The 61268-nt window shown below is 43.3% G+C and overlaps 1 protein-coding gene across 2 annotated transcripts; it reads left to right on the forward strand.

The window, feature by feature from the left end:
* The first annotated feature begins 4196 nt into the window (after positions 1-4196).
* Positions 4197-45501, forward strand: LOC112564395 (homeobox protein Nkx-6.2-like). Of its 2 annotated transcripts, XM_025239170.1 has the most exons (4): positions 4200-5774; positions 7526-7534; positions 15903-16078; positions 39672-45501. In XM_025239170.1, the coding sequence occupies exons 1-4, from the start codon at positions 5171-5173 to the stop codon at positions 39846-39848; spliced, it is 966 nt and encodes a 321-aa protein (XP_025094955.1). In that variant the 5' UTR covers positions 4200-5170; the 3' UTR covers positions 39849-45501. The 2 variants fall into 2 exon arrangements, with proteins under 2 accessions (XP_025094956.1, XP_025094955.1); XM_025239171.1 differs by lacking the exon at positions 7526-7534 and having other exon boundaries at positions 4197-5774.
* The last annotated feature ends 15767 nt before the right edge of the window (positions 45502-61268 follow it).

Here is a 61268-nt window from a genome sequence, read left to right on the forward strand (position 1 = left end):
TCTTGCATTCTTATTTTGAAAGCCTATGTGCCAGTTATAAGCCGTGTAAACGAAATGTAAATAAGTATAGTAATAACAACATTGCGTTTTTTTAAAATCTTGATTTCATCATCTGTGCACTTACGTTCCCAAAGGCGAGGCTTTTACCCTCCAGTGTCCTTGTGTTCAGTTGTCAGCCCATGTCCAATAAACTTACATAGGTAGCTTTGTAAATCAAACGTTCTGCTTGTGCTGCTGGACCAAGTCAATGACATTGAAACCACTTTGTAGAGACATATTACCCGGTTATTTTCATCCAACTCCAAGAGAAAGGTGACCAGACGTTTCAGGGGCGAAAGCGGGACACTTGCCGATGATGGTGTCGTCACCGTCAAAGAACGCCGAATCAGCGTACGGTATTCGGATTTTTAAAGACAAGCGGGACATTTGATGGACTTTCCAGAAAGCCAGAAAGCGGGACATTGGGCGTCCCGCCCGATGAGCAGGCGGGACACGAGGTCAAAAGCGGGACGTCTGGTCACCTTATGCAAGAGTAAACGTATTCTTGCCGCTCTGTCCAATGATTTCACGTAATTATCAATTCTGTATTGTTAATATCATATATGAGTTTTTTTTTAAAAAACAACTAGCCATATTTCTATTATCTTTCTTATATCAGATAGTTTTCTCCCCTCATTGTGTGACTGAAAGGACGCATTTTTGTAAATGGTTTGTGCCCCATTAGTGCCCCATAAAGTTTGCTGCATACAACATAGATGAGAGAAGTAATGAAACGAGATAGACGAGTAGAAATGTTTCCTTTACAGTAACTGTGCATTCAGTTTCATCGAAATGTTTCTCAAAACATGGAAAGGGTTGTTGGACTCTCGAGACTATTCTTGGCGTCATGTCCAATCTGCGTAGTCCTCCACCCCACCCTTGTCGGTATAAAAAACCACTTTGCGTTGCACTTGAAGCAGGAAAATGTAAGTGTAACCGAATTACATCCAATCGCAAAGAAAATAAATGACGGCAAACCTCGGGATAAAAGTGACCTGGGTGACAAATAAATTGATTTTCGTGCTGGAGATTGAATTGAGCCTCATTTTGTCGGCTTGTGAACCTCTTGATTCTGCGACCATGACGAGCGCTAGGCCCGACTTCAGACGGTCACAGGCAGTATTCCCTCCTGCGCTAGACCAGACCCAACACCACACACACTACAGACCTCATACACGATAGAGACATTGTGAAAGCATCTACATAAGCAAGTAGCTTTTACCGTGCACAGCTCTTCGCGTCTGCTGAAAGTGTGTCATTCCTAGCCTAAAACTTACAGAACCAGTGTGCATGTGTTAGCAGTTCTTTCCTAAACCCCTCCCTCCCCCCCCCCCCACAAAAAAAAAATTGGACCGCCTTCAAAAGAAATCTTACTAATAATCAAGAAACAAATCATTTTCCACTGTATTTATTTTCATTCTGTTATTTTCTACAGAATTACGTCATGTTTATTTATACTCATTATTATTAACGGAAATTCATTCGCCTTATCTCGCTGTTTACCTTTCTTTCTTGAGGCGCGCGTGCAACCGCATCTGAGAGAACAAGTAACGTAGAGGGTGCTTAGGTATGCATAAGACAGTCGGGTGAGGGTGTGATGGTTGTGCCCTGGTGACGAGTCGTATATCGCACATTCACCCACATGCTTGCAATAGTTTCACTTAGGACACTGCTGAACAGAGCACAGTTGGTAACGACAGGCGACTATCCCCCCATAGCACGGGTGTGTCAGACAGAAAGGATAGTTCTAGAGGTAGAGAAAATTGTGACCTTGGTCAGAAATACTGTATTTTACTGTATTTTATTTGTTTTGTTATATTTTAAAAGAACTTAATTTCTCTCCAACACTTTCTTCGCTCTGCTATACAAAACAAAGTTAATCAGGTTAATCACCTGCCGAGTGGGATAGGAAAGTGGCAGGGGATTGATTGGAAGAAGATTTGCAGGAATTGAAGGAGCATGACGACGACGACGACGACGACGACGACGACGACGACGATGGTAGGCGTGAGCTGAGCCACCATTGGGCAGTAAAAGTGGGGGTAGGGGTATCTTAGTCCCATCTTTTCAGCTTAAATTGATTACACAGCCGACTTTGGCCGGAAAGATTTGGCCATTGATTGCTGTGTCGCTCTTGTAAGGCTTGTATGTGCAGGCACAATGCTTATTGAGAGAGCACCAATGGTGGTGTGTGTGTGTGGGGTAGACTAGAAGAAAATAAGCGCGTGCTTTTTTGTGCGTGCGTGTGTACGTGGCCGTGTGTATGCTCGAAGGAAAAAAAAACAAAAGCAAAAAACAAAAACAAAAACAAACCAATAGTACATATATATTCCTACTTACTAATATTAGTATATGTTTTGTAATCGTGTGAATGTCCAAGCCGATTTGTAGAGAGGACAGAGCCTCTGGACACTGGAGAATCATTTATTTTCCTTAAAACATTATATTTACATTGGCAGTTACCTCACGTCAAATCAACTCCAATATTTTCTGATAGAATCAACACCTCTCGCGCGAGCCAGCAGACATCTAAACAACAAAATCAGACGGGCTAGTGTCCAGGAACTAAAAATAAACATCATCGTCTCGATTTTCATTTCCTCGTTTATCATATCTTCCACAGATTAAAGACTAATTATGTTGGGCCCGCCGTGCGTGCTTGCGGTGCGGTGAGCAATAGGAAATGAAATCTGCGGCCGGCCATCAGGTGCCGAGGGTGGTGTCGAATGGAGCTCAGGCCAAACTTGGCGATAAATCTGCTGGACCCGGGGTGACCCAAGCGCCCGGGTCCGCGTCTGGGCTCGTGAGACCTCGTTGCTTTTTGCCCCTCTGTGGGCTTGTCAGCCCCCTCGGCGCACCTCCCAAGAAAAACAGTGGTCTGGATGGGGAAAAGCGCAAACGTTCGTCTTTAATGTTGCATTTGATACCGTGATTTGTGGTTTGGAATGGAATAAATTGTACTTTTTTTCCAGGCTATAAGATCGATTTCTTTGCTGCATCTCCAAATCACCATTTCCACTTTTTCTTAAAACGTGGAAAACTTTGTCCTAATACCTTTAAGCGATAATGACAATATAATAATTGCTTCAAAAAATGTGCTCGGACGCCAAGACTTGTCTTGCTGATGTATTGTTTATGAAGCTGCTTAGTTAATCATCAATATAAGGTGAACACGTTGCTTATGTTGTTTGTTGGAGAGTTTAATTTTCTTTTTAACACACGCTTGCTAGTGTCAATGTTGGGCAAAAAATGAAAAGTAAGGTCTGCTGTTGCTCTAACCCCGAATTGAAAAGGTTTTTTTTTAAGATAAAAGGAAAGAGTATATAAATTTAAGCTATAAAACAAGAATGATAGTGTTTAACTAAAATTTAGATACCCATATATTTACAGAGCTAACAATTTTAGCTGACATTTGCAGCAAATCTATTCAAACAAATGCGGATTAGAACTATTCCTGAAGGAGAATGAGGAAATGGAGAAAGGAAAGGTAAAATAGATGTATAAAGCATATATGTGATGTGGGTGCGTGTGCGGGTGGCTCAATGCATGAGATGGCACAATTTTGCTGGACACACCAGAGTGTAAGTGTGAGTTCTGGGGTGAGTAAGCGCTGTAAGTTGCAGCTGACCAACAAAGACAAAGAACGGTAGTCTGCTATCATCTTCTTGAGAGCTCGAACCTGTAGAACGATGGACAGCGACGGAGAAGCAGAAAGATTACTCGGTTGAACGATTTCCACTTGCTTTAAGCGCCTTATCCGGTTGGTTGTGGGGGGCATAACGCAAGCTGTCCTCACAAGGGTACCTGCTCCCAAGGTAACAGCAGCCAGGACCTGTGTGCAATGATGTACCCGAGAGACTCGTTATGTTCATTTAGACAAAAAAGCTACAACGTGAAATCGAACAGTGAAGGTCCATTGCTCTACAAAGTCCATTGTTTACACCAACAAAAAAATCGAAATCAATCGTGTTGAGATTGAGAGGATTTTGAAGTTTGGCTTCATGACTATCAGCCAAAGCTTCTAAGGTTTGGCCGTTTCGTTTTGTGATTAGGGCAAAAAAGCAAACGAGCCCCATATCTTTTAAGTGTTGCAGAAATCCCGTTTTCCCAGGCGTGGCTAAGATTGGCAGGCAGCAAAGCAGATGATAGGCGAGCGTGCCCGCCGCTGTCACCGCACCGTCTGCTTCCCTCCTTGCCACGCGGCATTCCGTTTGTGCTGGCCTGAGGATACTGCTGAGGAGTTTACTCTTCTCTCATATACACACTACCCCAACACAGCTTTAACTAGAGGAACATCACCGCACGAGCTAGACAGAGGGCTATGAAGAGGCGTCTCTGCTCTCGTTAGTGTAGAATGTTTGGATTTGAGACTTATCGATAGCTTTTATCGTGTCTACCTTTTCAGCCAATTGTGGCTCATTTGACGCAAAAGTAGTTAGGGGGCGGGGCCAGATACAAACCAATGAGAACTTGCGTTTTTAAGGAAGGGGCTGGGCTTCGCGCGGAGAATAAAGCAGAGACTGCACGGGAAACGGTGAGTGATGAATGAGTGGGTGTTTCTTGGAGACCTGCGAGAAATCGTGAGGCGGTGCGTGTTGTAGGGCCGGTGAACACTGAAGACAGCGGGCAGTCCGCACACAAACATACGCACACTGGCAGTTATCTACGGCACCGCTGCCGGTGCGACCGCTGTTCAGTCCTGGCGGCTCATTCTCACCACGCGAACAGATTCGCGAACGCACGAACGCACGACTGGGCAGACTACGGTGCTGCGCTGGCACAGGAGTGTGACAGTCTCCACCATTCGAACGTTCACGACAGCAACGACGACCTTTGTGAAGCACTGAGGACCTCAAACGGGAGCAGAGACGGCCTAAGTCCTGGGTGTGGAGGTGGTGGCAGTCGTGGTAGTGGTGCTGACTTGAGTGGTTGTGGTTATAATGTGGTCGCTGCTGGTGTCGGCGGTGTGTTTGGCAGAAGCGTGACGGACACGGCCTGGGAGCTCCCAACACGTGGTGGTTGTGGAGGCGGCGGTGGTGGCAGTAAGTGCTCAGACGAAGGCGACTTTTCCAGTGGTGACAGCAACAGCTACAACAACGCCGTAGCAGCGGCGGCAGCAGCAACAGCAGCCATGCTAGACTACTGTTCTAACCTGGGGGCCGACCCCACTCAGCCCCCTTACGGCCATCACCACCTGAACCACCACCACCACCATCACCACCAAAATCCAGCAGCCAACTCGGCCGTGTCGTCGTTGCTGAACATGAACATGAATATGAACATGAACATGAACGTCAGCATGAATTCCGCCGTCTCGGCGGCAGCGGCTACAGTGGAAGCGGCCAGCAGACAAGGTGTATCCGGGGGACAGTCGGGCAGTCCGGGGGTCGGGGGTTCCAGTACAGGCTCGGGGGGCAGTGCCTTCGTATTGAACAGTCCGCCGCTGGCCGCCCTGCACAACCTGACGGAGATGAAGTTCCCGTCCTCCTCCTCCTTCATGTCGCAGTCGGACTACCAGCAGACGATGAAGCAGATGCAGCTGGCCATGTCCGCGGGCTCCACGCCGCACGGGATTAACGACATCCTGTCCCGACCACACGGGCTGTTACCGCGTCTGGGGTCGGGCATGTACCTGGGCGCCCCGCAGATCCGATTCCCAAAACTGGCCGAGCTGCCGGGTCGCCAGCCCATCTACTGGCCTGGGGTCATGACTCAGCCTTGGCGACCCCCACCTGGTAAGGATGTAGATTGTACAGAATGGAATCCTCTGGTCAATCATTAACTTACTAGCCGTGCGTTCTAACTTAGCGATTCGTATCATACACCAGACTAGTCAACATCCTGCTGTCAGTTACAAACATCTGTTGTTAAGCCTCTGGGCTCGCTGATAATCCCCACTCTCTCATTTTTCTCGCTTGCTTCTTATCCTGACATTCAGTGACATTAATCATCCCCCCCCCCACCTCCAAACTCTTTACAGAACAGAAGGGTTGCACTGACCCTCCCCCATGCAGTAGGCTATGATCTTTACTGAAATAAACTACAAACGTCACATTGTTTATCTCTGTGCCCCGTTCCCGAGTCAACGGTTCGATTCTTGACAACTTGCTCACAAGTCTATATCACATACCTAAAATCTGTCAATCTGTTACTGCAATATGCTGTGATTATAAATCCTAAACACTACTCCATCATTTCCAAACTTTCAATGGTTGATAATAACTATTATTTTAATAATTTATTATTGTTTTTTGAAAGACCGTTACAAGGTTCACATGTTAAATTTTGCACTTTACAGACACTGGCGTCTGCACATTCTACAAATGCAGTTGTGTAATACCTTCGTACTTTTCTCAACTCGCCATGTGCTGTGGGGCATGTCAGGGGTTAGGAGCAGAATGAGTAGTTGATGTTACGTTCAGCACACACACACACAAGAAAAGGGATGAAACAACCTGTACATCAGCCCTGTATCTAAGCTGTTTTGAAATATTATGCACTCGATTTATCATTTCCTGGGTGGTTTTGTGTCTAAGAAGGCGAAGATTGCGCCAGAACGTGCGAGTAAAAATAAATAAAAAATAAGGTTGGCTGGCAGGCAGGCAGGCAGGTAATAATACAAAGGAATAAAAAGAAAGTAGAAGAGAGAAAGAAAAGAACACAGTTACTATTTACCTATCTCTAGACCACACGTCGTCCTTGTTGTGGGTGGCACAAGTAGGTTATTATTAGCAGGGCATCAGTAGGTGTGTATCGTAAAGTGAGCGCTACAGGTAGACAACCTCGCGAGTTAGGGTGGATCTGTTTTTTTGAATGAATCGTGTGTAGAGAGCCCAGTGATTATAACCGAGGCCCATTTTCAGCAAATTGGCTGGTTGGTGGGTGTAATTTATTTACACTTCATTCTTGCAGAAATTCTCGTTTCATGTTTAAAAATGTCGGCTGCACAGCGCATGTGCGTAGCTGTCTTCTTCATTCCATGTTTACCAACTCTGTCGATACGCGTGTTCTCACTGCTTGCTCCCTTTCAAGCAGTATCTTACCTACTGAGCCACATTCCTAAGGTTGCAACAGTGACAAGTGTGTTCTGCGTCAGACATAATGTGGTGGGCAAAGTTGATTTAGCACCTGTCATACTATAGGCGAAAATATTTGTCGCACTGTCGGAGAGTTACCATGTGTTTTGCATTGGCATGGTTCTTTAATTTGCTGTATAATTCTATAGTGTTGCTATCTTGAAAGCATAGGTTAAAAATCTCTATTTTAGGCATGGAAAAAACATGTCGAAAAATAATGCATCTTTTTTTAAAGTGTTACAGTTAACAATGTGATTTATAAAGGTTCTCCTTTTAAAATTGCTGTGAAACTTAAACAACATTAAATTAACGTTTTGTGATTATACGATGGTATATTGAGTCCGGAGACTATGAGCTTCGGTATTCCGTGCATTGATGTGAAAACTGAACAACAGACTTTATGATTTCAGGTGGCGTCAGTGAGTACATTTATTTCTTATAATACTTTATGACAATTCAGTGAGTGAGGTGTGTGTGTGTGCATGCGCATGCTCGTGTATGCATGCATTTCTTTCTGTGTGTGTATGGTGGGGTAGCATGGGGAGGTAAATGTGCATGCGCGTGCATTTTGACATGTGTGCGTTTGTGTGTGTGCGCGCACGCGTAAACAGTAAACAATGGTTTGTATTTAAATGATATGTTAAGCTGGTACCCTCAATTAAAAAAAGGATGTTATTTCTTTGTGGTGGGTGCAACGTCTAGTAACTCTTGGAGCTAAAAATGTTCATACACAAAAACATTCTAGCTAAAGTGCTTCTCCCGAATAGCCGTGATTGGAATTTCCTTCCCTACACTGAGAATAAAACAGAATAGTACATCATACCAGTCCCATTTTTTATATTTGCAACATAAAAAACGCCTCACAGGTGTTTGTGGTGCATCAAGACCTTTTCTTCCTTTAGTTTAATCACTAGAGTTGTTGCACGCTGATAATATTTTGGGTCAGGCTTTTTTCTCAGCTTTCTAACTGCAGACTTTCTTCTCTAATTTATTTCTGATCTCTTGTTAGCGCAGTTCAGGTCTCCATTTCCTTCATAAGTAATTCAAAATGTGAGAGTTTCTTTTTTTTGCCTTAATAAATTGATATTATTCTAGACGCTACGGATTTTGCATTTCGGTAAAAGTTTACATATCGAACGAATTCAAATTCCGCTTAACTCTGTGGAGTCCTTGCTTAAATCTTTCATATCCGTAGGACTATGCCACCTAGCACCAAACAGTCTCCTCCTTTCGCTTCGACCACCCTTTGATTGGAGGTCAGTTACCTAGGTCTTCTTCTCAAATGCCTACTTTGCAGCTATTTCATTAACCCTTACACTTTGGACATGGAGATGACATGTAACTAACAGTCAGTGAAGTGCACACACGAACGTGCCATCTTCGCATAGACACGAGTTGAAGAGTTTTTTGTGGATGCAATAAGATCTTTAAAAACAATTCGAGGATAGAGTATTTGAGTTTGGTCTGAGATACCTGCCTATTTCTTCGTCATATTGTGATGTGGTTTGCTTAAACACCCCCAAGTGTTCGCTATTCTCACTTGCGCAAAAAGACACCTGGAAGAACTTAGAACCGTTTGAAAACAAACTTTGATTTTTAAAAAGTAATAATAATGAGGAAAAGTTACCGGTAAAGGGGATGTTTGGCCTTTCATTGCCATGGAAAGATATAAGCGAAGACTTAAACAGATTTAAGAGGAAGTAGAATTCGTTAGATATATGAGATTTTACTTTCTTGTGTTTGTATTCACCTCTGTGTGTGTGTTGCTCGTTGCTGGCGGGCTGAGAGTGGGAGTGTAGCGCTGTCGTTAGTTGGTTGCACATTCACACATTCTTACTTGCTTTTGATTGTAGAACGTACTTGGATTCAAATTCTAATTTCTAAAGTCATTAATAGCCATTTTTCAGGGGTTTTTTTTGGGGGGGCGGGGGGTAGGGAGGAGGGTTGTTGTTGTTTTTGTTGTTGCTTGACCATCATATTCAATGTTTTTCTTTAAACTGTCGTTTCGCTACATTTTCGCTTCTTGGCCTCGTCTAAATTCTCCCAGCACGCAAAGCATACTCAAGTGCACTTAATCCCAGCCATAGAAACACAGCCGTTACAAGCTTGAACTACCAGCTGGAAGGGGGAGGGAGGTTGGAAAGGGGAAAAAATCTGCTTGATGCATGGCCCGAGTGTAAGGAAACTTCACAGGGGCATCTTGTCAGTCTATTGCCACCCCATCACAGCTTCTTATTTCCTCTCCTGTGTTGCCGGTGGGGGAAAGACGCGTGTAATCGCTTGTTTTCATTGTCTGGCTCTTAGTTCGAACTGTTTTTCTTACCTGCAGATGACATCTAGCCGATGAAGTACAGTGTGGTAATGTTAGGTAATTCTGGCACTAGTTCGCTAAGAATGTTTTGCAAAGCTACACCGCTCGAAGCCGTTTTACTCTTTTTATTTTTTTTTAAACACATCCTTCGTTTTCATTTCTCCTTCCCCTATCTCTTCTTCGTTCTCTTCCTTTCCCGTGCTATAACTTGTTTTGCTTGTATGACTCACTTGCTGCTCAACAAGTGTTCAAGACACATGTAGTCATTTTCTGTGTTGTTTTTCACAGCCTCATCGATCCGCAAAAAAAAAAAAAAAATCCATACTTTTTTTTAAAGTAAAGCAAAGGAAAGGAAGTATTTGCCGATGTATATTCATGCAGCGTTCTCTGGCCCAGTATCAGTCTTCAAAAGATGCACATTTACATGGTTTGCATTGGCTAATATACAGGCATACGAGGTTTTTTTTCCTTCTCCTCTGGAAAAAAGAAAAGAGTTCTACTCCCCTAGTTTTCAAACTTTTCCAGACGAGTACCCTTTCGAAAATTCAAATTGATCGAGTACCACCTCCCAACCTTACCCCCTACGAATATCTATATACACGTACACTAGTCTAGGACTTAGTCTTAAATTCGCCGGTATTTCGCATACGATTTAGTGACAGTGATTTATTTTGGCGCATGGTGCTCGCGTACCCCCCGTCACACCTTCGCGGACCATAGTTTGAAAATCGGGGTTTTACTCTGTTCTACTCCCATCTCTGTTCATAGGGTGTTAGTCTTCTTTAACTTCCTGGCGGAATGACTTGTTTGAGCTTTTTTTTCTTTTATTGTATACATTATAACTCGTTATCTTCTCTGCTTACCTGCTGATATGCTAAGCTAACTACCACAACGAACTGTACTGAGATTTTAAAATACAGATAGGTTTGGCCTTAGAGATAAAGGGTTACGATCGGGTGTATTATTCCAGTGGATTTACAATAGGTAAAAATTCAGCTTACTGAATTACGACTTAACCTTGTCTATCATGACTGTTATCGACTGATGGTTTTTTTGTTCAGACTCAGACCAGTCAGCACAAATTTGACAACAACAGCGATATTATTTTTTTTCCCCCTTCGCTATATTGCCTCGACATTTGTAGACGGTAGTTTCATCTATCTTAACGGTATCAAAAGTGTGCAGGTTAAGCCTACTTGTGTAATGTAACGAACATGTTTCTCAGCCGTTGGCGCTGTGTGCGGGCACAGCTGCAGAAATTATGATGTGGTTATGACGTAGTTATGACTTGGCCAGCCGCGCTGCTCCCCTGCTGTTTCGTCTACGGGCCGTATGGGCGCGCATGAAGACATCAACAGTTTTGCCCGTCCCGCGCTTGCGCCGTAAATCTCCTGGCGATGAATTTCTCACATGCACTGATAGCTTCTCCGGCACGGGGACCGCTTCGAATCCGAAAGCTTCTGGAGTTTCAATCCCTGCACCTCGGTGGAAGCAGAGGGGAAATTAGAGCAAGCTATTGTTTTAACACCATAAGCACATCATTAGTGTAGGGGACTGTTCATGGGAGGTGATACAGCTTGTTTCATACGGCTCATGGGTAAAATATGCACAGCCCGGTGTCATATCCATCAGCTTAAATTGTTTTATTTACATCCGCATCACAAAAGGCTCCCCTACTGGTCTTCTGTATGGTTGAGTCTCTCTTCTTTCTGCTCGTTATTTACAGTTGTCGCTCATCGTCTCTCGTTGTATCCTTCAACACCCGTCAGGGTGTTTTCCTGTAAATGCATGTACTACAAAGTCTTGCTTATAACAGCTTGTGCCAGAAAAGAATTTAAAATAAATAAGCGCAGTTCTTTGCATTCTTCGTAAAATATTATCTTTGTGTGTGAGAGGGAGAGAAGGAGAGAGGAAGGCGGGATGTGTTTTACGCTGAGAAAGAAAGAAAGAAAGAAAAGAAATGAAAGAAAGAAAGAAAGAAAGAGGGTAATTGAATGGAGCAGAGAGGGAAAAAAAAGGAGACAGAATCAGGTCTCGGTTCTCTTCAATATTTAGGCCCGTAAAGGCGGGGGAGGGAGAGAAACAAGCAGACATTAGGCAGAGTAGTACAGATCAAGATAAAATTAACAGAAATGAAGACGCCTGATAATGTAGGTGATGATGGAGTGACCAAGAAAAGAGCATTGACGAGCCAGACGTGCTGAGTGTAGGCCCCACAGAGCGCTAAGACTTGCCGCTCCCCACACACCATGCGCACATGTAGGAGAGAAGAGCGCGTGGAGGAACACGACTTCCTTCATTACATTGCCCGTGGAACAAGGGTATATAGTTATTTCACGCCTTGCTACCAAGCCAACGGCAATACGAGAATGTTTTTATAAATGAAGAGGGTTCCTCAAGCAGACAGCTTGCGACCATGCATGGGTGGAAGGAGAAAATGGGTCCTCTCTTTCTCCCACCCACAGGAGGAAATGGGAAGGAGGAGGAGAGTGAGACTTTGTACAGCCTCCTAGGCTACCCTCTCCTCCTCTCTTTATATATTTATATAGTTTAAACAGTATACATATATTTTAAAGACATTAACACACACGATAGCATTTTAGAACAGAGGAAAGTAAATACCCCAAGTAAGGTAGCGTTAGGAAGATTGTTTGCATACATGCACGTGTGTGTTTGTACCTTTTTATGCCATCAGAACTCGCACCACTATAAAGCAGAATTTAAGTTGGTAATTAGTGGACATCATTTGGTCAGTGTTTAATTGTATGTTTTGGAGATACAGTAAAGAGAGAGGAATTACGATGTGAATTTCAGGGTGAGGTAAATAAATGAGCTGGTGTGAGAGAGATGGATCAGAGAGAAGTGGGAGAGAGTGGAAGGAGGCGTGTAAAGACACTTCGTATGTCTTTTTCCCTAAGGAAGCATATTGCAGTTGTTGCTGTTATCATCATTATTTTCTAAAAAGTCATAACAATCAGCGCAGGATGATTATTAAAAGTATTTTTAATTTGTATAACACTTGCTTTTACAACCATTTCAACATGTTATGAACTATTAACCGTTGTTTTATGTATATATTGGTAGAAATTTACCTATTAATAAGCGCTACGAATCCCAGAAACAAATCAACGGAAAAATAAAATTCCGAACCTCTCACATCTGTATGTTTCTGAGATTTCTGGAAGGATTGAGCTTGTCTGGCTTCAATGTGTTGAAGTAATTTTGATACTAAATATTACCGGAAGCAATTTGACAGGTGACTATCTATTTTTAACTGGCTATGGTATCCGCTGGAAATAGCATTACGGCAAGACTTTAGTCTTATCAATGTTCAAATTGTTACTATACAGGGAAGCAAAACAGTATGTAAAGTATGTAAGAGAGATTAACTGTATGTAGCTGCTGACGAAAGAGAGAGCCTTGTCACTGTAAGCTTTTTAACCGAACAGCGATCTTGTCACGACCTTCGATCGACTGGTTCCACCCTCTCCCACCCCCACCCCAATCCTGTACCGGCTGCTAGACTTGGCTGGGATCTAAAACTCAGATGGCCGCCGCATGGCACCTCAGCAAAATTCAATCTCCATTTGTGTGGGGTGTTTTAACACCCCTGGGGGAGCCAGCTGTGGATTGGAAGCTAATGAGGCATCGTCTTCAAGGGTCTTCAACTTCCATATCCAGCCCACATTTCCGGACCATCATCCACCAGTTGCTCCTGTAAGAGGAATCTCCGATAATGAGCTGGGATCATCAGGGGGTCTATGAATCGCTTTCTCCTCTCTGACTTCAGCAGCAGAAAGATCCACCTACCCCCCACCCCCATCCACACACACCCATCCCTGTTGTGGTGATGACCCGTCTCTCTGCTTTAGTCTTCTTATGGCATCTCAGCAGATGAGGTGGAATTGTTGTTGCAGGGAGGGAAATGTCTTCTCTGTGAACAGCAGAGGTTGTCCCCTCCTCATCTCCACCATCCCTACTCGTTCGTCGGCAAGGAAAACCACTCCAGAAGAACCGCTTGATGGCGGGTTTGTTTACGTGCTTCCTTTGCTCCCATAGTCTCTCCTGTCAGAATCACTGCCCACAGGGAGTTCCGGGAGGAACCTTGTTAGTTTAAGGTGGCAGCGAAAGCGACTGACTGCCTGAAGATGGCTCCGCTGTGCGACAATTTCTCCTACAATTTCGCAGTACACTATACATTAGACATCACATCCGGGTAGTGTCGGATGCCTTAGTCTCTGTTGCATGCTGGGTAGAGTTCATTCCACCTTCTTGTCTGTTTCGTGATCTGAAAGCTCGTGGTTTTAGCCCCTACTTGTAGACTATCGCCTCTGTCACTCTTTTCTTTGTGTTTAGCACCCTGCCTGTTCGTCTTTGCCTGATCGTTGTCATAATGTTTTTTTAAATTTTGGGTTCCTCGGTGTCTATGTGATTTCAAATTTTTTAATGATTTTAAATAATTCGAGAGGTGAACCGGACAGAGTGCTAAAGAAGGGGAGTGGAAAAGTAGTTATTCCCCCCGATTTCTGTTATGAGATTTACTTTTCTCTTATGAGCTTTTCTTTTCTGCCAGCGCGTGAGAACGAAGCAAAAAAGTGCACTCACCCTTCTGTTATCAGGTTAAAAAAAACCTTCAGATGACCCCAGACACCTGTCCTTATATATCGATTTGTGAACGGGAGCAGGGGGATCAGGCCCTGAAGAGGACTCATGTCAGATTAGAACGACACGGGTCCCCCTGGTGTCACCTAGCTTTATCCCCCTCCAAAAGTCCTTTCTTCCCCCAAAGTCGCGCTGGCTGTAGCCCTCCTTCCAAGTGGCATTGTTCTCTAGCCGTCTCTTTCCTTTCTTCTACACTAAAAATAGCACACCCCGTTTTAAAGATCCGTGAATTTTCTAACTTTTCAGTGTGAAACAAAACATGGTAGTGCCGTCTAAGGTTCCTAAGTAGAATTTTTTTTCTCTTTTATTTTGAGAAGATGTCAGGCTAAGATAATATTGACTGAAAGAAAAGGGTACTGTGAACCTCTAAATATATCTTTCGTGTGAACACAAGGGAGAGAGAGAGAGAGAGAAAGAAAGAAAGAAAACGAATGCGTGAGAGGAAAAGACGCTAGAGTGTATGGAAGCAGTTTCCTTTTCTTGTCTGCAATGAAACTTCCCCTTCACGCTACCGATCGCGAAATTTTGTCGCCCCTTTCAGTGCCTCTTTTATGCCCAGTACTAAGAAAGATTAGATACCTTGCAATAAACAAAACTTAATCTGACAGCCCTACTGATAAAGCACCTTGCCTTTTCAAGCTAACAGGGGCTAGGTCCAATGAGCCTGCAGATTTAATCATGGCGATACCTAGTCCCCTCTAAGATAAACCACCTCCGACGCCTACAGTTATACAAGACAGTCTTCTGCCTTCCCCACCACCTCCCTTACTCAGCCACCTCCCCCTTCCATTTCTCATTTCAATCAAATTCATTTTGCAGTCTCGTTTTATCAGCATTTACTTCACATAAAAGAGAGAGAGAGAGAACGTGTGTGTGTGTGAGAGAGAGAGGACTGTGTGCGAGCGCGTGATACTTTGATACTTTTCATTCTATATATTAACCAAATCATTTTAGTTCATTTATGACAAATAAACATATGCACATGCCGACGTGCGCCCAAACATGTAAACACAGATCAGGCATGATCAAGACCTGTCTTCATTCTTCCATTTCTCCTGTAAATTTCTCCCGTACCCTTCCCACCCCAACCCTCCCCCAGCCTACACTCTCCCTCTCTCAACACATACTCTCTCTTTCACGTTAGTAAGCGGCTGTCTTCTACTTTTATTGTGCACGGATAGGCAGGAAAAGAAAACAAAGGTAGCCGTTCAGTGACTGAGAAGACGCCCTGTATCGACCTAACTTGGCTATTTTGTTAACCCTAACATTTTCAATTCTGAAATATTAACCAAAAGTAAGTAAATAAAGCAAATAATATGTTTTCCCTTAGAATTGTATTCTCTTTTGTTGTGCACTTATTTGTATACAATTTGTAAGTAAATCCCCTGAAGTTTACATCCTAGTGAAGGACATGCTCACTATCGCCCAAAATAAACCAGAATTGTTGGGCCTGTCAGCTGCCGAATCTATCCACGTGCTCCCACAACGACAGGTGGCGGTCAGGGGACGACTGACTGAACGACTGATCCTACTGAATAGTTATTACACCTTCGAGAGTGGCCTTTAATTTGCGCTATTCATGTTGTACATTTGCATTTTTTGAGCTGGGCTTTAATAAAATACTCAATGGATTTTTTTTAATCAATTATGAATTTACACGAAATTTCTGTGTGTGTGTGCGCGCGCGTAACTGTAAAGACTGTTTCAAATGTTTGTGGGCGAGCGCGTGCGTGGTGCTTGCGTGTTCCATGTGAGTGTCTTGTGGCGTTTACTCAACACCTATCTCACGTAGTTGGATGTCGTTGGTGTTGCAGCGCCGCAAGGCGGTGTCATCGTGGACAAGGACGGCAAGAAGAAGCACACACGACCCACATTCTCGGGCCAACAGATCTTCGCCCTCGAGAAGACATTCGAGCAGACGAAATACCTGGCTGGCCCAGAGAGGGCCAGGCTTGCATATGCCTTGGGCATGTCCGAGTCACAAGTGAAGGTCAGTTGGCCCATGTTGTCTTGTCAGATATTGCACTGGTTTGGATGCACGAGTGGTGATGGTGAAAGTAATGATGCAAAAGTGGTAGTGGGGAGGGGATACTCCAAACCAGGGGTGGGCAAAGTTTTCTTTTGGCGGGCCGGTCTCAAAATTCTAAACTATCCGGCCAACCGGTAAAATCAATCAATCAATCAATCAATCAATCAATCAATCAATCAATCAATCAATCAATCAATCAATACAAAAACAAACAAACAAAACCACTTCAGGTGTCTACACATCATACCTAGTGATGATGGAATGGACAACAAATGAGTACTAAAATTTCATTTTTTGACAGACAGGCTGGTCAAAAGACGCTTACTTTGTTCTCCCCTGCTCCAGAACGTCCTCGAAAATATGGGATCTTTAGTGATTGGGTTTACAATTATTCACTTAATAATCTTCCTTTGCATCTTTCCATCCACCCATAAATTTTTCATTGAGCAACAAAACACGTATGTTATGATATTTTGTACTGCTTTTTTCTGTAGGTTGAAAACCCTTTCCTAAAGAAATAAACAGTATAAAAAGAGTATACGTGTGCCGAAAATAATATTATATTGAGGATGTCACAAAAAAACACATTGCCACTACTTACTGTAAGTAACCTCTCTGACGCCTTTCGGGTAAAACAACATAAAGCAAAAACACGAAAGAAGAAGACATGAAAGAAAAAGGTAGAAGAAGTGGTAAAAAAAAGTCCTGCCATAACCTTTCTTCTTCGTCTTTTCCTCAGCAGTTCCTAAGTGTTGGTACGTGCTACCACGGTCAGCAGCAGAATGACTCGGAGACTGCAGGCAAAACTTTCTGCCTTTCAAATGAGCGCGTGTAAAGTGTTGTAGTTGATGTGCAAATGGAACCAAGCAGAAACGAAGCGTGGCATTGACAAATGCGAATGCATTTGTAACGATCTGCCTTCGCAGGCGGCGGGCCGGTCAATGCTTAGCGCCCATAATGCGTAGCCCTGTCAGCGACATTTTGCTGGCGGGTTAGGACCATCTACGGCATCTTCAGAGCAACGCGTAAATGGAAACATACAACAGCGGCGAATTGGATTCCCTCAGACTTAAACGAAGTTTTATGAGCGTGTCCACATTTTCATCATGGGAAAATTTCTAATTCTGAAGCCAAGGAACGGCTTTCAGAAAGATGTTTTTAGGCGATTGAAAAAAATTCCAGAGAACGGGAGTAAAAATTTACAGAGAAACCTATACGCTTTCGCACTTGCTTGTACACAAACATACACGCTCTCTCTCTCTCTCACACACACACACAGAGGCGAGGCACTGGAGGGAAAAATACAGTCATGACTTGAGTGCTGTATGCTTGACTGGTACAGAAGATTGTCCGCGGCCAAGGGAGGTGATGGCGAGTTTATCGTGTGTGCGGTGATGGCAGGATCGGGACCCGGGGAAAATAGTGGATGACATCGGAGTGATTCAGGCTAGCCGTGTGTTGGGCGAGCTGTCAGCCTACAATGCTGACTCTGACAGTAATCACTGTGATTGATCTTCTTTGTCGCTTTCCTCTCTCATATTTTGCCTGTCTGTGCAAATGAGTTGCTTGTTGATTCTGTTATTATTGTTATTTTTTAACACTTTGCCTGTGCTTTGCGGACGTAAACACAAAACCGGAATTGAGTGTTTATGTGGTTGTTTTGTTGGTTGCTCTCTCTTTCTAATCGACACCCGCGCGCGCGCGCACACACACACTATATGCACGCACGTCTGGGTATGTGCATTTGTATGCGCGAAGAAGCGAAATAATGTGAAAGATTTTTTTAAGAGCTCTATTTTGACCTTATACTCGATAAGAGTTCAGGTTAGCGACTAACACAACTCAAGTATGAAAAAAAGAGCAAAGGTGTTGCTAGGGCAACCTGTCGTTACTTTTCAACAAAAATACAATGAATAGTAATTTGCAAAGGCGTTGATTTGGTCACTTAGATGTCCTGAAGGTGTATCAGGGGAACAGCACTGTGTTAAATGGTGTGATTTGTTTAGTTAGTATCTTGCGATAAATTGAGCAGTCATATGAAGGCCGCGTACAGTCCGGAACTTCACTCTGCACAATAAAAGTTCTCCTAGAGTGATGAGGTTTTTGCTTATTCCTCGTTAGTCCTTGTTACTTCTCGAGGATTATAAGGCTGCACTGCTTATTCCTCGATGTTCCTATAAAGTTGTGGCTATATCATTACAGAAGTATTTTAAAAGATGAGTATAATTAAATAATTTTATTTTAAAAGGCACAGGTGTGTTTAGGAAAAACCCTCTTGCGACCCTCACATGGCCTCCGAAACGTTGTGGTTTTTGTGGAACGTAATGCCTTGTTTTCGCTTTGTCTCTCACCTATGCGCGTGTGTTCATTCAGAGAGAGAGATGGATGAAAGAGACAAATTATAATGTACCGGGTTCAATCAGTATGCGGAATAGCAAAACGCTCGACATACGCCACGTGTTCATTTGAACTAGAGACGTAAAGCCGGGATAGCGGAAGACAGAAAAGTGGGAGGTAGAGAGCCGACAAAGCGTGGTCAAACGGGTGTTTAAAAAAGAACTTCATCACACAGATCCGGGTAACTCGTCGTGCAATCACAGTGATGACGGGAGCAAGCTGTATCATGTACATTAAGGTAAAATTAATCCAGTTACTCATAAGCGGTCTCAGACGTCCAGTAGTAATGGTATCACAGCGGCCGTTGCTTTTCTGCTCCGGAGTTTACCCACGCATCAATGTTTAATGGACTGCCGCTTGCCTCCCTTTCATCCCGGTTTACAGCGCGTCGTTGTCGCCGTCCTCGGGGGAGACGAGCGGCTGTACACACAGTGGATATAGTCTCTGTGGGCACCTAGAGGGCGCAGCGCGTCATCTCTTGTGTATGCTTGTCATTGTGTGCGTGCTAGAGACAGTTATCCACGCAATCAAGGACCGGCACTCACGTGAGCGAGCGCGCGTATGCACACACGTACGCAGGAGCGAGCGAGTTCACGTGCTACCAACTCATCACGCCACAACATTGTTATGCAGTAGTATTTTTGTCGTATTCTGAATGGCGTTTTTCGAATGTTACATATTTCATTACCTTACCTATAAAATGACAGAACATACATACAGAATTTATTGTATTTATTTCTCCCATCGATGCTACAAAAAGTATGATCGCAGTATTTAATTACCATTTACAGTTGAGTAGTTGATAATGTAACGCTGACTGGCGCTACTGTTTTTGTCTATCTTGAGCCTCCACCCTTGTCTCTTTTAAAAACAGCAAGACAGAGTGAGTGAAGAAAGAGAGAAGGGTAGAAGAGGGAAGAAGAGAGACTGTGGTAGGAAAAGAGTTCGACGAAATGTTTAATGAGCTCCATTGTGATAAGGTTATTCGCTTTCTTTTTCTTTCTTTTTTTTTTCTTTCTTTTTTTCTTTCTTTCTCATTCGAAAAATAACTTATTGAGAAGTTTTGTGGGAAGAGCATGCAGTGTCACTGTACTGCCCAATTTCAGATTGATACAAAAGTTGTAGACAAGCCACTTATTGCCAGTAGAACGCCTAAGGTCACAACAAAGTAGATAAAACACGCAAAGCAAAGTCTGCTCATGATAAGGCTAATCTGCGTGGACACAACTTGTTGCTTTTCATGAGTGGAAACTACAGTCTAATGTTTCCAACAGGTCTTCCACAGAGTCTCTGATCTGGAGGTCTCGGCGCGAGTGGTAAATTACTTCTGTTTAATATCAGGAAACGGACCTTTTTGTTGTCGCTAAAGAAACACCCTTAACTCCACACCACGTGAAGGTAGGAGGGGGGCGTCAGGAGTAGTGTACTCAACCTTAGAGTCTTCTGTCGTTGCTGTGTATGTATATGTCAACACTCTTCTATGCAGTATCTGTCTGACAATCTGACAATCTCACGTGCGTCTGCATAGGTCAGTAAGGCGTTCATTATCAGTTCTGCTGTTACCATCGCTTCACTTGCTGCGGTTCCTCTTTTTTTGGTAGGTCATCATCATCGTCGTCACCGTACTCAGTAAAAAGTAAAACACGTAAAATAACTACATTGAAAGTGCTTCTTGTCTGTTAAGTAAGTATTTTCCTGAAAATGTAAAAATTAAAAATACCACGACGGTCTGTAAATAGAGGTACATGTAGCACTTCTATTCCCCTAGCCTACTGAACTTGGGATAGTGAAATGGAAGTGGCTCACTGTGTGTAGTGCAGGGCATGTCGAAAGTCGATTTGACCCTTTCATTCCACAGCCTATTCTAAAAAAATCCCTTCTCTTGGGCTGTTGCTGCTGCTGCTGGTGGTGATGATGATGTGTGTGTGTTGTGCGCGCGCGCGAGTTTACGTGAGTGTCGGTCCTTGATTGCGTGGATGACTGACTTGAGTACACACACAATGACAGGCATAAACCAGAGATGACGCGCTGCGTAATTTGTCGCAAGAGACGTTAGCAAACACGCCCTCTAGTTGCCCGCGCATCCTCCTCCTCCTCTTCCTCCTCCTCCTCCTCATCATCATCATCCTCATCATCATCATCGTCGTCGTCATGATTCTCGTGAAAATAGTCATTAAACACTTTCTCTTGCCATCCTGTAGCATAGCAGCACAAAATATCTTGATGGCGCACTTTCTCCTCCCTCCCCCCACCATCCCGCTGTCTCTCATACATACTTTTTCTTGTTTGTTTTTGTTTGTTTGCTTTTTAACCATGACGGCTTGCCAATCTCTAAATTACTTAATCGTGTTTGAACGTCATGCTTGCCAGGACATCTTGAAGACTAATTCTCTTGCCCCTACTGGCATTTATTGTGTCCCATCCACGCAAGTTGGCATTGTTTTCTCGTCGCCGCAATAGGTACTCGACGGCTGGCTGAGATCCACTAGTATTAGGATTATGATTAGCAAGATGCCATCGCTTCCTGAAGAACGGGTTTGGATTGTTGGGTATCATCAAGATTCCCTTTGCTGGTATCGGCAACGAATGCAACATAGGAAACAGTCTGATCATGATTGGAGAGAAACTTTTATTTCATGTCGTACCATGCTGACAACTTCTGTTACCGTATGGATAATGTGATCAGAATCTCAGAAGCCACCATTTCTTGCCCGCTTCAAAGCCATATTATTTAGTTCTCCATTTATAAGACAACGTGTTCCTATGTTCTGACTTTGATGTTAAGACCTACAGTATGAATGAAGTGTGGACTTCTAAAATAGTCTCGCTGACATCACTTTTGATAGCAAAAAGGACAAGTGAAAGTGGACGATCGTGGAAGACTGGTTGGACAGACCATCTGCAATCGTATTCGAAGCATGTCATAGTGCAATTACGATATTCAGAACCTCTTTATTAACATGATTACTGCCAATGAGGGTGGAGCTGTCTTCCTTGAGAAATGCTTACAATGAACATACTTTTCTAACCCACCAACATGACTACAACAGCTGTGACTAGGTTGATTTATACGAAGTACTGTTTCCTCAACCTAGCTAGTTGAAGTTGTTCATGCGAAGTATTCGGACCGAGTTTATGTACGATAACATTCGACTTGTAAGACAGGCTGGAGCCAGTTGGGCGCAGGTGTTGGGAGGTTGTCGAGAACCAACCGTGTCGACAGTTTCATGACTGAGAGAGATGAGTAGAGCACAGTCCTAAATCTTTTGAGCCCACTGCCATCAGCCGCACTTGTAAACACAGCAGACGAGAAAAGCAGACGCGAACTTCACGTGTAAATATAACGGTGGCCAGTGGAAGCGATCGAGCATCAAAGGCAGACAGCATGCAGATAGCTTTCTCTGCGTCATCTCTTCTTCGTCTTCTGCTCTTTCTCCCTGTCCTCGTCTCCGTGGTCAGACATTGACTGCGCATGAGTTTTGGGCCCTGTGTAGTTTGAAAAGTATGTATGCTTAGAATTTGATGTCGGCCTAATTGCTTGACACAATCTCAAAATTCGGTTACTTTAAACACCTATCAGGGTGTAGATGAGTTTTTATTTACTCTTATAATCAACTAACCCTGTCTTAAAATTGGGCCAGTAACTTAAAAATGATCGCCCGGATGGATGGCAACAAATTAAAAGAAGATAAAAAAGAAAGGTTTGCTGGCTGACGATCCGCCACTGGCAGAACATCGAGTTTTCAGAAAGCGTCACCTAGGGGAGGCCTGGCTTTAGTAAGTGCGGCAGGCTTCACCCATACTCTCGGCCGCGGTTTTTAGTTTGCCGATAACGAGACAGTTATATATTTGTAATTCTTTTCGGATAAAGCCACTGTGGCAGAGTGGTGATGTTCTGAATTTCTGGGTTTCTTTCCCATTATAGCCACTTAAAAAAAATACAAGTCTTAGTTTTTTTAATAAAGATTTGATTAATTTACTTTTTTAATTTGTTAACTTTTTTAAGTGTCTTCGATTATTCCTTGTTGCTCCCTTGAGGAGCATAGGGCCGCAACAACACCTCGCCAGCGGACCTTGTTTTGGTCAGCCCCCTTCAGTTGGGCCCATGTGGTTCCGATGTCATTTGCCTCACTTTCTACAGTTCTTTTCCAAGTCTGCTTTGGTCTCCCAACTCTCCTTTTCCTCTGAGGGTTTCAGCCTGTACATCCAACGTAACTTCGAATAGCTACCGTTGGGGTCTGAGTTGTGGTTGGGTTAGGGTTTGGGGTTCGGGTAAAGAATAAGACTTGGGTTCGAGGCTGATAAGAACATGCTTAAAGACGAAGTAAACGACAATATGCGCATGCGTCGCCCACCTCTGTGGGAAAAAAAGTTGAGTCCTGGGCACTGGCGGAGAAGGTTTGGTCCGCTGTCGCGGCTTGACAGGCGAGTAGGACGTCTCCCAGGTTTACGAGCTGCTGCACTGCAGCGCCTCACTGTGACGCAAGTTTTTCGAGTGTCGGAGGGATTTGCCCCTGTGCTACACACCGACACGCACACGCACCTGCAGCCCTCGCACCTCGTTCACGCCATTCGTTTGACAGGGTCGATGAGCGGGGTTAAAGTAGGTGCCAATAACGACGTCTTAACTTGCCCTCGGCCAAGCTCGTTTACAGCTCGCACCACGGTGACACTAGACAAAGGATGTAGTCGCCTTCTTGGCGTTCAGAGACACCACAGTAGTTCGAATTAGACGTGGAACAATGTTGTCAACCGGGGTCTTTTTTTTTTTTTTTTTAAATTTCGTTTCTTTTTTTTAAATTTATTTTTTTTTTATGCCAGAGCAGAGCAGCGAGAGAGAGAGAGAGCTGAATAAATTGAATAAACGTATAAATAAAATAAAGGAAAAAAATGGGAAGAAGAAACAATACTGCATCATCTCTATGTTTCTTAATAATAATAATGACAACGCTGTTGTCGACGCCGGCACTGTGAACCTCTCACGAATACGTCCTACTCTTGTTTCTTGTCTAATGAACAAGATAAGGTTTTTAAATCAATCACCGGTGTCCTTTTTTTCTTTTTTTTCTTTTTCTTTTTTTTTTTTTTTTTTTTTGTTCTTCTTGGGGATGAGTACCAACCAATAAAAGTGTTGAGAGGGTGTAGCAACTTGTGGAAATGATCCCCTGCGCACAGCTGAGTGGTACAACCTTGACCGTGGCGGTGCCGGCTGTGTCCCCAGTGGAGGAGCGGCGGTGCTGCATCGTTGGCCATAATTGCTCCCTGCAGAGACTGGCCCCTCTCAGCACACTAGAACGCCCCTCTCAGCCGCGGTCCAACGTGCCCACACCGAGAGAAAACTTGGAGTTGCCAGCTTTGAGCTGCACCCGCGCTTTTCACCTGCACTGACGCTGTAGGCGTAACTAAGGCTGTTTTTCATATTATCTCATGTGGACGGGACTGGTCTCTGCGCATGGAGGGTGGGTAGGTGGGGGAAAACGAAGAGGGTTTGCGGGGATAAAAAGAAAATATCTTCAACGTTTGGAGAGTAAATCTTTGAGGTAGGTTGGAGGAGGGAGGCTGTGTCTGCGAGAGGACCAATTGTCTTCTGGGAGAAAGGCAATGCTATCTTACTTCCAGGTTTGTTTCTCTTGATTGAAAACAAAACAAACCTCAGTACTTACTTTTTTATGCTTGAACAAGCCAATGCCAGCCTTTCTCGAGTTTGTTAGACAGATCGCAGATGTTGTGGGTTATACAGAACTCTGTTCACACGCCATCTCTTTTTATTTTTTAGGACGAAAGTATTTAGATGACGCAATAAACACACGCATTTGTTGTTGTTATCATTATTCACATAGAAACACACATGGGCTTACGACTGTGAACGTAATTCACATCACATGCACTCGCTCTCTCTTTTTTCACACACACACACACACATACGCACAAATCCTTGAGCATATAAATGATGCTGTTCCGTGCTGACAATGTTTTAAGTGTCTATCTAGCTATCTCAAATTTCAAGATAAATCCTAAGAACAGAGTCGCTTTCACTAGTATAGATACGCTTATAGCTTTCCACCCATTTGAAATAATAAAACAGATGTTTGATGTTTTCATATTCTCACATACAGCCCTTATATGTTTAGTAAAACGAAATCTCTGTTTTTCTCACAAATTATTTTATCATTCTAAAACGGATCTGCATGCGACCGCACACACGAACTCGCACATAACCCGTTCGTAACTCACCCTTTTCACCCTTCTTAAAGATCTTAAATGTTTACAGTGTAGTTTATTTTACAAATATTGTGCCACCGTTATGATTGGCTAACGCAGATCACCTGATAGCCACCCAGACGTTTTTGCTATATCCGACGACAGTTTTTAAATCAGCTGAAGATAGTTGAGAACTGGGAATATTTATTTGCAACTCTTGTCAATTTTCTTCAATAACTGCCATATGCATTGAGCGACGGTTTTCACTTTCTTCGTTATCAAATAGATACTTTGGCACTTTCCCACACATGGAGTTTATATGTACATGTCTATGAAAAAGATATCCTGCTTTTTGCATCAGACTAGGACATAAGCGCAAGCAAGCTCCAATCTACACCGGGAACGTCGGTACATTTGGTTTGAAAATGTTGTTTGATACACACAGTAAGAGATTTGATAATCAACATCTTGAAAATAGACGGCAGAATGTCACAGGAAAAATAATAATAAAAATCATCATCATCATCATCATCAGCAGCAGCAGCAGCAGCAGCAGCAACAGCAACAACAACAACAACAACAACAACAACAACAACAAACAACAACACGACGACGTTAGCTGCCCCTTTCCCATTATATTTAAATTGTAATTTTTTTTATTTAATACGAGATAAATTACTTTCAAATAAAACCACTGGGTCAAAAAGGCAAGAAAATAACCCAGAGTTTAAAAAGACCCACAAGCTTGTTCGAGTGGTTTGATACGGTTTCCGATGTCTTTTATTATAGTATACTTAAAGATACTCTTCGACAGCACTTAAATGTGATATTATTTCAAATAGTTACATTGTTTCCGATGTCGCAATATCGGCTTTCTGCTTAAATGTTTATTACACGGCGCGTGGGCAGACCAGCGGCAGATACGCATGAGCAGACTTTTGTAGTTCGGAAACTTCACGAGACTCGCATGTAGCTACAACCAGGCTTTCCATTTCTTTTCCTTTAAAGTTTGGGACAGAGGAGACCTTTCCTGTACTCGTTAATGCTCTACAAACATCCATCAGAAAGTTCAGTGCCGAACTGACTCGCCATTTTGCAGAAAATGACCAGTTGGCCAGCGCTGTGAATGTCTGGAATCTCAACGGGAACTTGAGATCGTGACACTGTACTTGTTGATCACTTTGTTTTTAACTACGTTTTCATTCTTTGCGGTGAATATTCTGTTTCTCTATTTCATGCAGCTATAAGGCATTAGACATTTCGCGAAATTACCGTTTGGTCTAATATTTTATAAATATCATTGGTTCTGTCTTTTCCTTGTTTTGGTTGATTGTTAGTTTCCTTTCGACTTTACCACACGTATGTCTGCTTTCCTGCGCGTGTGAGAGCAAATAATTTGTGCGCCTGGGATCTCGGAGCCTTCTTTTGTAATCACGGATATCGCTTAAGCAAGTCTCAATATCAGCAGACGACAGTCTTGACAGGCAAAGCGCTGGCCTGGCTTCAATTAGTCACAGTGGCCACGAATCCATCGAGTGCCTGTCATAATGCTGGGTGCAGACTGAGCTCCTTTCAGCGCTCGCTAACATTTTGTCCGACTGCCATGGCAGTGCTGGCAGGACGAGCGCACACTACAGCCGTCAGCTGGCTGAATGGCGGGCGGGCGATGAAAGCCTTTTGTTGGCCGCATCGTGTTTTAAATCAGGGTTGAGGCAGCGAGGGGAAGGTGTGTGGTGCCTAATCATTCCTCCCCCCACCCCTGTCTCCCTCACGTCTCTCAGGGTGTTATAACTTTATGCGCACGACCATTTCATTGCCCATGCGCACACCGCACATGCACGTGCGAATGTCTTCTTTCTCTCCAGCCACACTTTAAGACGGCCGCAGGCTGTCTGGACCTGCCTGAAACAGAAGGCGATTGTGAATTATTTTGAGGCTACATCAAAGACACCGATCCTGAGATAAGGATCTACAACTACAGCAGTCTCGACCCTCTCCTTTTACTTCAAGATGCTTCCGAACTGAGTTATCACCTATGTCCTGTTTTTGACAAAGATTTTTTAACGAGCTGACCTATTTGTGTTTATGTATCGTACCATTTTTTGATAGCAACACAGCAATATGCGTCATTTTTACAAAGATTTAAATATTAATTTTTATGCAGTTATGACTTACAGACATGTCTCTTGGAGGAAAAATTTTGCGTGGGCTTGCATGGTTGGGAAAACTATCCCCCCCCCTCATAACCACCACCATGTGGAATATCAGGTGGAATATCAACATGGAATATCATCATGTGGAATATCAACACTGCCTGCGCCTTGGATGAGAGTCACCCAGGGATGCGGGGTAGTTATGAAGCGAGTGTAAATCGTTTTCCTGGGGCATCATGGGTAACTCAAGGACAAGCGTCTTCTTTCCAAAATCATAAAAGAGGTGTCTAGACCCAGAAGATGTTGTTTTACCCTTGGAGTAGTAAAAAAAAAAAAAATGCGGCGGCAAAGTTATCCTGGGATAAAGAAAAAGTCGTTTCCGAGGGGTCTGGACACCGCTTTATAACTTCGGAAACAAAACATTTTTCCCTGGGTTGCCGATTTTGCCCTGGGGAAAAGACTTACTTTCGCTTCATAACCACGGCCCCCGATCTGGCGACGCCACTGATCTGCTGCTCCTGTTGAAATACATTAAGAACAGCTCACACGCAGTTGGCGTTTACAAACTCACACGACACAGCGATCTGCACAGCCAGAGAGTGGGCAAACCGTCAGGGCGCTTTCACGCCATTGTCACGCGCTTCAATATCACGGGCGGCAAAAAAAGCCACGCTTTCGCCTGGTCTGTCAGACGGCGAATGATCGATTCGTTTGCGCATTGATCTCCGCAGCAATGATTTGCTTTTCACCTAAGATCTGCGACGTCAGGTTTGTGAAAGAAAATTATTAGGCAGGTCTCTTCTTAACAGAGTGTTAGCAGCGCGTGGTGTCAATTTATCAGTTTCCGGTGGTTTGAAACCGGAACTGCAGGCAGGTAATTGCTTAATTTAATGGGACCTGTGCCTGCTGACAGGTAGATATACACCCGAGTACAGAAGTGGTCCGTCTGCTGACTGACTCACCAACGTCTCAGTCACATATGTTTCCATGTGACACCTACTACTCTTCTCTTACCGGAGCAGCGTGAGTGGTACCCGAGTCATGCCACGTCAACCACACGGCTAAGGTCGCGCACTACTTTCTATACGTTCTACTATAAGTAAAAAAATTTAAAAAAAAGACTTATAGGGGAATTTCGAATCTCCTCTTCTCAACCGGTGGAGAAAGTATCCGATAACAGAAGTGAATTATGCATGCAGACAGACAAATTCAATAGCAGAAAGCTGAAAAAAATTGTTTCCTGTCTGAAAGAGATTAAAGTGACACAAAAAAGGTGTAGGTAGACTGAAATTGGCATGTGCCAGTTGAAGTTTGTCAAAGTTGTTGAAGACAGCGAATTACCAGCAGGACGTCACAAAGCGGGCATAGCCATGAGCTGGAATCAGAGACAGGTACATTGGCTGCCAGATGAAAGCGTTCTTTCTTGCAACCAACAAACTGAAGAACTCACTAATGAGGCGTACGCCGACACGACAGTCACCGTGACGGACACGGGAAAGATGAGGAAGGGGAGGGAAGAGTAAAGTAGGAGGAAGAGCTAGAGAGAGAGAAGGAGGGAGAGGCAACAAGCAGCATCTGTAAGTGATATGTTTACTCAGCGAGTGATGTGCCTTAGGGGAGTCTCTAAAAAAAGATTCTCGTTCAGCGGAACTTGACTCTAGTCACCTCAACATTCCTACAATTTCTTTTTCTGCCGGGATTTCTGGACTGTGGAATGTTATGGCTCCGAGTACATGGAGTTCAAGAACATACTCACTTTTCAGTCAAATGTGTTTTGGCGACATTTTCAATAGTCCGAAGTTTTGTGGCTTCCTCTTTTGGTCCTTTCTTTCATGTATTGCACGAGGTGGACTGTGCTGTGACGGTTAGCATCGGGTAAACTTGACTGTCTGTAGGTGGGATGGGATCATCATTTATGCTTTGAGTTATAAATATTATTTAATTACTAAAATCAAACTCCTTTTTATTTTTTTTTATTTTTACATAACTGACAAATTCACGTTTATAAAGGAATGAAGAAATTAAATGATTGGTTTTTTTTTTTAAGATTCCCAAAATTTATCAATGAGTCGACCATTAAAAGTCATACTAAAAGGTTCGCGGGGATTTTTTTTTTTTTTAAACAACAGATATGGATTAAAATATTGGGGTACGATATCTACCCTATAAATTATAGCGTCTTACGTGCTCCCGTTTCTGAAATATAAGCGTTTTGTACCTGTAATCAACGCTTGGCTATCCAGCAATGTCCAGTGAGGGAAAGTAGTGCTACGTCCATCTATTCTAGTGTTACGGCCTCCGCTGTGGCTTTGTTTACTAAGCATGCAAGAAGATTTCATCGGACAATTTTCATTTTTTGTCCTCCACAATACAGTAATAGTTTTAGCGATGAAAAACAAAGATTTCTCTAAAAGATTGGAAGCCATTAAACTAAATATAAAATAGTTCTGAAATATACTTTATACGACAAAAACAAACTCGAACTCACCAACTGCTGAGTGATTTCTGCCTAAGAGAAGCTTAGTGATTTTATTTTGCCATTATTAGCTCCCTGAGTGATCGTTTTTCAAGTTGTATTTATGTGTGTTCTGCTCTATATATTGTGGGCATGACTCGAAGCACTATCCAGCATGACTCTTTTGTTTTGTTTAGAATTTGAAGCTCTTCTGTGATGTTATTTTCAATGTTGGATTTCTCACGTCATTGGAGTCAAACTCATTCACATCAGTAACTGACATGCATGTCGGCAGTGAAGGGAAATGGGTGTGATGCGTGTGTGATGTGCTCTACAACAGGTTCAGCATGTCTGTCTTCGGATGGCTCGCCACTCCCTCCACTCCAGCCTGTTCTTCTCCTCTCTCTCTCTCACATAGAATGAAAAAAAAAAAAAAATTGTACTGAACTTCCCTTCACCCTGCAAGACCAGTACAAGATGTTTTATGTCAGTGTCGACTGACCAGTCGGGAGGATGAAAGCGTCCAGCGAGAAAGAGAAAACATTTCCTGCCCAACAAGTGACAACCACTTGGGTAGGAAAGTCTCGAGTTTTACTCAGAAACCTTCGTGTTATTTTTCACCCAACACTCCGATGCATTGTGTCGCTGGTGCGTGACTGGAGGTTGCTACAGTACAATAAAGCTGAGGTAGTCTGCATTCACCAGCAGTATGACATTCTTCCCCACACGTTCCTTTTGGCAGCTTTTGAACCGATGAACCGCAGCGTTTTTATTAAATGTTTGGAAAACCGTTTTTCTCCCTGAGTTCAAGTCGTTAATTAGTGCAACGAATGGGGTCTTTGGAGTACAACATGCTTTTTTAAACTATAAAAAGTGTGAGAGTTGAGAGCGGCAAGAATTTCTGCTTCAAACACAATAATTTACACCATGAGAAATAAAATGTCTGCTGTAAACACTAGATTCTTACACCCTTTTGACGGTTATTTTTGTGCATTGAAGATTAAATTACAAATCGTTTGGCTCTCATGTTATGGATCCTAAGTTACCTGCTGGCAACATTTCAAATGAAAATTTTCAAATTAAGAGTTGTCTAATCAAAGCAATAAACACAAACTCGTGCAGCCTCATGGAGCAGACTACTGATTTTTCAGGATAAATAAGATAAACTTGCATCTCTGAACGTGCTTGTTAAAACTTCATGTTGGCGTCTTCTGGCAGAGCTTACCGCACGGAGCAAGAAAACGTACCCAGAATATCCCTTCCAACAATTAATGCAGAAGAGATGAGGAAAAAAAAATATTGTTCATTAAGAACTGACTTTTAAAGCCCTCACGAGATTCCATTTCCGCTTTCCCCCTCTCCCAAAAAAAGAGGGTCGGTTAGGTCAAGTAAACCAGATAACCCAGAACGTTTGGTTTATCACATACCATGGGTACGTGCCCTAAGTTTTCCTTAACAGTGATCATTTGATGTTCTTTAACTACCATCTCGTGTACGATTTGACAAGCAGTCTTCTGAAGCATTTCGATTCTGGCGGCACCAAGAAGTTTGGAAAAAAAAAAACCCATTGAAGTTGATATTTTCTTAATAAACCGACTTTCTTTGTGTGTGTGTGTGTGAGAGAGAGAGAGGGAAGTGTGTGTGTGTGTGTTGTGAGTAGCTTCTTTTTAGACCCTATCGCAATATATTAGTACTATTATAAAAGCCTGTGCCGTCACTCTTGTCTTCTTTCTAATGTATATTGCCTATTAGCCGTTAATATGCTTCCTAGAAGGAATTCTAAAGATAGTACGCGCATACATTTTATTGTAAAGTTTTCAGCCTAAAAGCTTTAAAGTTCTTTGTGCAAACCATTTCAGCAATTATTAAGTGAGCCAAGTTCCTAAATTTGGTGTAAAATGAAACAGCTCTTACGGAAAGCCACTTCTTCAAACTCAAAGGATTTAATATGTTTTCATCCGTTTTAGCTTGAGGTTCAGCATTGTTCTCGTCGATCTTATCTGGCTTCTAGTCCTCAGCATCATTGTTGCTTTTTTCACGTTGTTCATTGCCTGCCATTGAGAAGAGAAGAGACACAGCCTGTTCGGCAGTGTCACGTTTGAAAGCGTGAAAGCGACGTCCCGTCATTAGCATGAGTTGACATGCCTCGTGGATCTCGCAGTGCGTCGTGTGCATGCACGCGCAGTGCGCCAGAAACAATGGGCGTGCGCCAAACATCGTTAGCTCTAGCGCAGGCGCAGTCGTCATTACGAGCTCCGAGCATCGAGGCAGTCAGTCGGAAAATTTATTTCTCTAACCAAATGCGTCTCTTTCGGAAGAGTCGCAGTCGCCTCCTTTTGAATCCCGCCTTTTCTAACTCGAGCGACCGCCTTTTCCCTTCGCATCCAATTCTTGTTAATGAAATTTTATATTGCTTTTATACTAATTTCATTTTCTCGGTGATAAAGTTTAATTCCGCTGACTTTTTCAACTCGTTCACGCCACATTGGCTTGAAATTGACACGCGGCAATCGCTCCACTGCGCACGCGTCGGGACGGGGCTGCCACTGTCGTCGATTTTAGCGAGGACGGGTTCCCGAGGAAAGACGAACAGACTCAAGCGATAGTCTCAGTGGCCCATGATGACAAGTGGCATTTTGTTCGCTTGCGCGCTAGCGTGGAAACCTCACCCTGTTAGACCTACAAGTCGTCTTCATCGTGGGAAAAACATGAAGCATCAGGCGTCGGGGCATAAACACAATTTTTAAAAAGTCTCTCGCAATTCTTTGCCGTCAACAAAACGTTTAAGGTTGCGAGAGGTACACTCGTTGTACCTTAGGTCTGTACTTTGCTCACCACAAGACTTTATGTGTGGAACGCCGGAAAGTGCCGTATCGTGATTTTGCCGCCGAATTGAGCAGCTGAATCACGGCGCTGAGGAGACCACGAAACAGCTGTCGAGCAGTCTGGTGTGCGAGCACTACACGATGACCTTATTTACTGCCTTTGTTTAGGATAACTTATGTAATCAATGCAACGATAAAAATATACATACTGATAGATTTGAAAGTACATCACACACACCACCACCATTTTTATTTTTGAATGCTCGTGTCTATCCATAATACCTACATACTACATAAAAACATTATGTTTGCTGGTTGAAAAATACTCAGTAATATAAAACGGCAATGAGAATCAGAGATATCACATGCTGGCGTCCTTCTATTGGAGTTTTCTTAAGTCGCTCATTTGTCCTTGTTAGAGTTTTCAAACAACTTTGTCGTCTCACAGATAATTACTTTTCATGGCTTCAACCAGCCGGTTCCAACACCTTCAGTTTACTCTGGGATGACTCCATCTAGCTTCATTGGCTTACAATGCTTCAAAGTTGTAAATAAAATAATAATAATAATAACATAATAATAACAGCAGCAGCAGCAACAACAACAGCAAAGCCAGTGATGTAAAACGTTAAATCAAATGCAGACTTGACATTACAGACAACGTGGGACTTCAGCACCTGCTGGTGCATTTCATCTCTCCATCTTCTGACAGTAGCCCGCTCCTTCATGACTGGTCCCAGTGCAAGCAAAAAACTGCAAGCTGAAGAAGTCATCAGCCGGGTCACCTTTGCTCACAGAAGTCCGCCCTGCTCTAGCTAGTCACGAGCCCATCTGGCCCCTTGCAAGGTTCTCACTCACAAGAGGGCGCTCCGCAGGAAGTCGGATGATGCTCGGCTCGGCTAGTCACGGCGAGTGGCAGAGAACACACAACCACTGCACGGGGACACCAGGGTATCTCGAATCTCGGGTAAATAAGCGCATTACGATGAGCGGATAACTTCCTCCTCTCCTATTTTCGCTCCAGCCATTGTCCCAACGGCACTCGATCCAATTACGACGTCATCGCACTAATCTCTCCTGTACACCGGAAGCGCTTTTCCAGACGTTCGTACCTCTCGCTGGGACTCTTAGAGCCGTTTGCGCCTCCCCGTGTGGTCCTGTTTGTGCCCCTCTGTCTGGGGTCAGCTCCGTGCCCCACAGGGCGCAACCATCCCCAAGGGGCTTAGGCATCTCGGAGCCTGGCAGCAGCGAGATAGTGGGGGAAATATTTTCTTTTGCGGCGTATGACAACTCCTTCACCGCTGACTCCTCGCGCCTGATTTATGCGCCGCTTTGCGCTGTCTGCGTCAACATCGTCAAAGTCGGAACGTAGCGGTTGTGTTTTTGCTCCTCGCAAGAGGACACGACGCGTATTTGTTTTGCCTGATATACACCGTCCCCTTGCCAAAATAATTACAACAAAAAAGGGAGGTTTATAAGGCCACTGTGTGGTACTGCACATGAGGGTGACTGACAGTGGATGTGTTTGTGTGGCCGCCAGAGATTGTGACGGAACCGCGCTTATTGATAATCTGCTTCTGTTACACACGCCGACATGTGGTTCCTTTTTTATTGCTCTCTGCTCCCCCCTCCCACCACCTCCCTTTTCCCTTGTTGCTTCGTATTTTCTCCCTTTTGCCTGGAAGTGTTTTTCATGACGCTGCTATGGCGAAACGATTTTGCAGACACGCTTGTCACCTTAGATGTTGGAGTATTTTTTCTTTTTCTTCTGTGGGCCTCCCTATCGGACGATAGGGTGTCTCGCTGCAGATTGACAGGCGGGCAACGGGTCCAGCAGACCACCCGAGAGAATCAACTCACTAACGATGACTGAACAGCCCAGGATTTTGCAAATTTCAAAGAACTTTCCTTTTAGGTGTTTGCAGTAACTCAGCAAAGCAGTCGACACGCGCATACAATACACGTAGAGCGTTAATGTTATTTTATACCCGCGCTGCGTGTAGCCAGCCATCCTTCCATGATATATCCATGAACAACAAAAGTAGTATTTACACATTTACGCACCTCCTGGTAAATAGATATTTTTGCTGAAAACAGAGAGTTTTCAGAAATTTTTTTTAAAGGTGTTCACGTATAGTTCATCGACACTGAAAAACTGCGAAAAATACATTATCTCTTAGTACACAATTTATATGCGTTCTTCGATAGATTTTATTCAACTGCTCATAGTACTGGGTGGCTACCCAGATGTTTTGTCCAGTGTCGTGAGAAGATTGTGTTCCCTTTATCAGTTTGTAATAAGACTTTGCACAGTAAAACAGAGAGATGTCGTGTAAGCTGCCTATGCAACTCATGAAGCAAAGCAAGAATATACACACCGTTCTCTCTATGTATTTAGAAAGGAGCAGACAATGTAGGCCTTGACTGCATAATACCAAGCCAGCTGGACAATGGAGTTTGATGCAGCATAGTGTTTTATAATCGCACTATCGGACATACTACAAAGCTATATTAAATATTAAAGATAAAGACCGTTCGCTCGATTGAAAGAAATGTGTTTAGAAGGGGGCAAATAACGTAGGCCTTCGCTGTGTAATACTAAGCCAGTTGGACAAAGGAGTTTGATGAAGCATGGTGTTTTATGGTCACACTACCGGACATTACAAAGCTATAATAAATAGAAAATAGATTCAAGTTGAATAAGCAAGAGAGGATAAAAGAGAGAAACAAAGAATAGCAGAATACTACAGGCAACAAAGTGGTAGAATACATGCTGCAATAACCATGTCCAAGATGAACGAATGATTCCAAGCTTTGGAAAATAAAAATTAGAGAAAAAACCTTTTTTTACTTTTTTCCCTAACCGAGAACCGCACGCAGAACGTTGTGTCCACGATGTAACGCTTGCATCAAAGCGTGAGACAAAAGCAAAGGTGGATCACACGAGCGTTAAGCTGCTGCAGCATTGTGTTAGGCACGCGTTCACGCGCAAAAACCACTGGCTGGGGGCGTGCATAGTTTTCAAGTCTTGACCTCACTATCTACGTGCAACATCTGCTTAAAAAAAGTAGTCCAGCATCTAAAGCTCCGACCCAGGCACCTCGTGCAAACCACGCACACACATTTCTCGTCGCTATGAGGAGAGGTGGAAAAACTGTCGGAATTTCCCAAAGCAGTCACTCAATTTCCCTCCCTCCATCCACCCCTCCAAACTCGATAAGCTTTGTATTTCGTCAGAAACGGAGACCAGCGCAAGCAATGGGATTAAGGTTTTCGCTCTAAGGTTCTTGACTTTGCTGTTGGTGTTGATCCCTCGTGGTCCTTATGTATGGGATTTCCGTCAGATCGAGAGTTTTCTCGTCACGTTTCTCAATGTAATTATCGTGTCTTTTCAGTCCTTTTAACCTAATGAATTAAGTTTAGGACAAGGCAACACAGACAACCGTATGCTCTAAAGCTCTGGACACGCCTATCAGAAGCTCAAATCTTTTATCATGTGTCTAAAAGGTTACGCCTCAGGGTCTGCGGAAACAACGAGAATCTGTGTAGATATCTGTACGACTGTCCTAGCCTAGATGTCTCTGTGGCTCGCAAGGCCTATTATTTATATTTCACTGAAACACGCGTTGTGCATTATGGTCACGTTGCCGGACACACTACATAGCATACAGAAAATCATAATATTTCTTGCTCATGGTGTTTGTTGGCCTGTATTTCGTGAATTTTAGCGTTCCCCGCAGATGTTGGGAATTACATACAGCCTCACAGTCATCTCAGCAAAAGAAATGGAAAGGTTTCAAAAAATGTAGGAAAGAAATGATTAAACACACACACACACACAGCTATGTACTCTTCCTATCCGTCCATCTGTCATAAGAAAATAGTCTTTAGTAGTATTCCTTGAATTTAAACCTGTTTTCTATCCTGGCGTTGATTTAGTGCCCCTGGTGCTGAGAGCGAATCTTCTATGCTTTGTTGGAGAAAGAAAAATAGTGCCAACGATGAGAGAGCGATTTACAGCAATGCTTTTATTGCATGCATACAACATAAATTGTCACTCACAGAGTGTAAAATCAAAGTGCAGTGTGCTGCAAGCTAGCTGCCGCGGCCATATTGCAGCCTTTCATCTAGAATCTGTCCTCTGTGACCGCGAAGGAAGCCTGCCTGTGTGAGGCTTATTCTTTCGCATAAAACCTCCCGTTCGCAGTTTAAAACGCTCGTGACAAAGCAGTATTCCATGTTAAGCCCACCATCTCTTCGGAGGCCAGTCCTATACTCAAGCTTTGAGTTAGTCCAATTTCCTTGCAACAAAATGGACACCAACGAATGCTCGAATAAAATAAACCAGAAAGAAAGCAAGAAAGAGCAAATATGACTTAATTTTTTATCTCCCCGTTCTTCGACTTTTGTGGATAATTTGCAGCCTGCCTCATATAGCACTTTACTGCCGATGCAGGACGCCATCATGAGTAGCGTGTGAAAGAGACCTCAGTAACCATCTACATCTTACGCCCGCGGTAACAATCTCCACCTCCCAGCCCTTATGGCAGCGTGCGAAAAAAAAAAAAAAAAAAATCCTGCACGACTTTATAAGCTCTGATGACTATGCCTCGTGTTTAAAGAGCAACCAGCCGTTTTTATGACTTAGAGACGGGCCTTGACTGCCTAGTTCCTTCCTTTCAACAGGAATGTTCTCGAATTGTCTCTTCTCTTTTTGTTCAGTCTTGCGCGTGTGTTCCGTGTATAGCACGATGTTTAAAATGCGGTAGGCCTAAGAAAAGTATCGCCGATTTTAAGTGCGTTTAGCCAGACTATGTGTGGCAAATATGATGATTATGATTAACCAAGCCCACAGATCACACACACTTGGAGAAGAAAAATCAACGTCAACTATAGATTCTAGCATTTGACATACTCCATGTTCCTCCTACATATATAGTATTCTTTGGTATGATTTGAATTTGACTGTGAGTAGAAGTATTGGACATGAACTTTTTCAATTCTTCTCACCACAGTTTCCCTAAGCTCACAATCTCCTGTTTGGCGCTGAAGTTCACTCAGTCTAAAATGGACACGAATTAGCATGCTAAAACTAAACCTCATTGTCAGTGGTGTGCTACACCACTTTAGTGATAATAGGGAAGCTTTCTGAATTTTGCCAGTGACCAGCGCGCTGACTAGTGTTCGGGGATGTAGGTCCTTCTCAGGGTGTATATCTTCGACTTGGCGAAAGAGTGATTGTGAAGTATAAGACGATGTGGAGAACCAGGACCCTTCTACTGGATTTGAAGAAGACTTTGTTCTTGCAGTATGAAGTATGGTATCTGTTCTTTTTCCTCTAAAGATGACAGTCTGCCGTAATCAGAAAATCAGGTTATAAATCGTGAATACAAAAGCCACTGTCAAACACGAACCATTACAAATAATTGTCAGATTCGGACCCACAGAAAGCTGAGCGTGGCAAACTTCGCGCCTTGGGTTTCTCTGGTGTATGGTGAACGTATTATTGTCAAGCAGCCTTCCACGTCCTCCCTGTGAAAAGGTTGAGGCGAAAAGAGCACCGGGAGAACTTCCCACAATAGGAACAGCAACTGAGACTCATAAACCGAGGAAGGGAGCGTTGAGATGCGATGAAATACGAGCTCTAAAGAAGGCGACGTGCAAGTGTTTATGCGCCATCTTTGTGCCAGCGACACGCCACGAGTTGAAGGCCGACGGAGGGAGGTCGGTGCGAACGTGACAAGACCAGCAGAAGAGCAGGCACCTTGGATCGTAGCCAGTGAATGAGCTGTCGCTCGGAACTGACTCACTCCCAGAACAGTACTCCCACCGTCCGTCTGCTTGGTGTTTTACCGAATGCGTGTCTGTCTCACTGACTGTCGGTCTTTCTGTGTCTTCCATGTGGATCTTAGTTCCTGAAGACTCGCAGTTGGTGTCAGGACTACGACAGACTTTTATAAATGATAACCTTTGCATCGTCATCGTCTTCATATTCTTCTTTATCATCGTCATCGCATTCCTTTTCGTGTCCTTTTTCTAGCTTTTTCCTTTTTCTTCTTTGCAGTCTGCTGTTCGTTTACGCAAGGTTTTTTCTTCTTGTTGTGTTACTATATTTTATATAACAGCTAATTTAGCAACAAAATTTAAATATACAGAAATAAGCCTTTTGATGGGTTGGTACCTCTAGTTCCAACCACTCTACACTGAGCTAGTTTATTCCTTAGAAGTTTTACGTTTTTTCAGGCTAAGGTCACCATGGTGTGAACTGTTGCCTCAGATTAACTCTGTCATCTTTATGTTCATTATGTTATTTATGCAAAGCATTTTATACCAAATGGCAACACATGTGCGTTGCCAGTACCAGCCAAGGTGGTACACGCACCATAAAGTATTGTAAAACCTGATTTCACAGGAAAGTTATGACAGAAAGGGTTAACTTTACGATTATTGAGGGCGACAGAACGCTGAATATATCAGAGACAAGATGGTAAAAACAGCAGTAAAAGACCCCGTATTTACTCGTCAAACGTCCAGCTGATTGAGCAGAAGGGTTTGATTTAGATGGCTGCAAGACATTCTTTACAACGGATTCATTCCTAGCAAGATGGACTAGGCGTTGTTTTTTATGGCGGGATCTCGTGTCTGTTTATGCGCATTTCATCGCCATGCCCAAAACTCTCAGAGCGACGCCCAGGCTATCGGCCGGATACTTCACAGGAACTTAGAGTACTTTCAGAAAGACGATAGGAGTAGTGTTCGATACTAAGTTCATTTCATATAGCTTCTTACAGTTTGTACCTGCTGGTATTCTCTCCACTGTGTGTGTGTGTGCGCCGTGGGGAAGGGTGTTGGGTGGAGCTGTCTAGTTCCAGGGAACGTTCCCTTAACTGTGACTCCTGACCGTGTCTAGTATGCTGTAGCTATTATTTTTAATAGCATTTTTTTCTTACTATTTCTCTCTTTCCCCAAAGCAGAAAAATATCTATAAACCATTATTTGAAAAGTCAGTTTTCTTGTCCAGTTAAATCTTTGACCGTCTGGCAGCATTAGAGTGGTTTTCGTTTTAATACTAAGAGAGGAGCATCTATACGCCCATCATTCGGAGCCGACATAATCTGTGGATGTCGTTGGCGGAGATGGTGCCATTCAAGATTTCATGGGGTACTAAACGGTCGGCAGCACGTGCTTTATGACGAGGCTGTGGCGTGTGAAGAGTGACTGAGAGATCAAAGATCAGCCCCGTCAGATCAGCACTAGGAGGTTCACCCTGCATCGTTAGTTTATTGCCCAATATTTTAAAGATACGCCCAATATAGGTCTCGCCCAGACGACAGTCAAAGTTTCTATTATTTCCAGAATCAAGGAATGATTTTTACTCCCATTTCTGTATTTTGTATTCTGAACTACCCCATGCATCGATGTCCAGAGAAATCATTGTTACACTGGTGTTTAGTCTTATCCCTTCATCATCATCAACATCATCATTCTTCTTCTAACTAGTCTTTCATGTCTTTTGGTTGCAGGTCTGGTTCCAGAACCGTCGAACCAAATGGCGTAAGAAGCACGCAGCTGAGATGGCCACGGCCAAGAAGAAGCAAGAACAGGTGGAGGACATGGAGAGCACCTCAGACCTCGACGACGACAACACTAACGACGGCTGCAAGACTGACTGCAATTTCCTCGGCAACCCTGACTTGTGAAAACGTGCCACAGACAGCATCAAACACTTGCTGTGTACAGTTATTATTTCATTCTAACAGCCGTCGGCAGCCAGTGGATTACTGTGGCGAGACCTCAACTGTGCTGCCACCGATAAACATATGCGCCAACGCGCGGACACGTGGCGCGAGACGTGCACGACAACCCGTGTGCTGAGCATGCTCACCGGAAGAGGGGCTCTTAGCGCGTCCTTGCTAGCTGACAGTTACCGGAAACAGTGAATATCCCTGCGCTGTCGCTGATTTGTTTGAGGGCCTCTGTGTGTGTGTGATCCTGGCTTCATCTCTGCTGCGCATCAAACTGGTAGAACGTCTTGTCTGAGAGGCCCGCATGACGCTAAGGCCATAATCAACTCACAGTCTCGCATGGACTGCTGGAAGTTTCTTTGACACACAAATGTGGAGGATGTTACAGATGTACATGCCTTTTTAAACAGTCAGGATGTCAAACGAAAATTTTCTCTTACTGGCGAAAGGGGAGAGCCGCTCTGTTTTCTGAACTCTCGACATACAGACATACTGCCAGAAATGTTCATTTCGCTACACAGAGGTCAGGAAAACTGGACTGTCGTGTTATTTACGTTACTGCATGACTGCATGGTGTTCAGTTAGGACAGGTTTGCATTTTTTCAATAATAGCCGATATAACATTGCACATGTTTTGTCTGACTAGCTGCGGGAACCTCTGTGATTTATCTCCCTAGTTGTCTAGAAAAGTTTTCAGTTGAAAACTATGTCTCTTCAGTTAAATGACTGTAAGAGCAGGTAAGGTGGTGCAGAAGACATACCACGAACTTTGTTGTTGTTCAGTTGCACTTACTGGGTTAGCACAGCATGCTTTCTTGTACCTTAATGATCACACTTTTAGCGCCGGCATGCGCCCGGAACGTAAGAGGAAAATTTAATAAGTATTCGCTTCTCACATCCATTGGCTAAGGTTATCTCTATTGTTCTCCCCTAAAGCGACCGCACATTCATTGAAAAGATGCACTCCTATGGAAAGTGAGTGACCATCTCGCTTCTACCTCAGCACTGTCCTTCCTTTGAGACCCTGGCATGAAAAAGCACTATTGTTACCATGTTATTTGCGCTAGGTGGAAGTTCTCTGTGCTTAAGCACAAAAGCGGCCAGAGCATCCTTCAGTTACATCGGCAATATGATCAGCAACCATCGTAACTGTGCTGGCCAAAACTGCTCTCTTCTCATTCTACAGCTGGTCTAGTGTCCTAATAGTATGAGTGCACCCACGAGGGCAACTTGTCCTGCTCTTGTCAGATCCTGCCTTTATTAGGGGCATCAATGCACAGCTTAGTTGGACACCATAGTGACAGTCGTTTTTTTTATTTCTCTATTTCCTCACTTTTTCCGTTCCATCCATACTTACATTTTCTTGAGTTAATTTTACTTTTAATCGTTTATTTACTCGTTCTTTTGTTCCTCCGTTCACTTTTCTCTTCTTGTGCCAAAGCGTTGAGGTTGAAACATTGTTAACGCATAGCACACAACGGTGAGACAACATATCCGCTTCTAAACACCTCCAAAGGTTTTTGCTTGTTGATAACCTAAGGATGACTTCAAGAAGAACCTTTGGAACGATAATTGATACAAGAGAAATGGGAAAGTTCAGAAGTAGTGAGACTAGCGTGCGCTCCAACAAGCAGAATGCCTGAAACGTGCAACCTCGCGGGCTAAATACATTTTGTCAACCTCTGAGATTTAAAGCTGTTGACTGGACGGCACTCTGTGGTGATGTTGAGGAGTAAGTATTGGACTATTTAGAGAACGTCTTTGATATGTAAACTATTGCTACATATGCAACATAAATTATATCAAATATTGCGCAATTCACGTTTTAACGTGTAACGAATATTTTGTAGTTACACTTTGTATTCTCTGTGAATGGTAACAAACCAGTTTAGATGACGATGTCTGCCTTTCAGGTTATCGTCTTCAAATAACCAGTCGAGTTTATTTCGGCAAGTCATGCAAAGCAGCATAAAACACAAAGAAGCAGTCCCTCATTCTTTCTTTGTTTGTCTTTTGTTTCATCCATTCATATTTCTTTTTTCTTGTTCCCCTCTGTCACTGTACTATAAGTATTCATCCAGCTAGTGTGTTATCGCTATATGAAAAAAATTTAATCAAGTGAAATTAAGTTTCAGAGACGAGCCTTCTTGCAAAAATCTTAACACATTTTATAATAAAGGCTATTGCACGAAGCTGATGGGTAAAAATGTCAGGTTTATTATATGCATCAACCTCCATAATTTATTACCCTAACCCACCCTCACGCGCTACTCACACCTCATTAACACAATCTATCGTATCAACGACCATTAAAATGCAGTCTTACCACCTACCCTTGACTTGGTGAACGAACAGCTGAAAAACGGATACATCTCTTTTTGCTTGCTTGCTTACTTGCTGGGAAAGTTTAAGCGCAATATTACTGACATGTTTCTGGCTTGACGCCATTGTATCATTAACATTTTACACTCTCATTATGGTTATCTCTATAGCATTTAACAAAATTACAGTTATAACTCTTTCTCTGCGTTAAGCTGCCTATTGTTCAGAAACTGTCAGTTGCTTAGTGCAATATTTACCTTGAACGGAACATGGATTCTATGTTTAAAAAAACCCACTTTCGCTGTTGTAGTTTTCCTGACCATTGTCTATCATTAACGTTCAACCTAAGGACATAAGGGGAAGACAGCGATAGTAGCAGATGGAGCGATCTTTGTCGATTAAACTAAGAGCACGTGGACTTTTGTTTACCTTGAATAACCACTTATTTTATAGAGCAATAATTATGAAGAGAGCTGCATAAGAGACATTGCCATAGAGACAGCAAACGGCATCAAGACGGTATTCTTTGGGTCTTCTGTGATCGTTGTGACGGCCCGAGACTTTACCAAAGTTGAGACTGGACCAAGGAGGTGGTGACGTCTGCGTGGGCTGAGTTTGATGGGCTGCGGACCTGATCATTAATTCTACGACAAGAAGTGAGCTGGGAAGGGGGTGGTGTTTTTCTATCAGCATGCGAAGGCTGCGACCTTTGTCACAGCCACGGGCATGTTGTATATCTCGGAGATTATTAAACTACGGCCTTTATTGCTTCTGTTTGCTTTCTATGAACCGGACGCAATGGAGTTGCCCGCCCTTTGCATAGACCGGCAGCCTCCGCCTAGCTGATAACATTGTTAGGGGAGGCAACCTGGCTATTTCCGGGCAACCACCGTGGCCAGCTCGGTCGGCGGGTAACGGGTGGTTACTAGGCTCTTATCTCGGTTGGCAGGCTACCATGAAAAGAGCTGACGACTCCAGTTGAGCCGGGTGGCTTCTGGATAGGGTGCGAGACCTCAGGTACTTCCAGGTACCCGAGCTGACCAACTCCAGACAAAATGTTATACTTCAAAAAGAATTTCGCTGAGTATCGTTTGGTAAACTGTGAACTTTGCAGCACTATTAGTAATATCTTTATTTGTACGCAGCTACAACTTCGCCTGTTTGTTAGCTGATTTACACATTTATTTTATTTCCCACTCGTGCGTTTTAGGATTGTTTTTGCCTGGGCATACATACTATACATATAAGCTATGTCGACAAAGGCCTAAAAATATGGCCTACCCGTATTTAGGAAATTTTGTAACGCGATTAACGCGACCATGCTTGGTCCAAAAGCGGCAAATGGAGAGAATTTTGCGTGGAAGCCGTTAGCCTGTCAGCGTGGGTAAGCATAATGAATAAAGCCAACAGAAAGTAAAATCATGTAATACACCGATATTTGAACTGATCTACATGCCAAAAATGATTACTGATTGAAATAACAGCAGTGGATCAAAAGAGAGTATTGTAACGACTTTGGCATTTCATTTTTGCTAAAGAACACAAGAATGCAGTAATGAAAAATTAAGGGCTTAGCCACAATCCTGGGTCTGCCAGAAAATTTTGACACTGAGGTCTATGAGTTCATCTCGCCTTATTTTTTGCGTATTCTTTTGTGTGCGTCTTGTACAGTTGTATTTACGCTGACGAGTCGCAAAGCCCGTAAAGAATTAAAATCGTTCTCTGAGATTTAAATGAGAAATCCGTGAGCGAACAAAATGATTTGAAGTTCAGCAATATATGCACAAATCACTTGTGGAATAGAAAGTTAAATGTGATAAATTAATACTCCCTAAGCCTTCGTGCCAATCCTTAAGCCCACAAATGGATTTTTCTTCTCTCTCATTTGATTTTGATTGTTTAGTAATTATTTTTTTATGAATCACATTATTTAATGATCATTCTTTCCTTACTCTTAAACGAGATTTTACCCGTCTTTATGCTCTGTTTTTTTTTCTTTTTTCGTCAATTTATTTAAGAATGATCACTCACTTACCAAGCTTTGCATGGCTGCTTCTACGATTGTGTTAAAGCCTGTTTCAGCCGTGTTCATGGCATAATATTATGAATACTATGATTGGTGAAAAAAGTTAATGCAGAATGATTTCTTGGTACCGCTACTTCAGTGGAAATATCTGATGATACTCATTATTGATTAACTTGATTTTTCCAGCACAAGTATGTTAATGCATGCTTGCGTAAATTACTGGAGCTCTTACCAAGAAAATTAATTAGTGTGATTTAAAGGGCTATAGTGACACATGTACTTTTTTTCAAAAGCTACTTAATAGTCTGGGTTTAGCTCGGTTTTTGGTGCAGTATTTTAACCAACAACAAGCTCTCAAAACGCAATGCTTTGAGTCGCACATGTAGTAGACTTTGACAAACTTCGCTCTAGTCAGCGTAGGACTTCGTTACAGTGATCTCTCGTGATTGGAGAAAAATTTAGCTTAGTTGTCAACGGACATGTTTTCGTTGTACTAATCAAAGGTCTTGGCCGCAAATAAAATGGAAAAAAAATCTACTCATTTCTCGACGACACAGAAAAATGTACTCAGAAAGTAATAACGAATTTCGTTCATTTTTGTTCAAGGTGCTGTTTGGAATGCAAGATAATGGACATCCCACTCTCGTATATTCCATAATGATTTCTGCTTGAAGCTTTTTCTTTCTTTTCCTTCTCTCGCTTCTGTTTTGTTGATATTATATGCTGTGCTTACAAATTTTGACAATCTAAATCCCATCATAAATTTAATGTCTCTTCGAGTTAAGCTTCCAGTATCCGACTAATTTCAGGAGTGAATATTTACTGCGGAGCTACGGATCATGCAGATCTGTAAAGGCTTTTCAGAAAGAAAAAAAATTAAGCCGAGTAGAAAAAAGTTTCCCCGATCTGGTCACAGGCTGTCTGAGGCGCACGCCAAATCTTCCCTTGTGCAAACTAATATTCATGTGGCCTAGGTAGTAAGGATGAAATTATTTGTGCAGATTGTTTTGTCCAAAAATTCTTGTCTCTGGTATCCATCGTGCCCAGACGAGGAAATCCCCACGATGATAGAAAAAGATCAGTGTTCCCAGTCGTCTGGGCAACAGGAGGGGCTTCTCTCACTCTACAAGACAGATGGCGATTATATGTTCTGTATTTACATCGGAGGGAGAAATAGAATTTCAGAGTATGTGTATATTTACTTTGGAGTTTGAAGTTTGTATGTGAATACAGAATGGGAATAAAATAATGGTTTCACAATGGTTTTTGCAATGTGCAACATGTCTGTGTGCGTGTGTGTGGATTATTTGTGTGTTTGCCTACATTATATAGTTTGTCATTTTGTTGAGAGCTGACGACGTGGGAAAGTCTCAAAGCCACCATTTCTTCTTTCAGAAAATATTGTTTGACAAATTTAAAATATATATTAGTACTTATACTACAGAAGCTCCTGAAATTAGCTACATTTCTGTATCGACAGTGCATCTTCTGCAGCGCAGAAATGGGAGAAAATACCCCCACACACACACCTATCTTTATACTCACACTTTTTATTTTACCACACACGCCCATCAGATGAGGAAGCGTGCGGATCACCTGTCTAGCATTAGACTTTCTCAGGATGCCAACGCTCACGGCAAACAGCTTTACGTTATCATCCCTCCCTCCTTCAACTCCCTTGCTCCTCGCCTCCTCCCCGTTACTATGACGTCCCAGGGCAGGCGAACAATAGTGTAATAGGGGCAGGCTCCTTTTTTTTTTAAGCCTTGCCCTTGAGTCGCCGGGCAACAAGCATAGAGCGCAGTCGCGACATGCCACGACACTGCTACACATCACCGTATTGTCTCGAGTGGAGAGATTAATTTCACCTGGCGCTCGTTAGCCTGCGCCACTACTGGGTCTGAGTGAGGCCACTGAGGCCGGAGTGGGCAGCGTGTCACATAGCCGGACTCCTAGGGAAAGTTTGCACGCGGCCAAGTGTCACATCACTCACTGGGGCTAATCGTCGTCTGTAGGGGAAAGGGGGGTGGAAACGAAGAAAAAAAAAAAAAAGGCACGAGCTTCCTCCGAAATCTCATTTCTGTGTCTGCGGGAAAATTAAAGGCTTTGAAGATTCATCACAAAACTGAAGTTTGAAAAAATTAATATGTTGATGTCAATAAAACCGGTCGATGCCATTAGTTTGTAGCGAAAAGGACAAAGACTTGGTTTGAGTTGTTTTCTTATCCTAAAATGGTAGATGAAAAGGTAATGTTTTAAAGACGCAGATAGAAACGAAAAACTCTAAGATTTGGGTAATGAGTATCTTGCCAGGACATAAGTCCTTTTATTTTGCTTAAACCCGCTCTTCGGTGAGCCTCGAATGTTTCTTTTCCTTCCATGTCAACTGATAAAGATGAACGACAAAACCATTAACACTATAAGACATATTTTCTCTCACATTCTTCCGCACACAGACTGCCATACACATATATTTCCGTACATACTCAGGTACGCTCACTTACCTGCCTCCATAGAGGTGATGGCAGTTGACTCAACAGCGATTAAACAGAATCTAGTCATGAGCTTTGAGAAATGAAATGTTTTCCCAGCTGGGTACACCCAAGGTCGCCGCAGGTTTGTCGGGAGGACATCTCCTAACAGTAAACAATATCCACTCGTCTACAGCTTTCACTGCGATCCCTGTGTTGTTATGCACGGAACGAGGATCTGTTCTAAGCCGCCAAGACATACACCTGTGAGCCTGAACACTTTGTAACGTTCGGTAATAATGATTGATACTGCAGCTCACACAGAGCTCTTCAATCCGATTTTTCTCGTGTGCAGAGTTTGATATTTATGTCTGTTGACAAAGGTCTGCTGCCAGTTAAAGCAGGAGAAAGTGGCAGAGTTTTTGGGATAGGAGCGATAGTGGCAGCAACAACAGAAACAACAAACAAATTAATGACAACATCAATAGAATGCACATGTCGCTACTTGTAGTACTGAGACAGAAGCAGAAAATATCCTGTTAGGAGCTCTTCAGATCTTTATTTTAAGACAAAGCAGCCATGTCAGAGATTCTCAGGATGGAATATGTGGAAAGCCGGCGACATCGATCATGAAAGCTCTGGTGAGGTGATGTCGAAATAAGCTAAGAAATTTCCTGTTGATGATGACTTCATCTAGTCAACTAGGCATGTAGATTTCCAATGGAACTTAAAAGAACTAAAAAAAATAATGAAGAAGACATGTTACTAGGGAAAGGTTGAGTTTTTTCCCCCATTTTACACACTTTTCCTGCTGTTTTTCTAGACAGCGATACTCATTGGCTGCTTAAGAGTGACCTCCTTGCATAACTGGCTTTTTGTTTGTTTTTGTTCGTCAAGTGCAGAGACACTCCTGCAGTTGGGTGTGTGTGTGTGCGTGCGTGTGCGTGCATGCGTGCGTGCTCCCTTTCTCCCGAGACCCACAAAAATTTACACCACTATGTGTTTCACTGCCAGCCGGGCACAATGATGCCAAGCCCCTGGGAAAGCTTTGGGCGATGTAGAATTGGTTGGTCAAACTACGCCCAGGACAAGGATCTATTGGCCAAGACGCTGTTGCCTTTTTCCCGGCCTGCTCTTTAAAGGAAACCTCGACCTTTTAGCATCATGGCCCTGGAGACGCGGCTCACAAGGGTCCTGAAGGCTTCCTGCACATGGAGGCTTGGAGCGAACACAACCTAATCAGCTTTGGAGCCCCCAGCTCACTGAATAGTTTCCAATTAATTTCAATCAGGTGGCGAGAGCAATTAATAATCTTAAATTTGCCCAATAAATCATCCATTTAAAGAGGTCTGATTCCCCAGCCTGACACACACTGGGAGTGCAATACGGGATGTGATGGCCACAGTGTCCCAGCAATGCCGCGCTATTTTCAGCTGACCGTGGGCCATTCAGACAGAAGCGCCTTTCAAGATTTGATGAAGAGGGGGTGGCTGGGGGTGAGGGGAGTTCTTGTGATGGCTTAAGTTCTTGTGATGCCTAACGTGCATGTGCATGCAGAACGACCTAGTCACGTGACATACATCTAAATATTACGTGTACCAAACTAAAATAATAAATGGTGGTGGTGGTGGTTGTGGTGGTGGTGGTGGTGGTGGTGGTGGTGGTGGTGCTGCTGCTGCTGCTGCTGCTGCTGCTGCTGCTGCGACAACGACAAACTCAGTTATAAATACCATTCACTTCTCATACCTTAACGGAATCCGTCTGATGACAGAAGTGTACGGATGTTTTCTCGGAGACAATACCCACAGCATCGGGCGACCCTGTCGTGCCATTAGCCTGATGGGCTGTGTCTGTGTGGATACACCGTCAGCATGGCTGCTCACTTCTCCAGCTCAGTGCATGACAAATGGGCTTGCGCTACTAGCCCTGGCTCGCTACTGCTAGCAACAAAGCCGCTTACGAGATTGACAAATGCTCAGTCATGTACCGAACATTTTAGATATTGAAAACATTCTTTAGAACTCCGTCTCTCTCTCTCTCTCCCCCTCTCTTTCTCTCTCTCTTAGTCTTTCTCTCTCTCTCGCTTTCTCTTCTGTGTATCAAAGATTTTCATTTTCTTATTTCATGCCTTACGAAAACTCTTTTATGACAGAAAATGATTCAGGTGACCACAATTCCATCGAAAGAAATTAATTCTGACCATTTAGGAGAGCGTAAGATTAACAGAAAAATCCAGAAACTGAGGCACGGGAGTGTGGTAGCGAACGGTCGATCTGTTGCGCCAGAATAGCCTAAAAATAAACAAATAATGAATAAAACAAACAAACAAGCAAAACGGATGGCCCGTTAAGAAACAAGGTACAGCTCAGTTTGTCTTCATGTCTTTTCAATGACAAGATTTGTTGGCTGTCTTCTTTGCTCACTGCAAGGTCGATGTCTCTGGTTGCCGACTCGCCAGCGCCAGGCTTTCTCGCTTGTCCTGCACGCGGCGGCCGTTGCTCGGTCCAGCTTCTAAATCGCATTTGCTGCAACGCAACGGCTTGATTGCCGTAGCCTTACTATTACACTTCTCGCGCTGACGTTTGCCTGCTCGCGGCGACCTTGCCGGCGTCTGCCGAAAAAAGCCATTAGGTCTACTTTCTGTATTTAAAGTAAAATTGAGATCCATTGATAGTCAAAGAACAGCAGAGACTCGTGCTATGGTACGTCGGAATTAAAGTCCAAGAAGTGTTTGTCATTGAATACCTATGCTACTTCAATTAAAAGTAGCTTATATTACGCTTCTTGGGCAAGAAGAGAAAAAGAAATGTTAAAAAGTAAGTGAAGGTTACTCTCACATTTCGATTTTAATGATCCAGGGTATTGTTACAAGACTGAGAAAATATGATAATGTGATCTTTGCCCTATTTACAGTTTTCATAACAGTATTGCATGTTACTGATTTCGTTTATTTCTCTCTCCCTTTATATTCATAGTGCTGTCGGTCTCTCTCTCTCTTTCTCCCTCTTATAGGGGATACTACCCAATTTCTTTAAAAAAAAAAATTCTACCTATCTGTGTTATCTCATTTTATGGCGTTAAAGTATATATATTGTTGAACTTGTTCTTTTTTTGCCATTTTACCCGTGCTGACCATAAAATTAGAGTATTAATGATATATTTCTTTTTCATAACACCTACATAAGAGATGCAAGCACGCCCTCCTTTGCATCCCAAACACCCCCTCTAAGCATATATTGTAGCGCCCCCTACCATCGAGAAGACAGATACGGTTCTTCGTAGTGCAACAGTGGAACAGAGATAGATTGTGTAGGTTGATACACACGGGCGTTAATCAGGCTCGACCCAAAGACAAAGCAGGAAAAGAGCGTTCGTCTCGACCCAAGCGGCTTGGTGGCGACAAGGAAGTGACCGCTGGGTGTTGGGGACGTTGTTAGGGCAGGGCCGGGATGTCGGTTGATGTCTGCTGATGGGCTTAATTTTTCCCCCAACTCAACCCGCCTCATCACAATCGTCCCACCTTGCGCAGCGCCTTGAAATTTGTTGCAATCGAATTAAGAATTAATTTCCCCTGCGGCAGGGGCGGTGAAATGAGGCCGCGGAGTAATCGTGGAGAGGTAGAAGATTAATCATTATTACACGCTCGTTTGAGCCTTTTGGCCTCCCACGAGAGAGAGAGCTCAGGCTGGGGCGAGAAACAACCCAGCTTGCTCAGTCGCGCTTATGGCCTTGGTACCGACCCGACCCACTCGGTTTGCTTTTGTGCGCTAGTCCGATGAAGGGTTTTGTGGGATGGTCTGAAAGGTTTCATGGCCATCCAGGGGTGGCGACGTGAGCGCTCATGAAATCCACCGCCCATCGCCGCCTCTGCACTGCCGAAAAAGCGCCGCAGCCACAAAAGAGTCCCGGAAGCTGTGAATCACCACGGCTTGGCGAAAATGCTTGGCCTGCTGATTACGTCTCTCTCTAACCCCCACTCCCCCCTCGTCCTCATCAGAGAGCACTTTGGGAAGTTTATTTCAAAATGTTTGATGTCGTTAGCGGATAATTTCGCATTCACCCACTCTGGATAGGAGGCATAGATCAGTGTCAGCCACAGAATGGACATCCACTCACGGCCGTGTTCGCCCAACGGCAGCGGCCCGCGCGGCTTTCAACGCAGGGACGTGCCGGGCCAGCCCCCGACGATAATTGATGACCATTTTAACCTTTGCTTTTCCTGTAATGTTCCTGTCATCAGCACCGTGTTCTCTTTGACATCACTGGCCCGCGCGCTGTCCTACAGCAGCTCCACGAGGCTGCTCCTGCTGACGATGCTGCACACGTATCTATTTGAGGGGTCGCCTCCCCTTTCGGTAACGGCGTGCAAGAGTAAGACACTCTATGAAAAGCATGGATGCTAGTCGATTAATTGCATTCTTTTAAAATTTCGTTTTCGGCAGTAAAGCTGTCTTCCTTGTGGATTTGTGCCGAAATACTTGTACATTTGTGAAAGATCACAGCAATATCCCAAGTGCGTCTTTGTATATATATTATACAATGTATATGTATATAACACATATATAATCTGAACAACTTTATGAATAATAGAGTTTGCTTTCTCTTACCAGCGTACCCACACGTAATATAGACCTGCCAATAAATATAAACTAGCATATAATAACAAAACAAATACTTTGATATTTCTAGTATACTTAAAAGAAAATAATTATTAAGATCACCATTACGATCACTATTATCATTTCTGTTGAGCTTATGTGGACTTCTGCTCCAAAGTGTAAACAGTTTACTGTAAATATGGTACTGGATATTGATCAAGCTATTTTTAAAACTTTGTTTTCACGAAAACGGTAATACTTTTTTCTGAAATAGTTTGAAGCACTGGTCGTTACTTTCTAAGTTGAAACTTAATTACCAAGCTAATTAAGATATTGAAATAAACTATTGGTGCCGTGTAAACCTACCATTGACATGGAACAAACACAGTAAAGTTGGGTGTTTTTTCCCAGCTAATCTACAGTTTCCTACAATCGTAGGAAAATGATTAAGTGCCGTTAGATGAAACCAATGTTTATTTTAAAATATTTCTATGAGAAGTAAAATTACATGTTTCATGTTTAAATTGAACAGAAGTATACCATCGAAAGCGAAGCCGCGCTCTTGTTCCTTGCCTCCGTTTTTGGTCGAGGCCTGCAAGCTGGCAAGAAATTATGCTCTGGACCCTATCCCTCGCCTAGCCTTGCAGGTGATTGGCTGAGCCCTCACGTCTGGTGTTCCAAGCTCGCCCATCCTGGGTTCAGCCGGATCCCCAGCCCACGACGGCACAACAACGCCGTGGTCCCCAGCGGCCCGCACCACTACAGATGGCGCGCGGATCGCACACCTGGCTGTATGACAAATGGGTAATGCAGACATGGACATGCACAACGTGGGTCTGTTTACAGCCATGTATTACACATGTCGGGAGAGCGCGGGAAGAAATGTTTTCTTTGTTCTGTCCCACCACCATGTCGCTGCGAGCTAGGCTCCAGTGCCTTCGACAAGTCACGTAAATAAGTTTTGTTTATTTGTAGTCAGTCTGTGTTGCAATCATTTAGCAGATGGTTGTCATTTGTGTGGTCTGCAGAAACGCTTTTTGGGCAAAAGATTGTGCTCTCCCTTGGTTCCCTCTCCCACTTCTTCCACTTCTTCTCCTCGCTTCTGTCTCTCTTTCTCTCTTAACACTTTCTCATTCTGAAGTGCACACGCACGCAGGCGAGTGGGAGTACGCGTGTGCAATATTGTGTGTGTGCGTGCTTGCGTGTGTGTGGGATAATCACAGCAACAGAATCTTTTTGCACTTCAGGACGGTGGCTCAGCGTTTCCCGTGTAATTTAGTAACGACTTTGTGCAAAATTAGTTCGCAGGATTTGTTATAAAAAGTCTAAACTAGAAGCAACTTTGTATGCAGTTAAAAGGCAGTTGAGAGCGTATAGGGAAATCCTGTGACCATATCTGATATAGAGAGACTAATACAACTACAGCTACTAGCATCAGGCTTGCCTCCAACCTAAAGTCTAAATTCTATAGAGTTAGTATTTATTCCTCTTTTATATTTCAGTAATAGATGTAATTACATATAAAGAAAGTAAAATAACATTTTTTTGTTATTTATTTGCCTGAAGTTTTTTTTTATGAATAATTACTCTACGTTTACTGCTAAGGTTTGCAAAATGATTCGGATTTTCTTATGAAAATGTTATTATTTCTACTTTGTAATTAATAGTTTCGGGACAATTTTTTCTTCTTCTTGAATTTAGTGCTCTCGTCACAGGCCCAGCTTAGACGGGGATGGTTTCTGCGCAGATTCGGTGCGCATGCGCCGATCGGCTGATTCAGCACCGGAAAGTAATTTATTGTCTCATGTCTTTACATTTTTCTCTTTGACACATGTCTGCATTAATTATCTAAAGTGTCTAATATTAAATTCATGCAATTGTTTAAGTACAGGAAAGAGGACACATCTTTAAACTTTAAACTGATCAGACTGAAGTTTGGTAATCGCGACAAAGGTCAGGAGAGCAGCCCAGAATCCTGTTAATAAGCAAAGCTTCCAGTTCAGTCTGTACAGTCACAGACAGGAGACAAATCAGTTGGTAAAGTGCATGGAAAGCACTAGTGGCACGACCGTCCAACTAACTGCTTTGTTCGTATCCATGCTCGATTGATTGATATATTGATTTTCTTTGTATGCAAGAAGTTTTGTACGAGGGGTCTAACTTGAATGGGTCAGTTTCACCATTCGAGATAATACTGAGGGCTCCAAGCGCTTTAGCCCTATTTTGTCGAAGGTTTTCGCGTATACGGAGAACAAACATGCCGATGGTGAAGGTGAAAGTCCAGGGGGAAGGGCTGTTAGTCACTCCGCGTTGCCTTTATCGAGATAAAAGAACGAAAGGAAATGGGAAACTTCTGACGGTAAACGTGACATTTTCATAGCAAGAACGTCACGGTTCGGTGGCTGTAGCCATCAGCAAATGGTCGAAAGGCAGTGATTCATGCGCGCGCACGAGCGCGCACACACACACACAAACCTGGCTTCAGCTGCTGCACCATGGAAGCTGCTGATGACTACGCCAGTGACGACCCCTACCCGCTCATTGATTATTGCAACAGTGACGATAAAAGAATGACGAGTAATTAACGATGCCAAGGCTCTTTGGCTGTGCCCAGCATGAACAGCTTGATCCCGACGACAGATTTTGCACCGGTCGGAGGTGGTCTTCTCGAAGGGACCTTTTGCTTGCCGGCGTCTTTATAAAAATCTAAACGGCCCAAGGAGTGAACTTTCTGGTGTTTAAAGCTGCGTGTTTTTCGTTACACTGGTTTGCTTCGTGTCTCCACAACTACGAAAAACACTTTTGAAGATTATACGAGTGTTGTGAGCTACACTAGCAAAGGAACAATATCTTTCCAGACGCCGACAGCGACGGTATAAAGTTTGTCCAGCAAGAAGATATAGTTAGGGTTTAGGGGAATTTTTATGCACTGCACACTCAAACACGATATTGGTTCGCCTTCTCTGTGCAATGCTTTTTTAAAACTGCAATCCATTTTATCAGACTATATCCCTTCTCCCTAACCAACCACAAAACCAACCATCAACTGCTATGACAGCCTACAATGATGTTCCCTAGAAACGGGATAAGCAACTCTTACGACCTCGTCGTGGCTGCCCGCTCCAGAAGTCTCGTCTCAGTGGTGGGGATGCCAGTAAACAAAACAGGGCGAGAAGCCAGCTAAAAACAAGCGAGAGCGCTTCCAAATGAGCGCAGGGTGTGGGCAAATCATAAAGCGCCGCCTGCCTGCTGCGCCTGGCACTTGCACGCAGAAGGAAGAGGCAGTAACTCGTTACAGGAACAGCCTCGACAGATTTCCGTAAAGCTGGCCATCATTAGCCTCAGTGCTGCTCTTCACCAGTTCTGGTAACAGGATAAGGCTGCTTGGAAGGCCGCGTGATGCAAAGTTCGCGCAAACATCAGGCAGAAGAGCAGCTGTCTCGTTTTAGACTTTTCTTTCTTTCTTTTCATTTTGTTCTATTTCATTTTTGAGTGACAGCATCATTCGTCGGATATAAAGAGTGTAAAAAGTGTTTTCCCCTTTAGTTAAAAAATGACTGGTTAGTCTAACGATATCTTCCACCTAAAGACTTTGAACATCTCATAAATTGTCTAACGACATCAGCTGTGAAGCCTGACTTATAACAGGTGCATTCCCTCAGATTATTTATGCTCCAACCGTCAAAAAACCTCAGACCCGTCTACTTCCACACAAACATACAGTGGGATCTATCTGTTTGTCCATTCCCAAAAGAGCTCCAATTTTGAACCTTTTAAAGCTTCAAATGGTCCATTCTCTTAAAAAAAAAATCCAGCCGTCCAAAACAAACAAACAAACAAAAAAACAAAAGTCAATTCCCAATTGTACACCAACCGGAAGGACCATCTGACCATTCTCAATCGTCTGCATTACAACCATCACCGACGCGGACATGTGGATTGCTGTCTGCCGAGACCAATGCTTAGAATCTTGCAAAGTTCTCCGCTGTTAGTCTCGGCGAGCTTAAACAATGAATTTGACTAAACCGGAAGCTTTGTAGACACCTTCCTCGTTAATAGTTAACTGGAAAAAATCCTCTGCCAGCAGTCCAGTAATGTAAGTTCGTGCTACCACGGGCTGCCGAGTCTGACACACCCGAACATCTATGAACGCACTAGGCGTACACTTTCTCTCACTCTCACCCACACGCATGCACGCGCGCGCGCACACACACACAACTATCTCAAAGCCAAGAGCTCATCTCTGATGCGTACGTTAGCACTAAGGACCAAGTAACTGTAATAATAGTCACAGTAGTCACTGTAATCATAGTAGCTTGACTGGACCGACGTTTGTGTTCCGCACAGACGATGCTCAAGAAATCACTCGCTTATCAGCTTATTTTGTGCCTTTTGCCTTTTGTGCGGAATTGAAAGAAGGACGACTAGACTATCGACTTCTAACATCACGGATGAATAGATGCGGCATTTGTTGGCGGATTACTACAACATGTGGTGGGCATTTGCTGCGAGTTTATAAAAGGTTTGTACGTTCATCCTTGTTGATGGCTTTCTTTACAATTCAGAGATTCTTGCTCACACACTGATTGAATGTGACTTTGAGACTAGAAATAATCGCCTGAACTATAAAGAGTAAAAAAAAAAAACAACAACAACAACAAAAAACAAACTTTTCGCTCCTGTGAATTTGCTCTTGCATGGATGCAGATAAGCTTGCTGGTGAGTGCACGTAGGTGTGATTAAAGTTCTAGCCGCCCCTGTGCAAGTCGTCACGCACACAGCAGTCAGGCGGCACACGAAAACTTTACGAGTGGATGCACTTTAGGATCACAGTCATCGCTAGTCTTAACAGCAGCAGATGGCGATTAAATCCCCTATATAGAAGGAAGACAATTTTTCATGACTAATGCATCAGGAAAAAACGAATGCAAAAGTAAACCGACTTACCTGACACAAAGTAGTCGGATTATACTTTGTGTGACAGCTTTGGTTGTATAATGAGACAGAATCAGGTCAGGACGAAACATAATATGCTCTAACTTCCGCTTTGGTCTCGTGGGGCTTGTGCGGAAAGCAACCTTTTTCTCGCACCACAAAGAATTTTGTTTGTTTGTTTGTTTGTTTGTTTGTTTTGTTTGTTTGTGCTTGAAACTAGATGCAATAATGTCAATTGACCGAATCTACATTTTCTAGTTAGCTTCCCACCTCCCATCTTGAAAATCGACTGGTTGTGTTCTTTTCCTAATTTTAGAAATCAGTACAGGAAGTGGAAAATTAACAGCTTACTTCTATTTTCTATTTATTTCTATTTTCCTCCGTTTGTAACAAATCACTTTACCCCCACAGGTGTCACTGCGAATACAGGGTGAATACTGAAAATTACTTCTGATGTGAGAAGCCCTGATCGAGCTATTTTATGATTATCCCTGTACTTGCCGAGCTTCCTCTTCCTCGCCAATAATTCTGTACACGCTTGTGTTTGAAACCTTGAATTCCACACCTTGTACAACTACCGCGCTCAGGGTCACAGAGGGACCGAGGGATGGCGGGCGGGAGGGTGAAAGGTAATTAAGCTATCATTTTATTCCGCCACTTGCAGACTTTTCAGCTTGATCCTCATTTCTCCACAACCCACCCACATTTCGAGACCAGAATCTAGTCAGCGCCATCGTTTACGAAAGCCCCATTGACTTTATTTCTCCTTTCAAACGTCCTCCGTCAGATAAAGTCAAACCATTACCAGCCCACGACAAAATGCCCTGGAAAGGGTTGGGCTGAAAAGGGGCCACTTGATGATGACCTCGTCTGGAGAATTTCAAAGGAAGCCGCGCTGATCGCTCACTCCCATTTGCCTCCCTTTGTTCCCCATCGCCTTTCTCAGGGAGTTCCATTTTGTCCCTCTGTTTTTGTTCCGTGTGTCCGCCGACCGTTCTACCTGTCACTGCGATACACACGGCAGCCTCGAACGGCAAGGGAGGGAGGGGGCTGTGCTCACTCAAGCAGCCAGTCACATTGAATCACACCTGTGGGATCCTGAATGGCCTCCACGCTCAGCCCCATGCTTCTCGTGGTGTGATTTTATGGTCAAAGGTTTGCAGAAGAAAAGCACTTTCCTCTCATCAAACATACCCATGGATCACAAGAACTGAGTCGAGAAAAAGACATCTTGCAAGAAGAATGCAGTATAAGCCAACATTTTTCGTTGCCTGAGTTGCAGCAATAGATTTTCATGAAGAGGCTACCAAAAAGAAAAATGAAAGTATTTTATTTTATTTTATTTTTATAAAAACCTCAATTTATTAGTACATGTTCAGAAGGAATGGTTATATTGAATGCATGTGTTCGCGAGCCTTTGTGTGTAATGTAGGACCGCATTGACTATAACCAGGGCCGCCGAGAGCAAGCCCGGGCCCCGGGACAGACGACCTCTCCGGGCCCCTTGTACTTGTAATCGTAAATTATTTTCCCAGTATATAATGTATGTTTACAATTCGAATCTCAATAAGAAGAAGAAGAAAAAAACATCCACTGACCAAGGCCGGGCCCCCTTGACAGCCGCGGGCCCGGGTACACCAGACCTCCCTGTCCCCCCGTCTCGTCAGGCCTGACTATAACTGAACAAACATAATACATTGATGCTTCCTCCACATAATCAGAGTGTGGACTCGTAAACTCCCTCAAAAAAGAAGCAAAATAAATGCTCACCAATAAAGTCGAGCCCTACTCTGTGTTTTACAGCAAACTTTTTTCTGCTCACGATTGCCACTTTCTGCGGAAGCTACCGTACGAAGCTGGTGGGTGTTACGATTAAAAATACTTTCCTTCAGATCCTCATTGTTGTTCATCCATTATTTCCACAGGAGACAAATTTCATAGTGAATCATCTGCTTCGTCTCCGAATTTGAAGATTTTTTTTTTGGGGGGGGGGGGAGTGGGGGTAGATCTGCTCACCTGTAACCTGTGCAGGCCAGTTATATGTTTTTATTAACAGATAACAACACATTTGCTGACAACCCCGCGATACAAATATCACAATGCATGCAACAAATGTCAAAAACCATGGACGTGTATTGATGGACTGATGTCTGTATGCCGAGACTCACACTTGGCCTCTTGCGAAGTGATCCGCTGTTCGTCTCGGCGAGCCGTAACAAAGAACGTGAATAAACCGGAAGCTATGTCGTCTAATGCCTCGTTTTAGTAGTTAACTGGAAAAAAAATCGTCTCCCAGCAGTCCAGGGATATTAGTTCGTGCAAAAACTCTTTGGAGACCCTTTCCTTATAGCCCTGACAAGTTACATGTCTCCACAAAGACTGATTCTGGGAAGGTGTGCTTTGTACTGACAAAACGTTGCACTCTGGCATCATACTAAAGTGTTAAATAATAAACAATAAATAATAAACGAAAAGGGATTACAAAAAACGCAATTATAAATGTGAATGTTGAAGAAAGATTTTAGTTGTTGTTATCTGTATGACTCCTCCCGCATCTCGTGGTCCACACCAACAGCCAGCAGTTGTAGACAAGGCAGCAGTGTTAATTAAGTCCTGATTTTCAAGTGAACAAAATTTTCTAAGCTTTTGGGCGAACATGCTACGGTTAATTAAGATAGTTATTTTCTCATCGAATAGCCATTATGACTACCCCTTCCAGTTCCCACAGGATCAATGGTGGCCAGCTGTTGGCGGCTCAATAAGGCATGAGATTAATTAATCAATGATATCGCCATTAATCCCACTGGCAGCCGGCGGAGCATCTGATGACCATCTTATAAACCACCCTTATGTCAGCCCGCACAAAACAGCAGCAGTTTATGAAACGCTATCAAGGCGGGGAATAAATTAAGAATAATAGGTATAATTTTGCCGTGCACTTCACGGCACGTATTCCTGTTATATGGTAATTCGCTTAACCATCAGTGAGGACAGAAACATCACAACTTGTGTCAGTCCAAGACCCTGCAAAATCGATTTCCTCCTTGCTTGAAAGAGAAAGAGAAAAGGGTGGAGGGAGAGAGAGATGGCTGTAGGGCCGTTATTACTAAGCCTCAAAGTCACCCCGAAATGAGAAAGGTCTTCGGGCTACTTTTGATTGGTTATGATTACAAATATGAGGCCGATTCCGGTGATCGATATGTGAGCTCCATGTGACTGGAAAAAAATAGAAGGGGCGGGGAGAGAGAATGTGTGTGTGTGTGTGAGAGAGAGAAAGTGTGAGTGTGTGCATGTAAGCCAGTGAAGTCACGCATTGCATCACTGAAAGATTTTTTTGTATCACTGCGAGTTTTCCAGTTCCCCTTGAACCTGCCGCAACTGCTGCTGCTGGTCTTTGAGTACTTGCTGTTGTAGTCTGAGCCAGCAAGAACCCCACAAAGGACACTATTATGTATCAACAAAAATATTGTACGGGAATGAACGTCAAACGGATTGTCAGTTGAGCATCCAACAAGCAGCTTTGTTGAGATCGTACCAGAATCCTTCGATTTGTTAGATGTTCAACGTAAGCACCAAGAAAACAAAATGTTTTCATTCCGAGTAGCCTGATATGTACTACTTCTATTTCTACTTTTATTTGATGTCTTCCCAAGCCATTTATACACGACTTGTCCAAATTAAGATTTTCCCAAACCAGAGGATTTTTTTTTATGTGATACCTCCCACCTATTAAGCAAACGAGAGGTCATACACATAGCACCAGAACTTTTAGCGAAAGAAGTCGAGACTGCATGACAACCGACTAAGTGCTGTTCGCTCATTAACAAATTAAAATAGCTATTTTCAGATCGTAGACACAAATAACACAAATAACATAATCGTGGTTTACTTTGTTCATAAACGACCTCACAAACTGAATGGTTCCTTTGAACGCAGTCCTGAGACTCATTCGCTAATATCTATGAAGCGTTTTGTTTGTTTGTTGTTTTTTTTTATTTTGCTGCTTCCTTCTTTCTTTTATTTTTTTAAAACTTACTCGTATTTTTCATTATCGATTTTCTGGTTTTGCTCAACTCAGGAAATCTGGTGAAAATTTCAGATGATAAATTAGCGTTGTTCATCTGAGCCAGTCTCCAAAACATTCAGCTTTTCAACCGTCGCATCATCAAGCCACCATGACATGTGTGTATTATGACATGTACCATGACTTGTGTTTCCAGGCTCTATGTCTCCAGTTACTTTCCCACTCTGAACATTTTAGTGGACATCGTCCAGCTTTTTGATAGTAAGCATCACTATAAGCCAGCGGGAGAGAAAAATATATTTCTAGAAGATTTTCCACGGCCAGACAATTTCCTCCTTTATTTTTCAAGTCCAGGGCCAACTCACCCGGTTTCTTCATTCCTTTAACGTCTTAAGCCCACCCGTGTCCCGGCTCTATTTGTAATTCATTTCTCATTTCCATAAACATTATATTTATTACCTGCTTTTTCACTCTGCGGGTCGAACTTTGAAAACAAGCCCTCTTGCCATTTGCAAATAAAAAAAAATCCCCCAAGTTTTTATGATGGTGCAACGTGCCCTGTTCGGAGCCAGAGCGGCATTGAAATGGAGGGAGGCGATTCCATGCGACAAAAGCTTTCCTCTGTTGCCATATTTCTGCTCACGCGCATAAGAAAGGTGCAAGGTGTTAATGGGCGAGTTTGGTTAGTAAACATTCTAAGGCTTGGCCCAAGCTAATCGTAGAATCTTTATTGCAAACACGTTGCCTCGTGAATGGGACCTCTTTTAACTCTTAGGAACAGCGGTCACGTTAGGAATACGGCTGTCAGCCCCCTACCTCTTCTTCAAACCTTTTTCTGAGGATCTTGGAAAAAAAAGGACCTCCTCCCTTCCTCCACTCCCCCATCCTCTCGCGCTCATATTTATGTGAACGCTGCATGATAATCGCCCTCCTTTTAGATCAACATTTCACGAGTATCAATCGAGGGTCCGTGATTTACAGCCCACATTCCTCTCCACC

This window comes from Pomacea canaliculata, linkage group LG5, assembly GCF_003073045.1.
Source record: "Pomacea canaliculata isolate SZHN2017 linkage group LG5, ASM307304v1, whole genome shotgun sequence".
NCBI classification, from domain to species: Eukaryota; Metazoa; Mollusca; class Gastropoda; order Architaenioglossa; family Ampullariidae; genus Pomacea; species Pomacea canaliculata.

Bases quoted from the DNA above. Each gene is read 5' to 3' on its own strand.
- LOC112564395 (XM_025239170.1), top strand. From the start codon at position 5,171: ATGCTAGACTACTGTTCTAACCTGGGGGCCGACCCCACTCAGCCCCCT. The intron at 16,079-39,671 runs GTCAGTTGGCCC...TTTTGGTTGCAG, and splicing joins TGTCCGAGTCACAAGTGAAG to GTCTGGTTCCAGAACCGTCG.